This window comes from Rhipicephalus sanguineus, chromosome 11 (genome assembly GCF_013339695.2).
Source record: "Rhipicephalus sanguineus isolate Rsan-2018 chromosome 11, BIME_Rsan_1.4, whole genome shotgun sequence".
Lineage (NCBI taxonomy): Eukaryota > Metazoa > Arthropoda > Arachnida > Ixodida > Ixodidae > Rhipicephalus > Rhipicephalus sanguineus.
The window spans coordinates 124,214,066-124,281,667 of NC_051186.1; the positions used below are offsets into that span (position 1 = coordinate 124,214,066).

A 67,602-nucleotide genomic window follows, 5' to 3' on the forward strand; every position below is an offset into this window, starting at 1 on the left:
TTGGTCCATAGAAACTATGTCACTCTTTCCTTTTGCGCACGTGGCAAACAAGTTTGTCTCCTCTGACGTACCCTTACGAATGCCACTATTTATGTGCCGCGTTTGACGAAGCACCGCATTATAAAAAAGCGAACAATATATTATTGTAGGTCCTCCCAGTGCAAAGAGGAACTTAATTTTAATTTCAGGTTGTGTGGTATTTTGTATGCTACGTACCGATATAAAGCGCTGATCTTTCTCGCTTGTGCTTTGTCACACTTTTCACGCAGAGTATGTTGTGCCACCTTCCTTCAGCAGCCACTTTCTTTACCCTGCTAATAATCGCCGCCAGATCAAAGGTATTTCATGGCAAGTCGCCTAATGTCAGCTTTCCGGACATCAGAAAGGTAACAGAAATTCATATTGTGGGTGGTGAGAATAATGTCTGTCATATTTAGCAAAAAAAAAAAACAGGCATGTAAACACGAGTCGTGAAAGCAAGTAAATATTATTTCACAGCGTTCGAGAAGGGCATAGTTTGCAAGTGCTTCTTCCTCTATACCACATCCCAGCAATTTGGTCAAGAACATTATAATGTTGTTTAACACGAGATAAGTTCCCAACAATATAAGGTTTTGTGTAATCTGATTTCGAACGATTTTTAGGGAACTTGTATCTGCATTTCATTGTTTGTGCACACGTTGAATTATGTTGTGCGCCGCGGTGGTGTAGTGGTTGCATGCTCGGCTTTTGGTGCGATGGTCGCGGATTCGATTCTAGCCAAGGCGGTCGCATTCCGATGGAGCCGAATGCTGGAGGCTCGTGTACTGTGAGATGTCACTGCTTGTTAAAACACACCAACTGGTCGACATTTTTGTAGCCCTGCACTACAGCATGCCTTATAAACATTTCTTGATTTGGGGATGTAGAATGCCATAGATTATTATTAAGTATTTCAGTGCTACTAACGGCCATGTATTCAGGTACAGTTAAGAGTGAAATCTAAGGCTCGGCGATTCTTTTTGGGATTGGGAGAAGGCACAATGAAAAACTATGAAAGAGTTTATTGTACAGAAGCCGAAATATAATAAAGCTTCTTAAAGGATTTTATATTTCGTCGGCGTGTCTTGCATTTACATTTTGTCCATATGTGAACTTACTTGGGGATTTCTTCTTTTACACCGCATGAAAAAACAAAACGAAAACAAACTCTCATTGCAGGTCGAAAAGAGCAGCTGCTTCCTGGATATTTGACTACGTATATTGCTACAGGTGCGCAAAGCGAGAGTCTGTTTTTAGATAGCTTGCACTTGCAATCTTACTACATTAACGTGGCTATATTGAATGAGGGATCTATAGTTTATGCATCTCTGTGCTTTTAGAGAAATGTTTGGAGATCATGTGTCACCACGATGATAATATTATGATGTCACGCAATTCGGTAATCTGTGGCGTCACTAGGATGTCACATGATGATGGCAATGCATGACGTCATGAGTGACGTAGGGCACGTGGGCTTTTATGCAACTCGATTCGTCTACTGTGCTTCGACCAAGGGGCCGTCCAAGGAGAGACAAAATATTTTCGCGTTGTGTGTCGGCAAGGGTTGTTGGCAGGGAGGCGGCACAGGTGGCCATTATGAAACCGTGACTCGCACAAAGACGGGAACAGGAGGACGACACACAGAGCGCTACTTCCAACTGATATTGCCACGTGCGTTTCTTTATCACTTTTGCTGTATTCGGTTTTCGGCCACAAAGACTGTCAGCAACGCTCAGCGCGAACCGCGCCTCGTTGTTCGAGAACCTTCGCGATCATTGTAGATCGTTTTTGTTAAGATTGCGCGCAAGACGTGCACACTCGAGCTTATTCTAGAATTTGCACGACAGCCAGCGATAACGCTGGAATATTCGACGGCACATGTTTAAATGCCGACGTGCTTCACCGCTTGTCAGTTGATCGACGGACGACGCCCTGTTCGCCGCTATCATTGTACAGCGTGCATTGCTGTATTCTAGTTCTCATTTTCCGGCCCCAAGTTCGGCCAAATAAACAGTTTCATCCTACAAACGCCGACTGCTGTGTTCGTCGACGTCACGACCACGTGACATCTGGTGGAGGTGCTGCTTCTTCCATGATCCGGACACCCCCGCGAAGCGCTGACCCAAGCCCAAGCCGCGAGGAGGACGACGGCAAAGAAAACCCGGATCGTCGAACAAGCCGCAGGCAGAAGGGACTGCAGCCAGAGTACGGGCTCCTTCCCGAAAACACCAGGCAGCCCCAGGTCCCAACACCGACCGCAGCGACGATGACCGACCCCGTGCAGCCTGCGCCGATACTTCTCCGGCAGCCCAAGGAGCCGCCAACTTTCCGCGGGTCGTCATTCGAACACCCGGAAACCTGGCTCGAGACCTTCGAAAGGGTCTCAGCGTTCAACAACTGGGACTCCGAGGACAAGCTTCGCCACGTCTACTTTTACCTGGAAGATGCAGCAAGGACCTGGTTCGAGAATCGGGAGTCCACTCTTCGAACCTGGGACGCCTTTCGCCGCGCTTTCCTGGAGACGTTCACAAGCGTCGTCCGAAAGGAAAGGGCCGCAGCCTTGCTGGAGACACGTGTCCAACTTCCAAATGAAAGCGTGGCCATCTTTGCAGAGGAAATGACCCGGCTATTTCGCCACGCTGACCCTGCCATACCCGAGGACAAGAAAGTCCGCTTCCTCATGCGAGGGGTAAAGCAAGAGCTCTTCGCTGGTCTGATGCGGAACCCACTTTCGACAGTCCAAGAATTCGTCTCAGAAGCGACGACGATTGAGAAGACGATGGAAATACGAACCCGCCAGTACAATCGCCGTACGATTGAAGACAGCCCAGCTGTTCATGCCCTCGCCTCCGACGACCTGCGCGAAACGATCCGAGCGATCGTTCGGGAGGAACTGCGCAAGCTATTACCCTCACCACAGCCTCAAGTGGACTCGATCGCAGAGGTCGTTCGATCAAAAATCCAGCAGTCGCTGGGCAACCTTGAACCACCACTGCCGCAGCCGCAAGCCATGAACTACGCTGCTGCAGCCCGACGCAACGCCCCCCCCCCCCTCCTCGCCCACGTCAAGACGCCGCGCCGCCCCAGCAGTCCCGCCGTCAGGCACCACCGCCGCCGCCACCGACGTCATACCGCCCACCAGCCGGCCAGCGATACACGCTAAGACCGACGTTTGGCGCGCCCCTGACAACCGCCCGCTCTGCTACCACTGCGGGGAGGCCGGCCACACGTACCGCCGCTGTCAGTACCGACAGATGGGGCTTCGAGGATTCGCCGTCAACGCGCCGCGCCCACAGCCAGGCGAACGGCCTCGCGACATCGACGACTACCTCACCGGAACACAGTGGCAAGGACGACGACCTTCCCGCTCGCCTTCGCCGGGCCGCTACATGTCACCGCACCGCCGGCAATACACTGGACCAAATCGGGGCCGGTCGCCTAGCCCGTATCCGGGAAACTAAGGGCAGCAATCGATGGAGGTGCGGTTGCTGAACGACGAACTACCGAAGATCCTCCGCCGCCGACGACCGAACGAAGCCCTAACGTCGAAACTTCACGGCCTGAGGAAGACCTGACGACGCCACGTCGAAGCAGCGGAACAAATCGACGCAGCCGTGACCCGACGCCGCGACCCAACCGCAACGCAAGACGACGAACTAGCGACCTCGACGTTCTCATTGACGGCCACAACGTCACCGCTCTCGTCGACACTGGAGCCGACTATTGCGTCATCAGTGGGCCTTTCGCCACGAAGTTGAAGAAAGTTAAGACTGCTTGGGAAGGCCCCGAAATCCGTACCGCTGGAGGCCATCTAATAACGCCGTCTGGAGTCTGCACAGCAAGAGTAACAATCAATAATCGCACGTATCCTGCGAGTTTCGTAATCTTGCAACACTGCTCCAGGGACGTCATACTTGGCATGGATTTCTTAAACCATCATGGCGCCGTCATTGACTTAAGAACCAAGTCGATAACCCTATCGTCGGACAAAACGACACCGCCGGATACGAATCCATGCCACCATGCCCTGAACGTGCTCGAGGATCAAGTTACGATCCCGCCTCGCTCCAGCGTCATAATTCCTGTCAGCACCGAAAAAGCTGAAGACATCGAAGGTGTCATCGAGAGCGATCAGCGTTTGCTACTAGACCGTGACATCTGCGTTGCAAGGGGCATTGCTCGGTTGCACGAAGGAAAAGGAAGCGTGATGCTAACGAACTTCAGCCAAGAATACAGACACCTGAGCAGGGGCACGACGATTGCATACATCGAAGAAATCTTGGCCGTCAGCGATGCATTTGCCTTTTCGGATTACGACGAAGCTACGACGACTACCCCAACAGCTGAGCCACCCTTCGACGTAAACCCAAATCTTCCCGCTCGCCAACAGCAACAGCTTCGATGCCTTCTGCAGAAAAACAAGGACTGTTTCTCGTCGTCATCGCGGATCCGACAAACGCCCCTTGCTAAGCACCGCATTATAACAGAAGAAAATGCTCGACCACTCCGTCAGAGTCCCTACCGAGTTTCGACGCGGGAACGGGACGCCGTGAAGAAACAGGTCGACGAAATGCTACGCGACGACATCATTCAGCCGTCGAAGAGTCCGTGGGCATCGCCCGTGGTGCTAGTGAAGAAGAAGGATGGGACTCTCGTTTTTGCGTCGATTATCGTCGCCTGAACAAAGTCACGAAGAAGGACGTGTATCCCCTTCCCCGGATTGACGACACCCTGGATCGATTACACAACGCAAAGTACTTTTCGTCGATGGACCTCAAGACCGGTTACTGGCAAATAGAAGTCGACGAGAGAGACCGAGAAAAGACTGCCTTTATAACGCCAGACGGCCTGTTTGAGTTCAAGGTCATGCCTTTTGGTCTTTGCTCGACACCTGCGACTTTCCAACGGGTTATGGATACAGTACTGGCCGGCTTGAAGTGGCAGACGTGCCTCGTGTACTTGGACGACGTCGTTGTGTTTTCCTCAAACTTCGACGAACACCTTCGGCGCCTTGAAGCTGTACTTCAAGCAATCAAGACCTCCGGACTCACTTTGAAGCCTGAAAAGTGCCGCTTCGCGTACGAGGAGCTCTTGTTCTTGGGTCATGTTATCAGCAAGGATGGTGTTCGCCCAGACCCGCGGAAAACAGCTGCCATCGCTGACTTTCCGACGCCCACCGACAAGAAGGCCGTACGCCGTTTTCTCGGCTTGTGCGCCTATTACAGACGTTTCGTCAAGGAATTTTCGCGGATCGCCGAGCCACTGACGCAACTCACGAAGGCGGACGTCGAATTCAGGTGGGAAACGTCGCAAGTTCAGGCATTTCAAGAATAGAAACGACGCCTGCAGACGCCTCCGATACTTGCGCATTTCGACGAGCACGCCGATACACAAATCCACACCGACGCAAGCAGCGTAGGACTCAGCGCCGTCCTTGTGCAGAAGACCGACGGATTGGAAAGGGTCATCAGTTATGCTAGCCAGTCGCTATCAAAGGCAGAAATCAACGATTCCACAACAGAAAAGGAGTGTCTGGCCATCATCTGGGCTACATCAAAGTTTCGCCCCTACATCTACGGCCGGCCCTTCAAAGTTGTGAGCGACCACCACGCCTTGTGTTGGTTAGACAACTTGAAGGACCCTTCAGGTCGCCTCGCACGGTGGAGCCTAAGACTTCAAGAATTCGACGTTACAGTCGTTTACAAGTCCGGAAGAAAACACTCCGACGCCGACTGCTTGTCTCGTGCCCCCGTCGACGCACCGCCTCAGGACGACCACGATGATGACTGCTTCTCGGGAACCATAAGTGCCGACGACTTCGCTGAACGACAGCAAGCCGACCCGGAACTCAGGGGCCTTGTGGAATACCTCAAGGGCGGGACCACCGTTGTTCCAAAAGTACTCAGGCGGGGATTGGCGTCATTTCTCTTGAAAAACGACGTCCTAGTAAAGAACTTCTCTCCGGCCCGGGCCGACTACCTCATCGTTGTACCTTCGGCACTGCGACCAGAGGTTCTGCAGGCCCTGCACGACGACCCGGCGGCGGGCCACCTCGGCTTTTCCCGCACGCTCGCGAGGATACAGGAAAAATACTACTGGCCACGCCTTCCTGTCGACGTCGCCCACTACGTTAAGACTTGCCGAGATTGCCAGCGACGGAAGACACCGCCGACTAGGCCAGCGGGGCTTCTGCAGCCAATCGAACCACCTCACCGGCCGTTCCAGCAAATCGGGATGGACCTACTGGGGCCGTTCCTGACGTCGACTTCCGGCAACAAGTGGATCGTCGTAGCAACTGACTACCTCACCCGTTACGCCGAGACAAAGGCCTTGCCCAAAGGCAGTGCCGCCGAGGTAGCCAAGTTCTTCGTGGAGCACATCGTCTTGCGTCATGGCGCCCCAGAGGTCCTCATAACAGACAGAGGTACGGAGGTACCGCCTTTACGGCGGACCTAACTCAGGCGATCTTGAAATACAGCGAGACGAGCCACCGCCGCACCACCGCCTACCACCCACAGACCAATGGTCTCACCGAGCGTCTAAATAAGACCATCGCCGACATGCTGGCCATGTACGTCGACGTTGAGCACAAGACGTGGGACGCCATCCTTCCGTACGTGACCTTCGCTTACAACACGGCCGTCCAAGAAACGACGCAGATGACGCCGTACAAGTTGGTCTACGGAAGATGCCCGGCGACGACGCTCGACGCCATGCTACCCAACGTCACCGACGAAGAAAATCTCGACGCCGCCGCTTACTTACAGGGCGCCGAAGAAGCACGACAGCTCGCCCGCCTACGGATCAAGAACCAGCAGACGACTGACAGCCGCCGCTACAACCTTCGACGACGCCACATGGAATACCAACCCGGTGACCGTGTATGGGTATGGACGCCAATACGCCGACGGGGACTCTATGAGAAGCTTCTTCGAAGATACTTCAGACCGTACAGGGTACTTCGACGCCTCGGCGCACACGACTACGAGGTTGTCCCTGATGGCATTACGAACTCTCAGCGGCGCCGTGCACGACCTGAAGTCGTCCATGTCGTGCGCCTCAAACCATATTACGCACGTTAGCGAATCTGAGGACTGTCATTTTGCTTTATTATTGTGCTTTCTTTCTTGTGCTTATTGTTTATTGTACTTTGTTGCTTTATTCTTGTTATTTATTGTTGCATGCATTGGCCTGTTCTGTTTTAAGCATCGGGACGATGCTTTTTCAGAGGGGGGCATTGCCACGTGCGTTTCTTTATCACTTTTGTTGTATTCGGTTTTCGGCCACAAAGACTGTCAGCAACGCTCAGTGCGAACCGCGCCTCGTTGTTCGAGAACCTTCGCGTTCATTGTAGATCGTTTTTGTTAAGATTGCGCGCAAGACGCGCACACTCGAGCTTATCCTAGAATTTGCACGACAGCCAGCGATAACGCTGGAATATTCGACGGCACATGTTTAAATGCCGACGCGCTTCACCGCTTGTCAGTTGATCGACGGACGACGCCCTGTTCGCCGCTATCATTGTACAACGTGCATTGCTGTATTCTAGTTCTCATTTTCCGGCCACAAGTTCGGCCAAATAAGCAATTTCATCCTACAAACGCCGACTGCTGGGTTCGTCGACGTCACGACCACGTGACAATATTTATTGCGGCACAAACACGCCATATATGCAGTCTCTCCACTCATGAAGTGCTTACTGAGCATGTTTGAGAACTGGACGCTCGCCTCTCTTTTTTTCTTTTTCTTTTTTTTGTTTTCTCTTTTTTTGCGCTACCGTTTACAGGCTTTCTTAGCGCGCGTGGAAATTGGGCGACACGGAAAGAGCACATGATATCACGCATGTATGATGAAAATGCTCCAAACGGAAAATGAACAGCCTTACTGAAAATCCTGGTTTGGTGGATGCTGTAATTGTTGGCGGATATGGTGGAAACAATAGTGGACAAGGTAGAAAGCGTAGTGGAAATGGTGGAAGCTGGGGTGCTCATAATGGCTGATGATGGCGAGATTGGAAAAAATGGTGGCAGATGGTGGTGGTGGTGGCGAGCTTCTTTTGGTGTTAAGTGGAAAAAGCTGGCTGATGGTGGCGATGTCAAACATGTTTTGGTGGACGCCTAGGTGACCAAGCTGGACGACGGTGGCATGATGGAAGCATTGTCGATGATGGTGGCATGACAGAAGTGCACGTGACATTACGTGAAATTTTCTGCTGTTTAAAATGCAGAAAAATATGTTTACAGTTCAAAGAATCCAACGCCGATCAAAAAGTTCCTAGCACGTTTTTTTCTTTGTATTCATGCGGCGTCATAAACCGCCTCAAGTTTTGTGGAGCACAGCAGCCGTGAATATTTACATTTTACGCACGTACTTATCAGGTTTACATCAGTGATGTGTTGCTGTATTGTGATGTTTAAAGTGTGGAGTTGTCGGTGTGAACAGCGACAGTAACTGTGTTACATCGCCGCGCAGTTGTCGAGAAGTAAATGAGCTCTGGTAGCGCAATTGCCCTTCCAGCTGCCGGGTAGACCAGAAAACAGCCGCCGCTTGATACTGCCAAGCAAGAAACGCAAATCTAGCAATTCTTGCACACTCTTTTACCTCAGCGGCACTTTAAGGTAACAGTCAAAATGCGTGCCGCGCTCAAATGCACAAACATTTACCTTCGGCCTGCGTCGAGATAAGCCCCACTAACGGTGACTTCGACCATCATATTCTACCACCATGATTTCCACCAAAGGATACACATAGCGGACCAACCGAGTCCGTCTACGTGTCATTGGCGCTTTTGGGTTTCAGGATACACTCGATTCCGATGAGTACGAACGACTTTACGGCACAGCTGTGGCATCGGCTAACCTAAATGAAACATTTTTTTCTTGTGTACAGTGTCCGCACAAGAAGCGATGAGCATCGATGCGACGCGCTTCCAGCAAACGCCTCCGGTCACCAACCGCCGCCGGTCGCACTCGCCGGGACTTCTCCGACTCCAATGCGAGAACATAGACATGTCAATTCGTACGCCTTACTGAACCAATATGATGGAATATTTTGCCCCGCACTGCAACTGTTTTTGGCCCAGTTGTAATGTAGTTGTAGCTCATCATACAGCGTTAGATCAGTGCGCTTGCACGGCCGCGTGGTACGTTGTGCGAAAAACATCACTATACTCAATCAATTGTACGCGCATATTTATCGAATTAGAATAGAGTCGACATAAAGCCTCTGCACATGTCGCCCTCTGGAAAAAGCGAGAAACGGCTTTTAAACTTGGCAATAACAGCCGGTATCACTCCTCGGTCCACTTGATATTTTTTTGGAGTTATGTTCTGAATTGTAGAAGAAAGTTAGCGCTGTTGCCATTATCGACGTGGCATTAGCTACCGGCAGCTGTTTATTTGCGTTTAATAACTATGCAAACATTAAAAGGAGGTCGAGATCGCGTCTGTCTCGAGTATGAAACATGCAAAGCATGAAGCCAAACGGTGTATTAGTATATTGACTAGTCAATCTACATAAAGCAAAACATGTATAAGGGTTTTAAAAAAACAACTCGATTTCAATTCGTATAGCATACGTTATCTCGTGCCACCCAAAAGCCATTCTATGCCTGTTTACATACTATTACTAATGGGTATTCCCAGTTTATGGAAAACTCGCATGTTAGACATGCATGCGGAACCCATGGTATCATTGCGGTTGCATTTCATTCAAATAGCTCTTCAGCTAAAACACTTTATCAACAATTACAGTTTCAACCGGACTGGTATCCACTCTTCATCAAATGTACTCCTTTAATAACCTTTTAGGACTTCTGTGTAACGCTTGTACGCTGGTAGAGGCCGCCTTCACTATTTTGTTTGCTATGTATGCCAATTACGCACATTTTTAATAAATACCATGAAAGAGAGGACAAAAAAGTTAAGGTGGCGTGGTGCTAAATTTCTCGGCTCCGGATCTGAAGGGGGTACGTTCGAATCCTAGTGCTGGAAGTTGTCTTTTTTTTTTGCATACGGCTTTTTTTTTGCTTTTTTGTACTAATGCTTTCTACATCGCCTTCTATACAAGTATTTATGTGTGACAGGTACGCACGATGTTCCTGACCCTGTAGAGCCGTTTTACGCTCCGTTATGATCCAGCATCCATCATACGCGAGCATACGCCGTATGCCACCATCTTCCAGCACCATAATCCACCATAATGATGGATGGTGGAATCCACCATTCCACATGGTGGATAAACTTTCAATTGGGAGGGTGAAAAGGTGACGTACGAAAAATGAACATGGTTGTAGCAAAAGCTGGCCAGCATAAATGAACTGGAATGAAAAAAAGAACAAATGTGGCTTAACAATGTATGTTGTCAAAAGGTCAAATGGTATAAAGACAGAAGTTGTAAGGTAAAAGAGTACAAAAAAGAGGACCTTTAGAAGGTTAAAACCTAGAAAGTAGGAGCAAAACTAAGTGAAAGTCACTGGTTTTGCAAAAATGCCAGCTTTTTCTTCGAAAGCGATACAGAGGGCATGCTAACTCAACTTGGTCCGAGCTGTTCTACACATGATGCCTCATGAATTTCCCGAGCAATGTGGTCTCGGCATTTTCTGATCACGACAGTCTGGTCAAGAAAGGCAGAACACCCGCAAGTTGCAAATGTAAGGCCATGTTGCTGCCTGACTTTTGCTTCAAATTTTTGGCATGTTCTCGTAAGCGATCATTAGTACATCGGCCAGTTTGGCCGATGTAAACACGTCCACATGACAGCAGAACCTTGTACACGACTCCGCATTTGCAGGACACAAACCGTGTCGCGTGTTTCTTGCTGCATTTGTCAGGCTTTTCGTTGCTCACGTTCACACGCTCGCACAGGCTTCCAAGTTTATTGGCGGCGGACAACTCCACCCTGACACCTGCGCGTCCTGCTGGCTTCTTAATCTTATGGGACACTTGGTGTACGTATGAAATAACAGCAGTTTTTTCCTGTCAGTGTTTTTCCGAGGCGCGTCACCATTTTTCTTGAGCTTGCGCAACATGGTTTCAGCAAGGTCGCATAGAAGAAGCTCCGGAAATCCAGCTGCCTTTAGTAGGTTGATTTTAGAGGCAATACTTTGATGAATCAGGTGAGCACGCGACTTCATGTGTGCGTTCTTCATGGCTGCAAGAGCAACGGCACGTTTAACTAGCTTCGAGTGGTTGGAGGCGTAGGGAAGTAGGTGTTTCCTCGAACGGGGGTGTGAATCCAACAGGCATGTACTGGGGTAAAGTGAAGCTCGAGGTCGAGGAAGCGGCTGCGACTATCCTCAGGAAGTCCTGGGAACGCCTTGCAGAACCTCGAGAACAAATCTTCCATTTCGTGTGTGGCGTTCTCGGTGGTCCTCTTGAAAAGCACAAGCAAATGTCAACGAAGCAGCAAATCTTGACGACATTGGGTAACCCGCTGGCCTCGAGGTCTTGGTCGAACTGAGCCAAAGGAGATCGCTCAGCAATGGAGCGATGCGAGACCCCATGGAAATGCCGGCCTTCTGTACGAAGAAGTCGTCGTTGTGGTTATTCACAGTCGATTCCAGGTACTTGAACAGCAGGTCATTGAACGTTCAACAGAAGTGCCGAGAGTGTTCTGGAATTGAGCGGAGCCAAAGTGCTCGATGCCTGTCTGGACGGCTCTGGCAAGTGCATTGTGAGGCAGCGACTAGTAGAAATGTTTGATGTCGACCGAAAAGGCGTGGCAGAAGGCGGGCAGGAACTTTCCAAAAAGGTTGACACCTCACAAGGCCTTTTCACGAGGTACGGGTCATCGACCTTGAGCAAGGAAAAGGCCTTCTGAAAGTAGGACCCTAGGCATCGCTGCCACGTCTTCCTCTCGGTTATAATGACTCGAAACGGTTGCGAGTCCTTATGAGTCTTCACTGTGCAGAACGCGGTTAGGCACGTTCCCTTAGAGGCTTTGACGGAAGCTGTAAACTTGGGCAAGCCTGCTTGTTCGCAAAGTTCCACAGCCTTCTTCTTCGCTTTGGACGGAACAAACCCTCTGGCTGCAGCGAAGGTCTCGTTGGTCGCGCTTGTTGCTTTATCCTGGTAGATGCTGGACGTGAGAATCACGAATCCCCCCTCTCTGTCGGACTGGAGCAGATTCTGCTTCTTTTCTTGTAGCACCTTCACTGTGCCTGAAATGGCAGGCTGCTCTATCTTTGACATTTTCGTCGGAAGCGCATCCACGCCCCCAAGGACTATGCGATCGGCTTCAGGCTGGGTTGCCCTGCTTGCCGCGTTTCGCACCATGACCAGGAGTTCAGTCTTATCTGGTCTCGGGGCAACGCTGAACTTCGGGCCAACGACGATGACATCTTCAACAAACTTTGGTACAATGACACCACCTTACTTCTTAACATATGGTTCACTCGATTCGGCGTTTCGCCGAATCGAGTGAACTTTATCGTGCGCTTAACGGCTTCATAATGTCAATGTAGCAACTAGCTCGGACCCAGTCTCTGATTCAAGTGACCAAGCATCTGCTCCTCTGGGCAGCTAGGCACAGTCCAGTCAGGCCGTACGTGCGCGTGTTAGTGCTCGAAACTGGCTGAGCGCATAGGCGACCCGCACGAACTCTCGTAAATATAGTTTAGCATTGGCGGGCGCAAATGGAGATCGCGTGCACAGTTGAGTTGGAAGTAGTGTTGTCGCTGTGTAGACGTGATAACTAGATTAACTAGAGACGCAACGCTTGGGCTTTGACAACCGGTCTACGCTGTCTCTCATTCCTGCTTTGCAGCACGTGTTTTAGTGGCCATTCAGCGAGATGTGTTCACGATCGCGTGTACGTGCACACGATACCTATTCATTTTAATTATCAGTCAGTCATTTAACAGTAATTTTAATGTAATACATATATAAGGCAACACGCGCACGTATACTCGCCCAAATTATTAGGTAGCGTGCGCGAACGGCACTTTTAACAGCGGGACTGTGTAAGCTTCAAGTAGCGCCGTTTGTCGACCGCAAAAAACTGGCGAAGAGGGAGAGAGCGAAGCTAAGAGAGGAGGAAAGCCGAGTATGCAATGCAATGGTAAAAGAGGTGGCAGAGAGTAAATGCATAGTAACGCATAGCACGGCATAGCAAGGGGGTGGGAAAGCGAAGTGAGGACGAGGGGTAGGGTAAAGGACAGCATAGCCGTATATAACACGCACACTGAAAGACCCCTATAAGGAAGCGTGTAGAAGCGCAATAATTCTTCGCTAAGCATGTCACTTTGTTACATGCACTACGCCCTTAATGACCCCAATAAAGCACATAAACATTCCGGGATAATAAAATGTTAATTCACAGCAGATCCAAACGGAACCCGCAGCACAGTCACAGCGGAACCTGGAAGAGCGTCCTTTCTACAACCCGTCCTAAACTCTCTGAGGGCAACTAATACCACTACACATGCAGGATATCCACTGTGCCATAAATCGCAATTTTTGTGAAGTAGGGAAGCACCCAGTATGTCATTATTCGTCTTTCTACGGATAAGCGAGGTACCGGTTAGGTATCTGTGAGGCATTATGTACACTTTGTTGATGCTGCATGTGGCTGATGACGATGGAAAGTTATGGCTGAGCACTTTGTAGTGGGTGTAAAGCTTTGAACCCCACGCTGCTTGCGAAATTAGTATTGAGTGACGCCTGCTTGTTATTTTACTCTTCTGCCACGCTATATTAAGTACGTTAACGTGATTGCTCAGCCAACATGGCGTACTTATAGCTTTCTTTTGCAAAAGGGTTTCAAGCACCAGCGTGCCTCTGTGGTAGAAGAAGAAGAATAACTTTTATTGAGGAAAAGGGAAGGGGTCTAGGAGCTAGATGGGTGGGGCCCCATGTCCAAGGCTCCACGGGCTTGTGCCGCCAGCCGGACATGGTCAAGGAGCGCTAGTTGCACCGCCGGGTCCGAGCTAGCGAGGAGTGCCTCCCATTGCTCCAAAGAGTTTTCTATGTGGTACTTATGCTGTAGGCTGTTGAGGTTATTTGGCCTTTTACTGAAACCCCATGAGATATGGTAGAGGGTTGGTGGCGAGTCGCGACACCACGGACAATCGCGCCCATACAACGTCGGAAAAATTTTGTGCAAAGTGGTACAATACTCGACTGTCACGAAGACGACGCAAGTTAAGATCCCATCCGATCCTGACATTTGCTTTAGCAAGCGGGTGAGAGGAAAAAGAAAGAGGTAAAGAACGAATAATATGGAAAGAAAAAAAGAGAAAACCTTGGTGAACAAATTTCCTCACGAGGCGGCGGGATTCTAATCCGTGTACATACGATCCGAAGACAAGCGTCTTAACCACGCGGCTATCCCGACACGCTGACAGAACATAGAATAGCCTTGCTTATTAACTTAATGCAAGGGCGTAGGAAAGGGAAGGGACGGTGAGGAGGAGGGTAGAAACTATGGCATAGCATATAAAGAATGAAAAACAAAGAAATAGAGATAAAGAATTGCAGAAAGAGAGAGAAAGAGAGTGCGAGCGAATCAAAGAGAAAGAAAGACATAGAGAGAGAGAGAGAAAGAAAGAAACAAACAAACAAAGAGGAAGCAAGATAGAACGAGATTGAAATAGAAAGAAAAAGAGCCAGAGAAAGAAAGAAATAGAAATAAACAGAGACAAACAACATCGAGTTTCAACATAGCAAAACCTAGCGAGAACCAGTTACAACGTAGCAGCAACCGGCGTTAGCCTAAAGACTGGAGGATAGGCCAGCGTCGCTGTGCTAAGCTTTGCGCGACTTAGTGGAAACTGCCCGCATTTTTTTTTGGGGGGGGGGTGGGGGGGCTCCCGAAAGGATATCGTGGAATGACTTTTCAGCCCCATTGATGCGCTTCAATTGGTTGCTGTCCGTTACTTGTGCGACTAAGGTATTCGTTGTAAAGCGACAATTAAGTGACAAGCAGCATATTAATTACTTCGTTAAACAGGCAAATTCGCTGTAGTGGTCTTCGCTGTAGTGGTCTTCGTTGTAGCGGTGTTAACAATACGTAGAAAAAGTAGACATGCGGCCAGGCCACGTGGCATGCTTCGTTGTACAGGCTGTTTCGTAGTAGAAGCGTTCGTTATAACGGCGTTCGATTGCATACTATAGCAAAGGGGTGGAAAAGGGAAGTGAGGGTGGGGAGTGGTCTAAGGGTGAAGAGAAAAGGAAGCAAGAGAGAAAAGACGATGAGAGAGAGTGAAAGCATGGCCATGTATAGTATAGTTTATCAAGGGGTCGTAAAGGGAAGTGAGGGAGGGATTAGCGTAGGCAAGAGGAGGAGAAAGGCAGTTGAAGGTTGCAGAGATGCAAGGGAAGGCCACCAACTGCGCTGTTTCCTCGGTCTTCGCACCAATAGTGTGTAGCTGCCAATATATTTATGGTTGTGTGGCGGTGTGCGCTATATGACAAAATTAGGGTGGGGTATCATGTAAAAGAGGACTTCTTTATCTTTCAAAGAGTTTATCACACTTGCGTACTCTTGGTATGAAAAATAATTTGTTCCATTTTCTTCGACACGTTGGAAGGAAATGTGGGTGTACCCCCACATCGTTTTTTGCGTTTTTCTCAAAACAACAATTTTGCTCGTTTGTGTACTTTATCCCGGGAACTATGCGGCGGAAGCAAACGAAAATACTGACGCGCGTTAATTAATTAGCATTTACAAATCTGGAACTAGAATCACAACCTTAGGAGTACTTGTATTTTTAGTGTATAAAAAACACTCATAAGTGGCAATTTTCATACATCGACAAACGTAAAGGAACATGAGCAAATCTAGTTCTTGCTGGACGCTCACAATTTCAGTTCCGATTGTGCAAAACGTTGGGAGCAACAACCTTTGCACAAAATTTGAATGCTCTTCAGATAGCAGATCTTAATAAAAAGTTCACTAGTAGAAAACCTAAAAAAATTAAAAACACTAAATACAATTACAAGCTAATCTTCAGTTACAATGCAGCCTGCGTCTATATTTAAATTCCTTGCAAAAATTATAGCCATAGCTTTTATTACCACTTCTGTACCGCCAAATTTCGAAGCTCACTTTCAAAGTCTCACCCCACGTTCCGTTGCAGAAAGGGTGAAGGCAAACGCATGCCCACATTGCACATGTCCACCAAACCATTTTTTGCAACTTGGTTGCATCATATGGCACCGACGCATAGTAAAGCCGCCGCTGCGCACGCTAATTAAACATTTGGGAGGATGTACGTAGCTGCATATTTTGTGGATGCTATAATTGGTGATGGTGATGAATTACGTCTGAGCCCTTTGTAAATGGTGGAAAGGCCTAAACACACAATAGTTACTCAGTGCACATGTTGCGACACCTGGTGCGCTTCTACTCTTCTGTCACCGAATATTACACCTGTGAACGTCATCACTCATCCAACTAGACCCATGTATATAGTCTTTACAAATTATCAAGTACTGCCCTGGCTCTGTGGTAGAATACTTGAATGCGGCGCAGAATTCCTGGTGCAGATCCGCCTCGAACGCAGTTTTTTTTTATTGTGCGTGACACCTGCGACAGGAACCGGTGGCGGCAGCGGTGGCAGCAACGGCGACCGTGGCGGCTGACAACATCGCCACCAAAATGGGGCTTTTGTTGTGACTCGTGAGCTCATAACCGCTAACTCTATAAAATCTCCTAGGCTTATCGCTAGTCTTGTCCTTGACCTTGATATTTGAAGCAGAGAAACGTTTAGTTTGAAATCCCCAGAATCGCCGCACTTCTACACCAGATCACTAGATCCCGGATCATGGCCACGCTAGACGCTGAGACAAGAAGTCAGGGGCCTATTTTTTCAAGACTCTTAGCATGCCTAGCAACTATTCCTTCAGGGAAATCTTTCAGCCATCGTCCTTCGCATATTCGAAGCAATCTCCAAATCTGCCACAGCAATATCTGGTAAATGGCGCACGTCGGAGTGGAAAGCAACGTTTGGGCGGCTTGCCTCGCTCAAGAAATGAGTTGCCGAGCCACTGACGGCTTTTAGACAACCAGCCCATAGACATTTCGAACGCGCAAGGACCGGCAAGGCGAACAAGTACCATACCTCGCTAGAACTTCAACATGCGATAGACGAAGAACGGACGCCGAATAGAAACACTTACCAATACTTACAATCACTTCAGAAAATTTTTCCGACGAGGACAGTGATATATGCCAGTTGGGCAAATCCAGCCCGCCACTCGGACACATGACACATCACTGTACGTTGTGTCCGGCACGCACCGTCTCTCCGGTACTTAACCACCCTTATTAACCACCCACTGAACAAGTGGTCGTGGGAACGGCGAGTATCCACACTCATATCGTGAAGCCATTTGGCGATTTCGACCAGGCCCGGCGAGCCGCAATAGAGAATGGGGCCCTGGAATAGGGATACCACCCACAGTAACCAAGCTGTCATCATCTCAATGACGTTATCTCTCGCTCTCCAGTATAAGGTTATATGTACTGTCCCCTTGAGCTGGAACACATATTTGACAGCTTCGGCTTATCGCCACCCTTGATTTTGTACACACCAATAGGCGATGACTGTATATTTGTCGATAAAGCACACAATTTTATTTTATTTCTGACTTCGAGTGAAGCGTTCCCTGATGAAAAAAGTTCAGAGCCTCAGGCACCACCAAGCAATAATGAGATATCTTGCCTAAAGGCGATGTCTGTGCAGAAAGAGGCACGATCGTATGGCTAAATATTTCAATTGTAGGGCGAATTCAATGGACATCAGTAAATGCATGTCTTATACCTAAATGACATAAAAATGAATTTACGGCTTTTGCTGCATAAGGAGTAGAAGTAGTAGCAGTAAAACGTTATACTGTACAGAAACCAGACTGGCTAGAACCCCAGTGCCCCGCAGGGAATATGGATGGAAAAGCGTTGTCTGTCCGGCAGGGTGGTGCCCCTATTCCAAGGCCCCACTGGCACGAGCCATTCGTTCAGCTCTTTGGAAGAGTCGTAGCTCATCTTTCAGGGCCAGGCTAGAGAGCACCTCCCATTCGTCCCATGTGCCATTTGTGGCGTGTCCTCCGTGGACCGCACACTCCCACGTCATGTGAAAAAGTGTTGGTGTTGCTGCACACCACGAACATATGTCTCTATGCCGTGTGCATATTTATGTAAGTGTTCATCTGTAGCCTTCGTAGCATGGTCGCTTCCGGAGCGCTAAGTTTGCCATGTGAGGGTGGATAGACCTGTCTATTTTCTCTATACTATCGTAGAATCGTTGCGTAGCAAGGGCCTAAGGAGGGTAAGGTCCTCTACTGCAGAGTATGAGGTGGCTTGGTGATGTGTAAAATCGCGAGCTGCCTCGTACGCATGCGGGTTCCCAGTCACGCCCTCGTGCCCCGTTGCGCAGGTCACAATCTGGATGTATTTCAAATTGGGAATCCCATCCAGTCCCAAGCAATATTCGGAACACCTGTGCCCCAATATTGCTCTTTAGATAGTTTCTGCAAAAAATTTTGTGAGTCGGTAATGATGGTTAGTGGAGCGTTTCGCGTCCATCCCTGTTTTATTGCAAGGGCTATTACGACCTGTTCCACTTTTGTTGTCGAGGCTCGATCTCTTGAAGCACAGGTTGTAAGTTTCTCTCTACGGTATGTGACTACAGAAAGAGCCTTCCTTGCAACGGTCTGATATGGCGCAGCGTCAGTGAATCGCGCCGTGTTCATATATTTTGTCATTTTGTCAATGTATTCTGCCCTGGTCTTTCTTCTCCCAGCATGCAGAGTAGGATCCATGTTCGTTGGTATATGCGATACCGTGTACCATTCGCTATGTTTGTTTGGTGCATCTTTAGTTTCTTGATGTTCTTGTAGTAATGGATCACGCCCTAGTTTTCTTGGGACTGCTCTGCCAGTTGGAGTCTGGAGAAGGCAATTTTCTTGTGCTTGTAGCTGTGCCTCAATTAGTTCTTCAGTTGGGTTTTGTAGACAAAGCGCCAATAGCTTGTCGTTTGAAGTATTCTGCGGTAATCTAAGGGCTGTCTTGTAGGCCATTCTTATTATTTGGTTTGCTTTTTCTTTCTCTTCCCTGTTCATAATATGATACGGAAGTGAGTATGTAATACGACTGATGACGAGACTTTTGACCAGTCGGAGGGCATCTTGTTCTCTCATGCCCATACGGTTTTATGTTATGCACGAGATCATGCGTGAGATCTGCTGTACGGCTGTTTTGAGTTTATTTAGTGTGTGGAGACATCTCTGATTAGCTTGCAGTCACATTCCTTGTATTCTTATGGTATCTTTCTCCGGAATCATATTTCCTTCTTGCCTGACTTACAGCTTTAAACTCGGGTCCGTCCTTTGTGTTTTTCTCTCTGTCAAGCGAATAAGTGCAGACTTTTCCGCTGAGCATTGAAGTCACCGTATCTTTGTGTACTCTTCTATGGTTCTAGCTGCCTGTTGTAATCTATATACTTTCTCCGCTGGGCTGCCTGTAGTTGTCCATACTGTAATGTCGTCTGCATATATCGCATGTTGTAGGCCCGCAATGTCTTTGAGTTTTCTTGCCAGGCCTATCATGGCCACGTTGAAAAGTGTGGGTGAGATGACCACTCTCTGTGGTGTTGCTTTGTTTGGAGGTCGAGTGTTGTCAGATTCGTAATACCCTAGCTTGATTACTGCAGCCATGTGAATGAGGAAACTTTTGACGTATTGGAATATTCGCTCTCCACAGTTAGCTTCCTGCAGACCTTGAAGTATTGCTTCGTGACTGATGTTATCGAAGGCACCCTTTATGTCAACGGCCATAATGATGTTTTCCCCAACCTTAGAGATGCCCATTAGTACTTGTTCTTTTGAGAGTAGTAGGGTATCTTGCGTTGAGAGGTGTGGACGAAAGCCAAGCATGGTGTTGGACATTAGCTGGTTGTTCTCGAGATGACTTAGGATCCCGGTGTTGACCAGTGTTTCAAAGATGTTTTCGAAGCAGGACGCTAGCGAGATAGGTCTCATGTTCTCGATGTCAAGATTTTTTCCTGGTTTAGGCCTCATGACCACAATCGCATGTTTCCACTGTCGTGGAACAGTTCCTGGAAGCCAATGTTTGTTGATGTATTTTCTGAGAACTTCAATGGCTTCGTCATTTATGTTCGTGATCATACCATAGGTGACAGTACTGAAAGTTGACTTCTTTTGCGCAAAACGTACACGGACACACGTTATCTGCCTCTTTTTCCTTGTGTCCGCGTACGTTTTGCGCAAAATAAGTGAAATACCATAGGTGGCTTCATCTGCACCCGCCGCCGTGTTCTTTTTTGTACTAAATATGGCTGCTCTGATTTCTGCGTCCGTAAAATGCTTGTCTAGATCTGGTTGCGGTGATCCTTTATACCTTCCTTGGTATGATGGCGTCGTTCCGTTTTCCCCAAAGTATTTTTATGCATCGCTTGAATGAGATCCTCTTTTGTACCAGGGTAGGAGTGTATAATCTTTGTATGGCTTTACTATTTTCAGTTTTCATCTTCGTTGGGTCTATCATGGCTGAAGTAGGCTCCCACTTTGGCCGTACTCAGTGTTCCGTTGAGTGAATCACAGAAATTGGTCTAATTGGTTGCAGCTAGTTGATTGGTGTATTCCTCTGCAAGCTGGGTGATATCTATGATTTTCGCCTTTAATTTAGTGTTACGTTTCAGTCTTTTCCATCTTTTTGTAAGGCTTCTCCGTGCTTCCCGGAGATGTAGTAGGTGTGAGTCGACCTCAGGGGCGTTGCTTGTTCGCGTTATTTCCTTGGCGTACCTTTCTCTTTGACGTCTTCTTGGAGAATATAAATATTTCGGGGACACTAACACATCAAATGTCAGAAATGTAACACTACTGTTTCCAATTTCAGTTCCTGAACACGCCGGAGCCCATATGGACTTACAATTCAACGCGTGAAGAGTCCCTCCCTTGTACGGTGGATGTTAGGTCAAAGTTAGACAAAGATGTAATTCTGTACAACAGGTCATTCTACATGCGCAAACAAGTGTAAGTTCGCTTACTTCTTATTTTATTATTTTGATGGTTTATACACATATTAACTGCAGACGCACGGAGGTCCTAGAAGGATGGTTCGAGGTACTTCAGAGAGACAAGATGTTTGTCGCCGTGCTGGGTGAGTACTTGAACTCCTATTCATTTCAGTGCCTAGCCAGGTTCATATAATCGAGGGTACCATCATTCCGCTTCGTGACCAGCAGGCGATGGGCCATTTATCGTTTCTCGTACATGCAAAGCATCGTCAATTCATGCGACGTCTTCGCAAACCTATTCAGGTAACACGAATGTGCGCTTCATAAATCTTCTTGTGGTGCTCGTGACGGTAGCGGATTTTCTCGGGCCTCCCGAAGCACCGCCTGGAAAGAAAATAGGACAGGCTCTGGCATAAAAACTCACAGGGTTCCTTATGCATTCACGTGATACGACTCGAAAGTGAAAGCCATATTCTTTTTCTTCTCAATCGATGGGTTCATCCGGCCCTGCCACCCCTGAAAGTTTTCTGCCCCTATCGTATTTCGCACTGCATCCAGGATCAGAGGCACCTCCGTGAGCGGCCCACCTTTGACCAAGGAAGAATGACATGTGATGAAGCCACAAATTTTGGCGATGTGTGACTTCATAATGATGTCATATGGTGACGTCATCACGTGGTCATTTTTTTTCAAATACTCGTGTTGACGCTATCAGCGGGGTACACCGACGCTAGAGGCCGGTGAATTTTCGTGTGTAATGAGGCGTCTAAGGCTTCGGCCTAAAAATCTGAAATATATTTGACGAAAACCATTGTATACAGCAAACGTGGGAATGCATTACACGTCGAAACACACAGGTGCCTACGAGCTACCCATGAGCGTATTCAACTTGTAGCATAGAGAAACTAAAGGCTGATATACAACTGTTTCCACTGCTTGCAGCGTAACATGCCTCACCAATCGCCAGTTCCTCGATCATGATGCTACATGATAAATAGAGTACCTACAACTGAAGGCGCGTAGCGGCGTTCGTGGCAGTGGCTGGCAAGGTGTGAAAAGACTGCTCGCTTCAAAGACCCGGAATGCTCATGTAACATAATTTTAGCACACTGAGAGAACTTTTTGTCGGACAGGTTGTTATTTGTTCTTATAACTGCTTGCGACACTGAAAATTCACAAACCGCAAGTTCAAAGGCCGGGACAGAGAACTCATTCCCGTTGTCTTCTCTGGTGGTGTGTGCAGTTCTTAAACCGTAAAGGGGTTATTACTACGCCAGTTGGTACAAGCGATGTAGACGCTATCTCACGTGCAAAGTATTCTATATAGCACTGAAGAGTGGTGTACATCATGTTTCTACTGGGCGGTTTCAGGATCCTGCTTTCGTTCCGCACAAGAATGCATGTGTGAGAAAATTTTTCGCCTAGAGACTACTAGTGTTGCCACTTAATTTCTCGTATCTGCTTTCGAGCAATTACTAATGAAACTAAGAAAGCAAAGGGCCCTCTGCTAATCAACCTATTGCTTCATAGAGTCAGCGCGAAAAATTGCTGCAATTCTCTAGGTACATTTGGTTTTGCACAAGTTAAAGAATGCTCCGAAGCATTACGGTGCACATGTTGTTTTTCCCGGTGGCACAAAATGGGTAGTTTATGTGGTGCCATTGGTAGATATGTTAAGATGTGTGCAGAAGAAAGTGATAACGCTTGCCCTGGCTAGAACGTCAATGAGTTCACACATTGTTCTTCCGGGGTGGTACATGTAGAAAGCTTTGTACATGCACCAGCGTCTACATCAGTCTGACCGGCCGGTGTAACAGTTTAATAATAGGGCACGAGAGTATGCCAATTCCTTGAAATGAGGAGAGTCTTCCCATTTAACCACCAATTTCCGCGATTTCGGCTTCGCGTCTTTCTACACAGGAGCCTCAGTCCTCATGCAGTATCATGATAAACTAAGAGAGATTGCTGAGGCGTGTTATACTCTTTAGAATACAAACAATTCTATAAGTCAGCTGATGGTATTGCTAACTAACAAAGAAATTGCGCTCATGGATCACTCGCAGGCACGGATGGATGAAAAATTTGTAAGCATGGGGTGTTGCACTCCGTTCCCAGTTTACTCTATGTATGGCCCTCTTCAAATAAATATTTCAGCTCAAGTAAATGTTTTCTATTCTGCCCAATATTATACCTACCAAATGCCTAATTGTCTAGAGCGTTACCCTGCTTACGTCCAATTTGTATATAAAGTGCTCCACCATGACACCGATAATTACTGGTCACTGAACTTACCGCAAGTTCATGGTTCTGTTTTGGCCCTAATCACCTAATTATTTTTCAATCCACCAGCGTCCTAAAAATATGTTCGCGGTGCAATCTACCTGACTTACAGGCCTGTCAACTCGCGCTCATTTGTCTCGCAGCCTTGCAGATTTTTTTAAGGCCCTGCTACAGAAGACCGTCATCGACAGCGACATCAAGTCTTTCCTGTGTTCCTTCGTGCTCATCTAGTTACTATCACAACCCGTTGTCCTATCAAAAAGAAGCTGAGGTCTAGTTCACATTGAGGAACTAGGAAGAGGCACACCCAGGGTTAAGTGAATAATTCAAGCTCACAGATTCTGTTCATTCAGCTTCCTCAAAATTTAAGGAGCGATTACAGTGGTCACCTATAAAAGTGCTCATAGCGATCCGGCTGCATCATAGGTGCAGCCGAAAATGTTTGTCGTTCGCATTGCCAGATTGAACGCTTTCCTGCTCGCCTTCGGTGTCTAACCATGGATTGTTGTGAGACGGGGCTTCACTACGGCTGGGATAATGCTACAATGAAGAAACCGAAATCGGAAGTAATACAGAGGGGGGTAAACTTAAGAGTTATCGGATAGTGGCGGCCAGTAGCAAATCCTAAGAGTAAATTTTGGTGCTGCCTCTGCTGCCTCCTTTTTTGTACGAGATTTGAAGCCATTTAAACATTGCCATAGCTTAAACAGTGATTCCAGCCTTCTGCAGAGTTCTAACGAAGCGCCAGCTTGAGGAAGCAAGCTGTATTAAGGTTTGGGCATCCATGTCCGTCAAGCTAAGGGCAGTACTGCTGCAGTAGTGCTTTTAGTGCTGTCTGTAAAATTACAATGTCCCCGCGGGAGTGGCCTACCTGGCACGAGATACTAATTGCACCATGAGAATTCGGTATAGTAGTAGTAATGGTTTATATTGCTACATGCATACTGCCAGCCCCTTGCACCATGCGCGTGTGCGCCGGACGAAGAGAAGGAAGATCTCTCTCTGCTCGGGCTCTTGGCTGAACCGGTCAGCGCTGCAACCACTCCTGTAAATATATCGTGTAGATAGTCTACGGACTACAGTCTACCGAGTCGTCATTCACGTAACATATTTGGTGGAGGTGGAACGTTCCCCGTCCTCACCACGAAGCTTCGCAGCGGCCTCACCGTCCAGTCTCCGGCCATGGCTACCACTGACAACAGCTCGTCTCTGTCTCCAGCTGCAGCGCCCACCACAACGTACCTTACGGTGTCCCACCCCCGCGACCCCGGTACATTTTCCGCCCAAGCTGGCCTTGACGTTGACTACTGGCTCAGCATGTACGAGCGTGTTAGCCAAACTCACCGATGGGACCCCACCATGATGCTTGCCAACGTAATCTTCTACTTGGGAGGCACCCCGCGTGTCTGTTTCGAGACCCATGAGACCGAGCTCACCAGCTGGGACATTTTCAAGGAGCGACTACGCGACATCTTTGGGGACCCGTCCGTCGCCAAATGACAGCACGAAAAGAGCTTGCCACCCGTGTCCAGTCATCGACCGAGTCGTACGTCTCGTACATTCAGGACGTACTCGCGCTGTGCCGAAAAGTGGACGAACAAATGTCCGAGGTTGACAAGGTGGGCCACGTACTTAAAGGCATCGCGGACGACGCCTTCAATTTGCTCGTCTATACAAACGTGTCGACCATCGGCCTCATCATTAAGGAATGCCGCCGCTTCGAAAGGGCGAAAAGCCGCCGCGTACTGCCTCAATTCGCTCGGCTACCGAACACGGCTGTCACGTCAACGTGCTCCGATCTCGGCGCCACACCACCCTTTGAGGAGAATGTGACGCGCATCGTTCGACGGGAGCTTGAAGCCGCAAGTCCAGCGCCCTTCCACACACCTCCCTTTGACCAAGCCGCTGCCCAAGCACCCCCCACGGTCTCTGTTATCCAGGCCGTCGTGCGGCAAGAAATTGCCAATCTCGGTTTCCCTGTCGCCTGCACCGTCTCTCGACCCGAATACCGACCGACGCCAACGAGTGCACCCCGCAACGACTCCTATTTTCCTCCAAGATCCCGCAACCCATCGGAATGGAGAACACCCGACGACAAGCCCATCTGCTTCCGCTGCCACCGGGTGGGTCACGTCTCCCGTCACTGCCGCGCCACCTGGACGCCGCCTTATTGGGGCCAATTCTCGTCGCCTTCTCGCCCATACGCTGCACCTCACCGGTATTCGCCCAGCCGTACGTACGCTGCCTCTGACGCACCCAACAGCCGCCCTACTGCTCGGTCACCGTCGCCCCAACGCCGTCGTTCCCCGTCGCCTCAACCACGCCGCTATTCCTCGCCGCCGAACTACGTCTCGTCCCGGACGGAAAACTAGGTCGTGCAGCTCCTGGAGGTAGTGCTGCATCATTTTCGTCTGAACCAAATCCTCCGTTGACGCTCCCTACGAACACGAACTTAATTGATCTGCAAGTGGACGGTATTTCTATGACAGCGTTAATTGATACTGGAACTCAGGTGTCTATCATCAGTGCGCATCTCTGCCGTCGACTTAAGAAAGTACTCACGCCTGCTACAACTAAAGCCGTACGCGTCGCCGATGGCGGTACTGTTGCCGTCACAGGAATGTGTACCGCTCGAATAAGCATTGTCGGCCGCCACGTTCCCGTCCTCTTTACCGTGCTCACCAGTTGCCCTCACGACCTCATCTTAGGGATGGACTTCCTCTCGACACATTCTGCCCTGATTGACTGTTCTGCCGGTACTCTTTGCTTGGAACTTCCTCTTCTGCCCGATACTAGCCCCAAGCTCCAGAACAGCCTTTGTACCACAGAATTTATTCGCATGCCGCCTAAAGCCCTGACATTCGTCGAATTGGCAACGTCTTCACCGGTGCTTGACGGGGACTACGTCGTCACGCCTATTGCTGATGTCCTTCTGGCGCGCGACATCACTGTACCACACTGCGTTGTCACCGTAGCCGCTAACCGGATACATCTCCCTGTTGTAAATTTCGGCTTCACGAAGCAAGTGCTACCCCAAGGCATCTCAGTCGCCACGCTCCGATCAATATCAGATGACCACGTCACCATTTTCGCTGCTGACGTGTGCTCAGATGTTCCTTGTCGCCCGCCGGATACCTCACGCCTCGACATGAAATTACGTCACATGATCGCCCCGGACCTCGAACCTGAGCAATCAGCCGCTCTAAGCCGCCTTTTGGCTTCTTACCGCGACATCTTTGACGTCGATAATCGACCACTAGGCCAGACTTCTCTTGTAAAGCACCGCATAAACACCGGTGATTCTCTTCCCATTCACCGCCGACCATATCGGGTGTCTGCCGCAGAGCGCACGGTCACTCAACAAGAAGTGAACAAGATGCTAGCCAGAGGCATTATTGAACCCTCATCGAGCCCTTGGGCGTCTCCCGTCGTGCTGGTTAAAAAGAAAGACGACACGTGGCGCTTCTGCGTTGATTACCGCCATCTTAATCGAATTACGAAAAAGGACGTTTACCCTTTGCCCCGAATTGACGACGCTCTTGATTGCCTACACGGCGCGCGCTACTTTTCTTCAATAGACCTATGCTCTGGCTACTGGCAGATTGCTATGGACGAGAAAGACCAAGAAAAGACTGCGTTTGTAACTCCCGATGGCCTCTACCACTTCAAGGTTATGCCGTTCGGTCTGTGCAACGCCCCAGCCACGTTCGAGCGTATGATGGACTCTCTGCTACAAGGATTCAAATGGACAACCTGCCTTTGTTACCTCGACGATGTCCTTGCATATTCGCCTACATTTGAAACCCACCTTCGGCGTTTGGCAGCTATTCTTGACGTTTTCCGCAAAGCTGGCCTCCAATTGAATTCGTCGAAGTGCCACTTCGGTCGCCGGCAGATTACAGTCTTGGGCCACCTCGTCGATGCTTCAGGTGTGCAGCCGGACCCAGAGAAAATTCGTGCAGTCACGAGTTTTCCTGTACCCCAATCAGCCAAAGACGTCCGGAGTTTTGTGGGACTCTGTTCCTACTTCAGAAGGTTCGTGGAAAATTTTGTAACAATCGCTCGACCACTCACTGAACTTCTGAAGAAAGACGTGCCTTTTACGTGGGGTCCCGCTCAAAACGCCGCTTTTTCTCGCCTCGTCACACTTTTGACAACGCCGCCTATATTGGCCCACTTTGATCCATCCGCTGTGACGGAGGTCCGAACCGATGCTAGTGGTCACGGGATCGGAGCCGTCCTAGCCCAATGACAACAGGGACACAACCGCGTTATCGCGTACGCCAGCCGCCTCCTTACAGCTGCCGAGCGCAACTATTCCATTACAGAGCGTGAATGCCTTGCTCTTGTCTGGGCAGTCTTGAAGTTCCGTCCATATTTATATGGCTCGCACTTTTCTGTAATAACGGACCATCATGCGCTCTGTTGGCTTTCCTCACTAAAGGATCCTACTGGCCGTCTTGGTCGCTGGGCTCTGCGACTCCAAGAATATAGCTACACAGTGACGTACAAGTCGGGCCGCCTACACCAGGACGCAGACTGCCTGTCTCGCTACCCGGTCGATGAATCGAGCACCATCTCTGACACCGACGCCGACGCTTGCGTCTTTTCGCTTTCCTTACTAACAAAAACAAACATCGGCGACGAGCAACGCCGTGATGCGTCCTTGCGTACTATCATCGAACGCCTAGAATCATCGTCTACCGACCGGTCCCATCGCTCGTTCGTCCTCCAAGATGGTGCACTCTACCGCCACAGTTTTCACCCAGATGGACCAGCCCTGCTGCTTGTTATTCCGAAACACCTCCGCTCGGCTGTCCTTCACGAACTTCATGACCTTCCAACGGCCGGTCACCTTGGTGTATCGCGCACTTACGACCGCATCCGCCGACGCTTCTTTTGGCCAGGGCTTGCACGCTCCGTCAGAAGATATGTTGCGGCGTGTGAGAAATGTCAACGCCGCAAAACACCATCGACGCTTCCCGCCGGGTGCCTTCAACCCCTTGACATTTCGTCAGAACCGTTCTTTCGCGTTGGCTTAGACCTACTTGGCCCGTTTCCCGTGTCTTCCTCTGGCAACAGGTGGATAGCTGTGGCCACAGACTACGCCACGCGCTACGCCATCACACGAGCTCTTCCAACAAGCTGCGCCACCGATGTCGCCGACTTCCTCCTACACGACGTGATTTTGCAACATGGAGCTCCACGCCAGCTGCTTACGGACCGTGGCCGCACATTTCTGTCGAAGGTCATAGCCGACATTCTGCGGTCATGTGAAACGAGGCACAAGCTTACTACGTCCTACCATCCGCAGACAAATGGCCTCACGGAGCGTCTCAATCGAACACTTACAGACATGCTTGCGAAGTATGTTTCCTCCGACCACTCCGACTGGGACCTTGCTTTGCCATACGTGACATTTGCGTACAATTCTTCGCGCCACGACACTGCTGGTTACTCTCCATTTTTTCAGTTGTTCGGCCGACAACCAACGTTGCCCCTGGACACCACCATCCCGTTTCCCGCAGTACCGCCCAGTGAATATGCCCTTGACGCTATCACCAGGGCTGCCCATGCACGTGAAACCGCCCGCACTCGCCTTTTGACTTCCCAAGAAAACCAACGGCAGTTGTACGATCGCAGACACCGAGACGTACACTTCTCGCCCGGTTCCTTGGTCCTGCTGTGGTCGCCCACCCGTCACGTTGGGATGTCGGAAAAACTGATGTCTCGATACACAGGTCCATACAGAGTCGTTCGTGCGGTTACCCCGGTAACTTATGAAATCGCTCCTGTCGCCTCGTCGCCTTCATCTTCCACACCGGCCAGCGATATCGTACATGTCGCACGCTTGAAGCCCTACCACTCTCCCAGTGAAGTTGACATCTGATGCGCCGAGACGGCGCTTCTGCCGCCGGGGATTATGCTACATGCATACTGCCAGCCCCTTGCACCATGCGCGTGTGCGCCGGACGAAGAGAAGGAAGATCTCTCTCTGCTCGGGCTCTTGGCTGAACCGGTCAGCGCTGCAACCACTCCTGTAAATATATCGTGTAGATAGTCTACGGACTACAGTCTACCGAGTCGTCATTGACGTAACAATATTGAAATGACGCTTATTTCTGCAGCCCAATAGTGAGTACGGCGCCTCGTCAGGGGAAGGGGCAGTGGGAAATAAATAAAGATGACAGCAGAAGAAAAGAAGGATAAACAGTTAACGTCTCGTCCACTCATGGGGAGGCCGTCGGCGAAGGGAGTCCAGCAAGTTGTAGCGGGCTCAATGGCAGGTGGTTATCCCGGTCCCCTCTACTAACTCTAAGAGGCTGTGGATATTCTAGAGGTTGGAAGGTGCAGCAAAGAGCAGCTCGTTTGCACTCGTAGCAGGGAGTCTCTGTTGGTTGTAGGCAGTGGTGGGCCTTGAGCGTTCTTGTGCCAGCAATGGGCAAGCACAGAGAAGCACTCAGTGGCATCGGGGTCGCCACAACGTTGGCAGGTCGGTAAGGAGGAGCGTCCCTTGGCGTAGAAGTGCGCCGCTGTCCACGCATAGCTCGTGCGGAGGCGACGGAGCGTAGCGCGCTCCGGAACTTACTAAACCCCACCTCTGGAGGAGGTTTGGGACCCTTGCTGTTGGCCACTCTGGCATCTGGGTGGACGGTTATGCCGCCACAACGTTGGCAGGTCGGTAAGGAGGAGCGTCCCTTGGTTGCTCTCCACGCACAGCCCGTGCGAAGGCGAAGGAGCGTAGCGCGCTCAGGAGCTTACTAAAGCCACCCTCTGGGAGAGGCTTGGGACCCTTGCTGTTGGCCACTCTGGCATCCGGGTGGACGGTTATGAGCAATTCTTGCAAGTGCTCCCCTGAAAAGTCAGAGGCAGCAACTGCTCATGTCAACGGCACACCAGGTTTTGATGGGCGGTTGTGGCGAAGGTGTCCGTTAGCTCGTTGCCGGGCATTCAGTGAATGGAGACATCCAAAGAAAGGATACAATTTGCGGCGCTTCACGGCGGATTGTCAGATGGCACCAGGTGATTCGAACAGAGTTTATCGAAGACATCTGACCATCGATGAGGTAGAGTTCATAAAATGAACCAGCAGCTTCGACAAAAAAGCTCTGTGCATATAGGCGAAATCCAACACAAAACTCACCGGCCACGAATAAATCCTCTAATTTTCAGATCAATATAATACTGAATTCGCTGATGCGCTTGACATTGTGTCTCCATAATAGTGTGAGCATCTGAAACTTGGAGGAACTCTTTTCCGTACTTCATTACATGTGATTGCAGCAGCTTTAGGTGGCGGAAAATGGGAAAGCCAGGAAGAGAAGTAAAATGATTTTTACCTGAAGAACAGATGCCCTGACTTTTCAAAAGAACGTGCAACGCTCCAGCGTGCGGCCGCTCGCTAGAAAACAGCCGCTCCAGTGAGCAAAGTGGTTCTCATGCTGTCTATTGCTTCAACGCGAAGTAAACGGTGAGAGCAAAGAATGTAAAGAGGTATGAACCGTCCACTGATCGCTGTTGAGATAGTGTGCGCGCCAGCGCATGGTAACGCCCCTTTTTATAATAATAATAATAATAATAATAATAATAATAATAATAATAATAATAATAATAATAATAATAATAATGTTTATTTGCCATCAGTACAAAAATAATGATGGAGGGGGCGGGAATAAAAGCGACAATCCGCTTGACGAAGTTCCCACTCCCGTACAGGTAACAGCAGCGAGGCACATAAAAAAAATACAGTTCTATGTATGTATTGAACAATATTGGTCTGCATTTAAACAAGCGCAGAAAGAAAAAAAAAAGAAAAAACACACACACAAAGAGCACTACCATTTGCTCCTAGAAAAGGAAAATTATACATACACTTATATATATATACATATATACACATATATATACATGTATACACACATAAACATGCAGTTACACACAAAATACCCAATATACATATTCGCGTACATATCAGTTCAGTCATTCTAATAAAGGGAAAAATAGAATGAAATGTCACCTGTACGAGGATGTGAGTATGGGTCGTTATTCATTACTCTGCGCGAGAAATTTCCGTATTCCTGCGTTGTCGATTTCCGGCAAATTAATATGCGCGTCGATTAGCTGATTTAATATGAATGGTAACTGGTAGTGAAGCATATGCCGGCCATAGTTGGTGCGGGTAGCCGGTAAAATCCAGTGTGTTTTGTGACGGTGTGGGTAATGAGACTCAAACAACCTTAACGAGGCAAGACTGCATAAGCTGTCCTGGCGTTTTTTTAACTCTGCTTTATACCTGCGTAGTAGTCTGTAGTGGTAGAAGTTAAATATGTTAAGAATGTCAAATTGAACAAAAAGATGTCTTGTTGTATGTCCGTAAGGCAATCCATAAACTACCCTTAGTAGCCGTTTTTGTACGATTAATATTTTTTGTAGATTTGATTTAGTGGTCGTGGCCCATACAAGTGTACAGTAATTTAGATAAGAACAAAAAAGAGAGTTATACAGCATTAATTTTACTTTTTGGGGCAATATGCTTCTGTGGCGCATAAGGAAACCAGTGACGCGGGATGTTTTTAAGAGGATATGGTTGACATGGTCGTCCCAGTGCATATTTTCTGAGAAGTATACCCCAAGTGATTTAAAAGACGACACTATTTCAAGAACACTTGATTGATATAGAAGATTTGCAGAGACTGTAACACGTTTATTCCTAGGATGAAAAATGATAGCTTTAGACTTTGACACATTGACGGAAAGCACGTTTTCATCTGACCATTTTTCTAGTTTTTGCAGTAGGTTATTCGCTTGGGTTATTACGTCATTAGGATTCTCACTTGAAATAAATATACTTGTGTCATCCGCATATATTATAAAACGGGAAACTTTATCAATGTTTACGATGTCGTTAATGTAGATATTAAAGAGTAGTGGTCCAAGAATGCTGCCTTGGGGCACACCGCAGACAACATGGCGTGAAGATGATTTAAATTGATCAATTTGGACATATTGAGTTCGCGACGACAAATAAGACTTAATGAGGAGTAAGGTATGACCCCTTATCCCGTATAATTCTAACTTTTGAAAAAGAATTTCGTGATTTATTCTATCAAAAGCCTTGGTGTAATCCACAAATATTCCTAAGACAATTTTCTTTTGTTCAAAACATTCTAGTATATGTTCTTTTTGATGAAGCAGGGCCAATTCAGTGGAACGATTTTTCCTAAAACCATATTGGCAGTCGGTGATGATATCATTGGCTTCGCAAAATTTCTCTATACGTCGAAGGATAACTTTTTCAAGCCCCTTAGAAAAAACAGGTAGGATGCTGATAGGTCGATAATTTGAAAAATCATTTTTGTCGCCTTTTTTATGCAAAACGGTTACTTTAGCAATTTGCATGTTTGAAGGAAACTGTGCAGATTGAAGACATAAATTATATAAATATGCTAGTACATCAGATATAACATCGATTACATACTTGACAGGACGTATTTGAATGTCGTTAACATCACAGGAGGTACTGTTGTTAATTTCGGAAAATATGCTTATTATTTCATTTTTATCAACAGGTTCTAAAAACATGGTGGGTGATACCCTCGTAATGGATTGTGTAGGGATATCTACTTGGCTGTTTGATTGCGCAGTAAAGTAGTCATTGAATGCATCAACAAGAGATTTGCCTGTATATTCACGACCATTCTGAATAACCCTCTCCAGTGGTCTACGATCGTCAGTTGAAGGATCCAGCGATCTAACCTTTTTCCAAAGTTTATCCAAACGATTTACCGTGCTTTCAAAATACTTTTCATAATAACTTCGTCTAGCATTTCGAATGTCATTGTTTAATTTATTCCTGTACTTTTTGAAGTCATGAAGTGCAGGAATGCTTCTGGTAGTAATAAACAACTTGTACAGTTTATATTTTTCTCTGATGCGAGCATGTAATTCACGGGTTATCCAGGGTTTTCTTAGTCTTTTATGGGTTTTTCTCTCTTTAAAAGGAAAGTGCTTTTTGTATTTTAAGCAAAATTTCTCTACAAATAGCTGATACGCGCTGTTCGTATCATTTTCCTTATGTATATCGCTCCAATCTGTATTTGATAAGTCGAAGCGGAAACTATCCAGTGCATCGGGTGTTACGAGTTGGTACAATTTCTTAGTCCGAACGGCTTGTTTGGGAATTGATTTCAGGCAAAAGAGGTATATGCCCAAGTGATCACTCAGATCACAGCAAGTAACACCCGAATGTATGTTGGACATGTCTATGTTCGTGACGAACAGGTCCAAAAGTGTTTCAGAAGTTGTTGTGATTCGGGTAGGCGTTTTAGTTGCAATTGTGAATCCGTAGGAGCGCAAAAGAACATTAAAACTAATACTGTTAGTAGACGAGGTGAGCATATCAATATTAAAGTCCCCACTGATTATAGCGTCATACTTATGCATATCAATAAATCTGAGATAACTTTCAAAGAAATCAACGAATGCACACATGTCACCTCTAGGTGGTCTGTAAAACGCTGATACTACCGTATTATTTCCAATTATTGTTGAAACGACTTCTACATCAGCAGAGCAGAAGCAAAATTCTTCTATTGCATCAGATTCAATTTTTTCGTGAATTAAAGTACACACGCCCCCGCCACGACGGCCATCACGGTTGACAGTAAATGTTTTGTAAGGAGTTACATTAAAGCTGTCATTACCATCAAGCCAGGTTTCCGAAATCATTATGACATCAAGTGTAAATCCAAAGTTATCAAGTAGCATCTGAAAGTCATTCGTTGTGTTGCTTATTGAGCGAACATTTAGATGGAAACACTTAATTACGTTCTGTTTAAGCCACTTCTGAGGAACGATGTTATGCACGTCATGGGGTAATAAAGACTGGTCAGCATGAATAAAGCTTGTGGATGCTGCAAGTGAACCAGCTGAAGAAATGGTATTATCTGCAGGCATTACTAAAATTCATGAACAACAGCGAACTACACAAGTGGTAATACTTTATGTCGTTTTGCATTACAGTGAAATTTCGTGCTTTATCACGCCTTTCTTGTACATAAAAGTTACTGGCTAGGTTTCTATTCAAGCACCTTTTAAGAAACAAGATGGAAAAAAGGCCCATGAAAGCTCTACTGAAATATAATATCGTACACTTCACTGCTTTATAGCCCGAGAGGAGTAAGAAAAAAGAAGATGGATTAGAACACAATGGACCTTCCCGTTTCATCCCGACATTACAGCAAGAATACGACTCACCCACATCACAAAGTTCATTCTGTAGTACTCATGAAGAGCTGACCATCTTATCTACGTCCTCCCCACTCTGAATCCTGATTCTTGGTGAGCCATCTGCCTGTCTTGCAAAGATTTTGCCATCGCGCACCCAGACATACTTCCAGTTTACCTCATGCTTACGCGCTGTAGCTCGACCAAGTAATCGCTTCAGTTCGGGACACAGGTGCTCGTTCACGAACAAGGTTGATCGAGCATCGATGCCGACGTCAGCACAATTCAACGTTGCCGTGCGTGCACCATTCAAAAAGCTATCTCGCTTTTGCCTCTGCAGGAACTGCACTACCACATTTTTTTTAGTTGCGTTCTTGGCTGTCGGAACCCAGTGAACACGTGCAATATCACTTGCGAGGAGTGGAACCCCAATATGTTCACCAATTTTGGTGATCACTTCAGTTAGGTCCACAGAGGCACTGTACGGTATACCTTTAATTTCTACGTTGGCTTTCCGAGAGTACTGCTCAGCCTGAAGTATTCGACATTCGTGGTCTTTTGCCTGCTGTAGGAGATCGGAGCACAGTACATGAAGCTTGGCGTTTGCTTCTTTAAGTTCTTTGTTTTCCACTTTGATTTCCTCGTATTCTTTGTTCGCATGAGCCAGGGAAGTCTTGATATCTCTCAACTCTTTGCGGAAATCTCGCTCAATGCTGTCCTTAAAATCTTTAAACTCTGCCCGCAGCTCACGCTTTAGGTCGTCAAACAGTGCTCTGATCTCTTTTGACATCTTAAGTCAACAAATAGCTGGCCAAAATGCAGTACGACAGTGACTGGTGTCGCAGCCCGACAGCGAATCAACAATACAACAAAAGCGCACACACTTTCAATGGCACTTATGGTAGCAGCAGCAGTGGCAGTCTACACGCCTACCTTACGAAATGTATAAGGTATGCAACCAACCTGCAAGTATCAGTAGAACGTCGTTATTCCGTGACCGCTTGCCACCGCTGCCGCTACCAGAGTGAGCGAAGTAGATCCGTTTTCACGCCCACAAGATCAAGATGATAGTGTCCAGAAGATTGCGTCCAGCGACTACAGATGGCAGTGGTAGACAGCAGAAGGCAGCCAGGACACAGGAACAGACGAAGCGTGCGAACTCAGGATCCTTTGGCGGTGTACGAGACGTGCGGAAATCAACAGACCGCTCCACAGGGCTTGTCCCACGTTGAAGCTAGCAGCTCGGTTAACGTGGCGGGCCTGCAAGTATCAGTAGAACGTCGTTATTCCGTGACCGCTTGCCACCGCTGCCGCTACCCGAGTGCGAGGTTGCCGGCCATAGTTGGTGGCCGGCGCTACCAGAGTGCTGAGGTTCGCTAAGCAATGCGAAGCATTGCTTAGCGAACCTCAGGCACATCGGCCGTTTCTATCTATCTATCTATCTATCTATCTATCTATCTATCTATCTATCTATCTATCTATCTATCTATCTATCTATCTAGCCGCCAATGTCTGGGCGCTCTCCTGGTCGTCTCCATAACTTGTACCAAAATAGGCATAGCAGGGGATCAGTGTATGACGAACACGATTCACTGGTCATGACATCAATAACCCACAATGCCTGTCGCGTACGTCATGAAATCCTTTCCCTCAGTCACGTGTGGCACATACCAGCATATCAGAGTTCATGTTATGCGAGTGTGTACCACAGGCGATACAGTCTCAACCAACACAGTAAGAATGAACACACACATTTACACACTAGAAAAGTGATAATAATAATAATTGTTGGGGTTTTATGTCCCATAACCACAATATTTTTTTGAGAGACGCCATAGCGAAGCCCTCTGGAAATTTTGACAACCTGGTATTCTGTAACGTGCACCGAGACCGCACAGTACCCGGGGATCTAGCATTTGCCGCCATCGAAATGCGACCGCCGCGACCGGGATCGAACATGCGACCTTTGGGTCACCAGCCGAGCACTGTAACCGCTACACCACCGAGGCCGAGGCAAGGAATGTGAGGGAGCTGAAGACAGAACACCCCTGGAAGACGCTCAACTATCATCCACTCGTCCACGTGGTCCGCAACGTGGACTATGTGGATTACAAAAAAAACCGTGGTGAATGCTTCTCACACTATATCGGCCGAGAGAACCAGGCCTCTGATCATTACTGGTGACTTCAACATTGACTTATAGAGAACATAGACTAAACAACCCCTGGTCCTTATACTGCGCGAAAGACGGCTTGAATGTGGACAGGGCATCAAAAGGCTTCGCTGCCACGTCCAGGACAAGAGGCATCATAGATCATTTCATCGTAAGAAGCATCCAGGATTTCCACCAGCTCCACGATACCTCGCCGTTCACTACAATTAGACACGCCGGAGCCGTGATCACGAACGGATCCGATAACAAGTCCGGTCCAACTGCTGGTGCTCAATAATAACGGTGATGACGACCTTCTTTGAGAATTGCCAAGTGCCACTTCTACACATACACGCAGGTTTGTGAAACGTGCGTGTGTTCTTCGTCATAGCGGAGAAGTATAAGCATTACCACTCTAACGCAACGGTAACAACTGCAACTGTGACTCTAACCTACGTGCAGTGCGCCTGCGCGTGCCACTCGGCTGCGTACCATATATCTAGGAAAACTTCCCTAAATGAAGCTCAGTTGTGAGTAACGCCTGTCCAGTGCATCTGTGTTCCTGCTTTGTCCTGTTCGCATTCGCGCTACCCAGTATTGAAGAATATAAACACTACAGATCAGCTTACCGCGTCGGGTGTGATAACACGTATGTTGCTGTTGGCATCGTTACGCAACTGTAAACAACTGGTTATAGAATACATATGCGACTCTTCAACATATGAGTGTGCGTATACCACTTCTACATTTCTCTAGTGTAATTTCGTAACGTTTCGCTCAATGTGAGAAATTACGCCACAGACACCATCCCGTGCATGCTTCGCATATAATCGATTCCCATGGTACGTGGGATCTGCCAAATTGTTTTGATCTTTAAATGCGAGCAAAACCAGCGAAAACAAAAACAAAGACACACCAGCGGTGGTGTGTGAGTAAGAGTGCCTTCTTCTTCGTCCTTCTTTTAGGTTTTCGCTCAATTTTCACCCATTAAAACATGGCCCACCGGCCCAGCTTTTTACGCGTTCCCTTTTGGTCAAATTTTGCAGCACCTGCCCCAGCGACAGAGCCCCCTCCACCCGCCAGCGCGCGTTAATGCTCCTTCGCCCATCCGCGTTGGCCAGTACGTTTCATCTCTGCTTGAGGCGCACCCGCCTGTAGCCTTCGTATACTTTCAATCGCACATAGAACATACAAACCCCGGGTCGCTGCTATCGATTTGGACTTGACACACGACACGACGGCGACGCCAAAGGGCGTCAGGCCTGCGCGGAGCACGCAGCAATATCACAACGAAAGCTTTGTAGAGTTTCTTTATACAGAACATTCGGTCAACGGCAATGTGCATCTAGTGGTCACATAATTCCTATCACCATAAAAAATAACAAGTGTTTGCGTGACACGCCCTGGTGACGCCTATGGAGTAATACGGTTACGGAGCGCCAGAGCCTGGTGGATTGTGGATTTTTTGGTAGGCGAAAGAGGTATACAACGCTAGGGGATGCTCGACAAGCATGAAATGAGGCACAACGGCTCGTCCCATTTGGAAGCAACGTTTCGGTCTTTAGTGCATCTTAAGTAGGGCTTTATGCTTCGAGCCGTGTTAGGGGTAGTGCAAGAGGCCCTCGGATACGGGAGCATGGTTGCAATAGACCTATTTGACTGATGTGAGGAGAAAAGCAGCGTTACACTGCATATCGCAATTGCTTATCGTAATTTTTCGTTCTTCCTGCAGATACTATCCCAGTAATTGCAGAGGTGCTAGTCTACGCAAACAAGACTGGAAGATGTGGTGTCTTCAGATCACGCCTGCTTTTCCCTGGTATGTTCCGACAGTAGCAATCTTATTATCTTTACTCTTGGGGTAACTAAGAGATCACAAGTGCAGTACTCTTGAATTGGATCGCGAAATCATGTTTTATGACCATTGCTATGAATAATGCCTCGTGATAACCGCGTCACGTCGCAGCAAATCTGCCCACTAAATGAAATGTTGGCGCTGATATTAGTAGTGAGACAGAACTGCGCCGATTCGATGCGAACTGAGAACGCTGGAAATGACAGTGCGTTCATTACTTAGCCCTAAATTTGCGTGTTTCAGCCCGAAAGTGGACTGCTTATAATTCCATCATTATTACGAGAACTGCTATTTGGAAGAAGTGAAAGAAATTTACTCTACATTCTGGCAGTGGCAGCCTCGCCATACATGTTTCAGCAACACATCAAACTGAATGTTTTTCAAAAGCCTAAAATACCCCTTTCCAAAACGAAATCGTGAACACGGATTTTTGTTGGCTCCAGATATATTTCAAGTCAGTCGATTTTGCATCACTTTAAGTCTCCACGTTCCCACGAAGTATTTGTTTTTTTTTTCTATTTATACGGAGAAAGAATACGGAAAATAAAGCGAACAGCCCACCAGCATAGGAGCTACTTTCTTAGAAAGACATGCGTGAAGGTTTGCAAAAGTAATTTGATTTTTGTCACAGTGGGAAATTGCAGCATGCTAACGCATTTGCCTGTTGCCGTTGGAATTCAAATAACCATTGAGTCCACTCTACCTTTTTATATATTCATGTGGATTTGTTCACCGTTGCTATCGACGCCACGCAAACTTTGGCATATATGTGGGGCTTTGAGTGGAGCTTCACCAGGTGTTTACATAAGGCGATCTACTTCGGCTTTTCCGTGAAAGTTTTCGATCTGGTGGCTGTGCACGCGTACTGTAGCTACCGCGAATCTTGTGGTTGGCCAGTAGGTTTGCTATGTAAGGTTTGTCGGGTGCTAAAACCATGACATGATTATGAGGCACGCCGTAGTGCAGGGCTCCCCAAACTTTGACCATCCGGTCTTCTTTGACGTGCACTGACATCGCAGAGCACACAAGCCTCTAGAATTTCGCCTTGCTCGAAAGGTGACCACTGAGGCCGGGATCCAACCCGCTACCTTCGAGTTAGCAGCCGAGCGCTGCGAGCCCTGTACCACCGCGGCGGTTCAGGAGCAAGCAAACTTTATGCGATATTCAACGCTCTGCTGAATAAATACAATGTATTCCGGCCGGTCTTCTCCTACAGTAGCGATATGCGGTGGCGACAATGTCAGTGATAGGTATTCTCTTCATTCAAGTGTCATGGAACATCTAGCTGTTAGGTTTCTGATGCTTGTGAACAGCTGGAGGTAGCTCGCGTGCTGCACCAGGCAAACTAGTCACCTTCCCTGCATATTGCAAGAACAGTATCCGAAATTCAAGCGCAATGCCGTGGCTTGAGCTAGCTCTCTTCCTTTAATCCATTAAAGGATAGATTTTTTCTTTGCAAAGTACAGCATGTACTTGGCCACAGGGAAAGTGAGGGGAAACCTCTGAATATTTTTACTACGAAAGAAAAAACAGCTTTCGCCGTTTTTGTTCTCCAGGTAATTATTTGCCCAGCTGCAAGCACTATTCTTCAGTCGTCCATATTATTGCTGAGCTGGCGTGATGCCCGACGGAAGCGTTCAAATGCTATGTATACATGTTTAATCAGCTCAAGTGGCGTAAAGTGCAAAAATATCTACTACTGAAACCGTGCCGCTCCGCTCCGGCTACCAGTAATGTGAAGCCCCAATGGTCTATCTCGGGAGATAATTACTACCGTAAGGTTATCCACATGTACACCTATCTTATGACTCGCTTTTTAAACGCCTCTGAAATTAAAAACGTTGCTGGAAATTGGTAACTGTGTGCAAGTGTTATGGCCACTGGCTAAGCGTATGCACACGGGGGGCATATATTTATTAAAACAACAGTGTTAAAGAGTTCGTTTCGCAGAAATTCAGGTATCGGGGTCGGCGAAAAATCAGCGTTGTCTGTGAGCGAAAATTCGAGGTATATGCAAATAAAGAAATAATAAAATATCTTCGCTTCAAGTAGGACCGGAGATTTAAACCTGCGATTTCTGGCTCCGTGGCGCGATTTGTTTAGCCACTCGGCCACCGCGCGTACATCCACTAGAATACTAACGGCTATCTATTTATATTCACCATTTAGCGTTGGTGGTACGCACATCTCTGAGGTTCTTCAGCGGCTTCTTCACCCGCGAGATGGCGCAAAAGGCCCACGGGCGCTCTTTAAACGGCATAGCCCCGCCGTTTGGCTGTGCTTCTTGACGCCGGATGGATATTGGAGCTGGAGGGCGTCCGCACTTCGGCTTTCCTTGCGGCATGGTTTAGGCCTCCACCGAGAAGCGAAGTCAGGCCAGCAATTGGGAAGGCGATACGAACACGGTCCGATTACACGATCGCGTTTAACTCTCGAAAGCGAAGCTCAAGCGTCCTTCAAGTCTATTTTATATTTATTCTATGGGTCCAGCAGCAAGTAAGTCAATGCTGAAAGCCACTGTTTATAAGGTTCAATATTGGGATAGGTGGTTCAACAAGATTAAGACTACAGCAGTGAAGAAATCTCGCCGCTCAAGAATCTGTAGGCATGCTGTGTTCGCTTCCTACTTGCTGTGTCGGTGCCTAATCATTCTTGCACGTGGTTCTTTGCGGAGTAGTCTTAAGCATAGTTCATGCACATATAAGCGAAAAATAGTAACTTGCTTATGCGTTTTCAATGTACAAAACCGTCCCACTGATGTGATTTAAAGTGCGGGCACGGGACCGAGAAAAGCACGAGGAAGCGCGCAGACTGGCAACAGAGTATTTGTTGAAAGGAACCAAGTGTGCATACGCACATAGCGACAACATGCTTAGAGACAATACGCTTGCAAGCTGCTCGCACCCTTGGATGATTACAAAGGCCTAGAATATCTCCCCAAGACGTCTATCACGACAGCGTTTATGGCGGCTGTCGTCATACAAGATGGGGGTGCATCCATAGCTGGCACAGTATCAGGCGAGATTGCTCCCAGTACTAATTATTAATGAATCAACATGTCCTCGAAACCAGCCATTGATACACTGACCAGTCTTTCCCACACACATCCTCCAGCATGAACATTTATTGCGGCAGTGTGCTTGTGAGACAGACAGAGCAGTGCCTCAGTGAGCGGCTGTGAGAAATGTTATTTCGTTAAAAACTGGTGAATTTTCTATGAGGAGGCTTCCTGCTAGTAATTGGGGCAGATAAACCTCACACTTCTACAGATTGTAGACGCTCCGTAGTAATCGTGAATTATCGTCGTTCGTAGGCGATTCAGCATGATCATTTTCTTTTACCTAAGTATTATCAGCTGCGCAACAGCATTTCCGACGATGTGTTGTGAAATAACTGGTATCAATTTGTCGCCATTTGTCATATTATGCAACGCTCAATAAAACGTTAAATATGAGTTAGCACCTCTAAATTTGTCGCTTCTGCTTACATAATTACTGCATATAAATGTAAAAACTGGCACGCATATTTAGGATCTATTTTTATTGCGATATAAGTTATATGGACACTCTCGGTGGGTTTTTGCCATTGCCGTCGTCGTCATGTCCTCTACAAAGTCCACACTGATAACATCACCCGCACATCGTACGTTCCACGCGCTGGCGCTGGGGATGAAGGCGGCTGAAGCAAAGGGGAAACGAGCCGCCCGCCTCCATCGCACGAAGGGCACATGCGATAATATCGTCCTGTGTGCGAGGCCTACCTTTGATGGCTGTTCGAGCAAACTGGAAACATCTAGCCCGTTTTTTTCATCAGGCGATAAAGAATGAAGGGGTGCCGCTAGCGGTGGAGAGCAGGGCTGGGCAGCATCGCTGCAGAAGAGTATCGCGGTAGTGCCTTAGGGATACTCTTTAGTATCATTATTTCTGTATCGAAGACACATTTGAAAAATGTACTTATTAGTGAAATACCTTTAAGATGTATCGAATATATCGCGATACTGTACAAGACACGGCTACCTCGCTACTTGTTTGTCGGAAATGAGCTGACCTGTTTCTTAGGAGGAAAGGAAGACTTTCTTTAATATGCCAAGCAAAGGCTGGTCGCCGACATAGTGGAAGGCGGCGAATGGTTCCCTACACGCACAGAATGGCTCATGTTGGGAAGCGCCCGGCGCTGTGGCGGCAGGATCGCGGAGGCAGTATTGTCATGCTCTGCCGACGAATGTCTTAGTCTTTCGAGGCAGCTCCCACACCCCTATCTTCTTCGGGTGGCAAGTGATTTCGTGAGTCTTGTGGTGTGGCCGAGCGGACGTTGTCTAACGTCCACTCAGCCTCATCACATATTGCTGTTATGGTATTTGCCTATAAGTGCAACAGCCATCACAGCAATGCAGATCTTGTGTCTAGAATAAATGCATACTTTTTCTTGATTCACTGGTGTTCGTTAGTGATTCGAGCGATATGCTTGACTTGCAAGTTTCAATACGGTGCAACATTAATCGCAATATTATCACGCGCCTAATGAATGCCTCGGCGGAGCATCAGTATTTGCGAAAACAAACAAGCATTCCAGTATTTGTATTTTTGTGTTTGTACTGCTGGTATCTGTATTCCGGAATGCTTTTTTCTTTTCTTGCATATGTTTTTCGGAAATATCCAATTACCCCAAAGACAAATGTATCGCAGTATCTTTACTTCAGGCTTCCAGTGCATGTATTTCGATATCTGTATTCCGTAATACTATTCTGAGTATCTCTGCCCAGCCCTGGTCAAGAGTAGGGGAAGGGTAGGTTGGTGCGGCGTCGCTGGAGCAACACATGCGAACTTTGATCATAGGGGCATGGTCACGCTGGAAAGTATAGCCGTCTACTGATTTCTGTCGAGATAGCGAGCGCTGGCACACTCGCTATCTCGACAGACATCAGTAGGCGGCTCGTATACCCTTTTACGTGTGTGGTCTCGTCATTTACTTCGTGTTGAGACGACAAACAGCATGAAAACCACTTCGCTCCCTGGAGCGGCCGCATTCTCTTACAATAGCGTTTTGTAGACTCACGCGAGATCGGACCCAAAGGAGTTAGCTGTTAGTGTTACTTCGTATAACATTATAATATGTTGCTATCGCGTTCATTCCTTCAACCTTGCGGCGAAACTGTGATTTTTATAATCGTTAATATTTGGGCGCCTACAATTTGTATTTAAATGTTGGTCGTACAAACAGAAACAACCTATGCCTGCGAGGTAAATTATTTATTCACGTAATAAAATTTCTCATTTGCAGGTGAACACCCGTGGTACGATTTGAGAGTAAAGAATTCTTCTATTCTGGCCGGCCCATTAGTTGATTGTTCAAACTACTTCATTAACGCTCACGCTAAAGCAACAAGCAAGATCGTCCAAATGAAAGGCTCGAAAAGCGCGGCTCCAGCAAAACGACTTTATCATCCATGGTGCCAACGCCTACTTCGGCGACCCTCTGTACTTCAGCCGCACCCTGTGAAAGGAGCTGAACATTTATGAGCATACAAGCGAAATATGAGCCGAGCACAGTGCGCAACTTCCCCTAACCTACATTTCAGAACACTTGTGAATAAGTTCGGTATTACAGCTGTTGGTTTAAAAGTGCTCACGAATTATTCTGTTAGCACCATAAGACACGTATGTTTGCAATATATTTGTTATTCAACAAAGAAACACACACGTGGCAATGAAAGAATCACATATTCACGCATAATAGAAGCCGCGTCTTTCTGTCAGCGACACGTTCTAGAGCAGTGGTTCTCAAATGCGGTTCCGCAGAATCCAGGGGTGTCCGCGGAGACCCATTTAAATAAAAGCCACGCACTTCACACGCCATTCTGTGTTGTTACACCCTTTCCCCCCTCCTCTTTCTTTCTCTCACTGCAAAGGGTCTCTCATATATTTCACCGGTTTAGAAGGAGTCCCGAAAATTCATGGCTGAGAAACACTGTTCTAGATCCTAGTCTCCGATAAACACTATGGAGCATTGTTCCGATTAACGATATACGAAATAAAAAGACGAAACACAAGAACAGCACACAAAGCATGCGTGGACTCTCAACTTAATTTTTATGCAGAAAATCACGACAGAAGAAATGAAGTAGAGCCATCGATCCACGTGTTAAGTGCTCAAAACGGTAAGGAACTTTTCTTGCTGTCATCTCATTCGCAAAACTATCGCACATAATTTTTTGTGACGTTGCTGCACATACTGACTAAGTGCTCATTCTCCTTGTTCCGAAGCTCTGGAGCTACGAATGCGCTACCGCCAGTCGCGCTAGAACACAGGACTCAGCCATCTCCGTCGCCTGAAGCCGTCACGAGCAATTGTGAACTCTGCCAGCGGGGCCCAGCCATGCGTTGTCAGTGTAGCGGACGACATTCACGTAGCAGACTGTTCCGTGTAAGACCGGGTCCAAATCAAGTAGGATTGAGATCACGGCAATATACTACAAGTGTGAGAAAGAAATAAGGCGAGAATGCGCCCTTTTTCTTTCCTGCTTTCTTCTCATGCTCTATTGCTGCTCATCCACACTTTACTACGACGCAACAAGCCCCTTATGCGGCAGTAGCGATAAACTACGTGATGCCTTACCGTTCGGAAACTGGAACAAAGTGTTACCAGTGGTACAAAGCCATCAACCAGATGTTCAAACTTGTTCCGATTTCGCAACCAGTTTTACGCGAACATTAAGGTCACACCTTTGAAGAGTTTTCTCTAAATAACGCTTCCGTGAACGAGAGGAAATATATTGACTAGGTACACTAATAACACTGTCAGCCTGTAAAAGCGCGAGAGATGCTGAAAAAATAGGCATTAGGAAAAATTTCGTGATGACTCGTTGCAGATGGCCTTTGGGGAAAAAGAGAATTGCAACTATCGTCATTGATTGGTGAATGAGTTTTGACGAACCAAATAAGCAACAAATTTTGAGGCATGTGCATCAGCCCCCGTCCAACCCTACCCGGTCCACTCAATGAACTTGTCCCTACTTGAGGAAAACATGACAGCTATGTACGATGGAATTACGGTCAAGTATTTACGCAAGAACCAACTTCCTTTCTTTTATCGATGCTCCAAACTGTACTCGAAAAACGGTTGCGGCTTAGCTCGGCTGGGCCCGGTTATGCGAGTTAAAGCTTGCTTACTTGGTTATGCTTGTTTACCCATGTATCCGAAGCACAGTTTGCCGACCGAACGATATGGCTAGTCCAACGTTCCGTACTGCGTGCACTCACTACCATCGTTTAGTCAGTTTCCGAAGCCGTCGCCACAGTCGCACGCGAGGCCTCTATTGCCAACTCTAACGCTCGTCGCTGCCGTCTTTCTGCATCGTTCTCGGCTTGCAGCCGTCGCCGCTGCGACCGCGCAAACAACTTCGGAACAAATGAGCCAGCGTCCTCTCTCCCTACTTCCATCGCACGACCATGGCACAGCGGCTGAACTGAAGTCCGCTGGCCCGGCGTAGCAGACAGAGCGGCTAGTGACGTGGGTTGTAACGTGGGCATGGCTGGTGAGGCAGCGCTAGCGGCGGCAGCCATCCTAACAGCGGTCGGAGCAGCGGCGGCGGCGGAGCAAGGCTTGTCACGAGGTGTCCGTTCTTCCCTTCAAGGCTACGCGGAGATACAGAGCGAAACTCGCTCGACCAGGCAAGGATAGCTTTCGCTTCAAAACAAGTCACCGAAACATTGACCGCGCCACATCGGCAGCAGATATCGGCCACTCAGCTTCTGTATTGGCAACATGTCTCCAGACACCTACCTCAACCGAATGGCTATTCATTCATCCAGCACTCTGTACTTGCTCCTACACCACATTGACCTTGGTCGAGCATTATACTCCTTCATTGACGTTGCGCACTTCGCATGATGGTTCAAAATGCTGTGCTTGTAGCACTACTGGGTCAATAACGGCTCATTGTTACAGCCTGCAACCACCATCTGCAATTTTTCAACGGACAGTAAGTATCCTCGCCCAATAAGTACCTTGCTATGCTTCGTAACCAACGAGTTCCTACACAGAGACGAGGCTCATGAAATAACCAAGCACTGCTCATTATTTCCTCACTGTGGCTGTCTTCCATGCGTCGTCACCCTCTACAGCCATACGAAGAAAGCTAAACGCCATTATTACTGAGGCGAAACGGCGTTTGCATTGAAATGGTCTCGTCATAATGCCATAGAATTTCTCCTTGACGGTGTCACTTACAAGAAGGGAAACTTGGGCTAGTTGGTGACAGTTCATTTTTGATAGGTCACAGTGCTAAAGGGACGAGGACAAAGTACGGCGAAGGCGACGACACGAGCGCTGAATTAGAAGCGAATTAGAAAAGGGCTTTCTCCGGCCTATACATTCGCACTGCCAAGGGAAAGAGAATTCAGCCATCACTGATGTGCGCATCTCGGCTGGAGAATCAAGACATGCTGTTCGAAATTGGGCTCGTCGTTCTATTTTTATGTTCCTATCAGATCAGTCAGGAGCAAGACTTTCCAGCCACAAAACCATTTTTTTGGCTGCACACGAGTCGAGGTCGCAAATTCGCCCTGTTGTGACACCGTGCTACATATTGCTACTTTTTCATCTAATGTCGTGTGCAAGACGACATCGCTATTCATGCGAACACATGCGCCCTTGTACCCATCCCCTGTTCTGCTGTCAGCGGAGCGGCAGTCGTCTTCGTAACATCTCACGTTTTCATCAGTAGATGTCCTTCCCAATCTCTTGCTCACTCAGTTTCACCTCCGTTTCCTGCCAGTTTATTGTCTTAGAATTCCTTGCCTCTCTGCTTGCAATGCATCGCAAAGAATTTCATGGCCACGTTTAGCCGGTCGACTTAGTGGAAAATTCTTACTGCGGGCTTTTTGTCGTGAACTGTGATCCACTCACTCGTGACGCTTTCTCGACATACAAATTCTGGCGACGCCCACAATCCTTACTAGAGCACTGCACGGGCTCGGGCCTACCGGAAACCGGGGCCCGGCCCGGCCCGTGGGCCGGGCCGGGCCGGGTAAAGTAGTTCTCACGGCGGGCCCGGGCCGGGCTCGGGCCTGAAGCTCCGGGCTTAGGGCCGGGCCCGGGTTTGAAGTGGCGGGCTCGGGTCGGGCCGGGCTTGGACTTTGCTGGGTTCTTAAATGGACACCATAGTGAAGCACTAAATCGGTTTAGACTGGTAATGTGAAGTCTAAAAACTCGAATGTCATTCATTTCCCCATCTTAAGTTTATTAGCAGACGAGAAAATCAAGGTCAAAATTCCGTTTTTTTAATTTCGCGCCGAAATCTCCAAACGTGACGCCACGGATTTCAAACTGTATTTGTCGTATTTGGGGACATTGGCTCTATAAAATTCCCTGAAACTCGGTATGGTAAGTCTATGGCCCCCTCAGAGGTCAATGTACTTTATTTTTAGTGATTAGGAACTACGTAGGACCCATTAGACGCCGTCAGAATCTAAGATGTCACGGTGTCTGCTGCGCGAACTTAAGGGGGCGTCGCCGCCCGCATTCACCTTTTTGCGCGTATTCTCACTTACCAAGAGTCTTGTACCGGCGAGCGTGATGATTTAGGAAATGCTAAAGAGTAATTTACTGATAATAGAGAAATTGCTTTTCTTTCTAGTGCCCCTTCATGCTTGTTCCACATACGTTGTACATACACATATATATGTTTCAAGTTTTTTCTCGAAAAAAAAACGCTTTTTTTATGTGGGGCAAGCTATTTACAGAAATTTTGTTGGAGACAAGTACTGAACTTCTTTTGCTCCTTGCATATGGGGCTACTTGGTTTATCTCAAATGAGCGAGCTAAAAGTAGATATACCAGTCGCTTATATAGTTAACATGTCCATATTATGTGCTTTATTTTCATTCGTTAGTATTTTATATCGCAAATGTTATTCTGTAATAGCAGTAATCAGTGTAATATAATAAATATATACCTGCAGCTTATCGCAAGAGCGATCACAGAGCTCCAAAGGGAGCAAACGTTTTTGAAGTTTCCAGCCCTCCACTAAAACGAAAGGACTGCACGGACTCTCGTTACATAGAATTCCTATACATAGACATTCTTTTCCGTGGCTTCGTCACGGCCCCCAGTGGTCATGTGACGCGAGAAGGACGTGCATAGCCTGCTTGGTGTGCCCAATTTGTTAACGTTTTAACTTCTGCCTTTATCCGCTATGTTAGGGGTCTCAAACCCACCTCAGCTCATGGGCCGCATTCACAAAAATTTACTCCCGCAAGGGCCAGGACAGTAACGCAGCTAAAAGCGCGGGGGAGAGGGGTGAGGGTAGAGGGGCTAGGTCGTACCAAATGTCAGCTAACGTTGCCATTTAAAAGAAGAGCTTTCCGATATATCACATATGGGTCGTTTCTGAAGGGTATTTACCGGCAGGATTCCAACAACATATCGATACCTATCTTCAACATGAATAAAATAAGGACGCCGATTTTGAAGTATAGAGTTTTGTTTCACGGTTAGGTATCAACACATGGTGGCCGCAGGGGATGCCTCACGACAAAAAAGCTTTAGACCTGTCATGCCTGTGTAACTTAAGAACATACTTATAAAGAAAATGAAAAATTGGGTCCCCTGCGTTATACAGGTATACAGTGTGAGAGCTACATGGCACTGCCACAACACCGTTGGAATGTGCAAGAATAGCATAGGTTCAAAGAGCATAAGGCGTGAGGCAAAATATATTCACTTGACGAAATATCAGACTTTAAAAAAGACAATTACGAATTCCGTGCCGGGTGATGTCCCTTTGCCTCGAACCATATAGACATCCGAGTAAGCGTCGAGAAGCTTATTCGCGCCTTTATTACCAAACTTTTAACGAACAGCAAAAATAGATCGAAATCGCTTCGTCCACCTCCTGCCAGTCCTACCCGCGTAATGCAGTGGTCACGTTCTACCACTACAACATCGTTAGGAAGGCATAGATCATTTAGATACGGAAGAAAAGAAGAGCGCGGTGCAAGCCGTACAAACATACACGGCTGAAAACTGCAAGCAGAAGCCCTCAAAGAGGACTTTTATAGGTGATACTGAATAGTGTCATGACGTTCGGGAACGATAGAAATGAAGGGATAAGCTGCAGAGCTACGTTCATTCTGCAGAGGTCCGCAAAGACATCCTAAATTTGCTCCAGTGGTAGAAGTTAAGAACAACGACTGCCGACGCTTTCACATTTCGCAAGGCAGATGTGCACCACTGCGGCTAGCGCATGCAGTGCGAGAAACTTTAGCGTGGCAGGATGTGTGATACATTGGTGGATGGCGTGCTTAAAGCTGAAATCTCTAGATAACTTGATTTTTTTGCACAATAATACGTGAAGAAATAAACTATAAAATATGCCACAAAAGACTTATGGGCTGTATATAGTAGCAGTGGTGACGTATGAAATATATATGATATATGAAAAGAATGCTACCACAAATACTTTCTTTCGTCCTTTCGGCTGCCTATACTAATTTCTAAAAGTGCATGTGGTGCACACGGTTCGTTATAATTTTTATCTAGGTTAGTGTACATACAGCAAGGTAATAAACTTGGCTTTCTTCCTCCATCTTGTTGTGTCAAGGTACTACCATGCTGAAGACATGTGTTACATATCCAGGGGAGTGCATGAATGGCTTTGTCGTTAGAGCATGTTTTAAGTTTCAGTAAAGAGCGCAATGAGAGCATTGTGTTTTCTCTCTCCTCTGTTTTTATTGCACTTCCTATCAAAACTGAATTCATGCTGCAAATCACTTTCCTTGCTGCAGCATCTGCAACAAAACGCTCTTGATGATCTCCATTGCATTAGCAAAAAACGAAAAGAAAAGTTATAGTATACCATTGCCGAACGCACGTTTATTGTAGCCAGTATGTCCACTCAACTCTTTCCACCGTGAGCCCCTTTTTACGCGAAATTACCGCAGGTTTAAGTAGAATTATTAGCGAAATATTCGCCAGCAAACCGCAGATATTTGCTACTTAAAACACTTTGCTGTAGGTTCAATGTTCTGGCAACATCACCTATATCATTGGCTCGGGCCTCTGTCGGGCCTGATCTACCGTCGGGCCGGGCCGGGCCGGGTAGGCGAAATTTTTTCTCGGGTTCGGGCCGGGCACGGGTCGCGTGTTGAATCACTGGGTCGGGCTCGGGCGGGTAAACTTGAACGAGTTCCGGGCCCGGGCTGGGCCCGTGCAGTGCTCTAATCCTGACATTCTCGACGATCGCGCGCCTGAGCTTCTTTATGACCCCAATCACAACCAAGAAGAGTAAATAAAAAGAACTTACCATTTAGGATAAAGCATTCTCAGCGGCCGCAAATGAAAAAAGTTCAGAGCTGGTTCTGTAACTACTTTTAAGAAGGCTCATTCAAAACAAAATGGTTCAAAAACAATATGCATGGCCCGATTCGTACTTACATTCCTACGGTAACAATATTAGAGCGACAGCAAACGATATGGTTAAAGTCTCAGTAAAGCACGTACATCAATTAAAATTGCCTTCCTGTCATCGTACATTGAAGGTACACTGCGCGCATGGGAATTTCTTAAAGGTCACCTGAAGAACTTTTTCAAGTGATAATCAAATGATCTCGATATAGGACTGTGTTGCTTCGCGAATCAGTGGCAGCAAAATGTAGTTCCCGTGAAGTTGGCACGCTTGAGCGCTTTTGCTCTTCGTTCGCGCCGTCCATTGCGCTGAAGGCTACACAGGGAGGGATCACGCGGGGGAGAGAAGCTACGTCAGCGCATGTCATGAACTTAAGCGCTCGTCATGAAACGCGTTCGGTAAGTTCTGGTGTGACATTGGTTTGTGCTAGTGTAGTTACTGTGTAATTTTAGCACATATATAGTGGGACGCCGGCACGTGGCAATACTCAATGGCGAGAAACGCGCCTGACTCAAACGCCTCTCAATATTTATGTCAGCTGTCGGCCAATACCAGCAGTCTGCTCTATGACGAAATAGGGCTAACGCCGGCCTTCCGAAGAGAGTGAGGACTGGACGCTTTGTGAAGACAGGGCGCATGAGAAAGTGGCAACTTCACGCTCTCCTTAAGGCGAACGACTACAAGATTGGCTGATGTGTTGACAGCAGTGTCTTCATTCCGCAGGGTGTGTTTTCCTTCACCAAACACGAGGGGTTCTTCAAGAGTCATTGAAGGCTACGTTGTTCATTTTCCGTCCCATATAACGCTGCGCGCTGCTTAACCCTGTATCTGTTTTAGTGTATCATTCTCAAAATTTCAGCGTCGTGTGTTAGAATTGGCAGTATTCAATGCTTGCCATTTTTTTCCTTTAGGGACAATGACAGATTCCCTGTCATAATTCGGGAATGCCAGGAGGATGCTTTTCAACACGCGATTATTCTACGGCTGTTTTCTTTCCTTGGTTGTTAATCGTGAACTTATTCTGTTTTGCAGTGTATTCAGCCTTACCTATGGTGTTCCGCATATTTATAATTGGCCCTACTTTCATACTTGCTCGGTTTAAATCCTCAATCAATTTTGAAATTAGTTGCCATCGTTGCTGAAATGCACTGTCTCGTGTGTAGGTCGGTGATAAAACCCCTGTTTATTTTTTAAATTTTCGTTCCCAGCATAGTCGTTGGAAAATTGTAAGCAAACAGTGAACAGCGTTTGACACACCGCATCTATTTGTCGGACCCTTTTCTCTAGAGACTTCTATTGCGCTTCTTGTGGAGTCTTTGCAGATGTCGACTGGGGTATCTGTGAATGCTCCAAGTATTCTTTGGTGACGTAAAACTTTCAAGAATGCTGATATATCTGCTGAGTGGAATTTTGCTTCGTTGTCTATGAAGGCTATGTAAACAATTTTTTTTGTACTCAGTTGCTTTCAAACTTACTGTGAATAATGACGTGAGAATGCTCAATTGCAGAACACCTCTTCCTGAAAACAGCAGGCTCACAAGGTTGGTTAAAATGAAGTGCTTTTCATAGCCTGTTTGAAATTACCTTTGGAAATATTTTTTTGTATTATCGAAATTAAGCACCGTATCACCATAGGCTGCTCTCTTTAATTCTTACGCACGCCATTTTCCCTTCCCAAGTAGAGTGTAGCCAACTAGACATCTCTTCTGGTCAGCCTTCCTGTCTGTCGTTTATCTTTCTCCTAAAGTAAGCTGATGGGTCTATAATTGTTGAGCGTTTTCCTCTCGGATTTTGTGCATTATTATGACGCTGCTATTTTTCTAGCCCACTATCACAATTGAAGCCTTGAGGCGTTGAGTGCGTAGTGTCGCTAGTTCCTGAAATGTACAGTTTCCAGCATTCGATAATGGTGACTGTTATGATGTCTACTCCGTTCTCTTTGTCGCGGTGCATATCGTGTATACCCTTTCTAACCTGATCGGTAGTTAGACAAGAAACTTCAGTGTCTTGTTCAGCTTTGATTGCTCTCAAGGATTCAAAATTCATCTCCTAACTGTACAGTACCGTTTGCTCACTGGATTTGCTAATAACACTGAGCTGTTTATCTTCAAATGCCTGCATTTGGTCACTGCTAAACATTGTATACATCTAGCTGTTTTCATGCTGCCACCTGTTTTTACTGCAGCGCCGATCTCTTTGTCAGAGCAATTCCTTTCGTCACCGACTTTTTTCTTGTTGATCAAGTTATTTGACTCAGCAAAGTCTATTTTATACCTGTGTTGTCCATTTCAGTTTTCAACACGTGTGTTTTGTTCTTTATAAGGTCCTTGCTGATTTAGAAGAGGTGCTTACGTGCACTGCCGTACCGCCAAAGAAATGATTAGTTAGTTGCAGAAGAACTTGTTTTTGGGCTAGTTGGTGCTTGACAATAGACATTATGTAGCGCTAAAAAGACACAACGGACACACAGAGCCGCCTGTGGTTTGTGGTTGTGTGTTTTTTGCGCTACGTGATGTCGATTAGTTAGTTGTTCATCAGCAACTTGGTGGTATGCACCGGGGGTAATCAGACATGAATCGCATGGTACAATGCTTTAACGGATAAATAAATATAAAAAAAACTAATAGGCTTTCCGAAAAAGTGCTTGATTCACTTGCTCAAAAAGACAAATGCCAATTTTTTCGAGCCTACCTGACATGACTAGCACTAACCTTAAGAAGTTTCGTGAAATTATCAAAGTGAGCACTTATGGGAATGTATGAAATGGTGATTAAAATAGACGAACCACACGCATCGGTGGGACTCGACTAAGCGCAAATACGGCCCGCATCGAGTGGAGTGCTGTTGTGCTCGTCAACCAGCAACACGTCAGAGAGGCCCATATTCAATCGTATTTTCTGCATGCCGTTCTAAATTCGTCTCTTAACATGGCCTACCTGAAGGGACAACGTATGCGTTTTTTTTTTACGGCCTGCGCTTCGGGACTAGTTGCCGCCATTTACCACCACTAGTTCATGGCGCTGTTACCCAATCCTGGCCAGTTTACTTAACTCTCGCCTCCGCGAATAACTCCGGCAGCGCACGAGCAACCGCACGCTGCTCGAGCTGATGGCAGAGGTCATGAGCTAAATTTACCGGATCACCGTGCGTGCAGGCCAAAAAACAGGTGATTACTCTTAACGCTAAGTTACGTTCCCTTTATCATGGGCGTCCACAAAAATGGGGGATTCCCATTCCTTTTCCTGTGGAATTATTGGTCGATAGGGCTCCCCAGCATTTCATTATGTGTGAGAGGCTACGATTCATAAAATATTTCAAGAAACGTCTCAACGGAAGTGATGCAGAATGCTCTTTATTTATTTGTTTGTTTGTTTATTTATTTACTTATTTGTGCATTTATTTAATTACAATTTTTCTGCTGCCTTTAGAATAAAGCCGTAAGCAGGAGTGGGCACTATACAAACATAGCACACTGATATTGCACAATAAACGTGTACATTATAAAAACACTCCGAACGCAAAGTTGAGAACACAAATCATGAAAATACAAATAAAGTTATACGACGCACGACATTTAAATGCACAAAGCATAACATACATTGGAAGTGGTGTCAACGTTACATAATGAAATTGCAGAGGCGGCAACGTAAGAACAAAAATAAAAAGGAAAATAATGCATATTTTTGAAAAAAATAACGCAGTTTCCTCAGATCTACTAAATGGCGTTGTTTGACATGTGTGTATGTTTTTACATATACGCGCGCGTGTGTTCATTTTCCATGCACTACGTTTCTATGTTTCGTGTGTTTCATGCTCGATCCACTCAAGAGCTAAGGAGCAGCCGGCGCCTTAGTTGTGTGCCAATATCTTCTTTTGCATCATATCAACAACAAAACATTAGGGCACTCTTCCTATTTTTGTTAAATAATAGCTGGGCCATTTGAAAACTTGATTTCAGCAATGTTTGATACCAACTGAGACAGTGCCTTATCTCCGTGACACGTGTGCTTAAACTGGTGCATCCGTGCTTATCGTCCGCGGGCGACGCCTCGACTGACAAGTGAGGTTGGGTCCAAACGCTCACACTCATGAAGTGAGGCAACTGTTTGTGAAGAACACAACCTGTTGTTCTTCGGAATAGAGCAGGCCGAAGGGAAGCGTGGAGCCTTTATTTATTCGGCCGTGCTCTTACCAAGTGCTTTCGAAGTATTTGTCGCACCGTGTCTTGCAATGCCGCGAGATCTCGCTCGGATTTTCGATTCTAGTAGTAGTTCTAACCAGGTCGCTTATTTTCTGTGGCCACCAGGTGTTGTTTTCCCGCCCTTTGCCTCCTGTTGTAATGTTCACGACGCTTGTCGTCTTTCATGACTGCCACAAGTTGCCTTGCCTCACACGTTCGAGCCAGCATACAAGCGTGGTCGGGACCATAGCCTGTTCAGCGCGGCACTTCATTAGGGTCTCGCTGTTCCCGATAATAGGCACCGTTCACTGACCAGAGGGAGCTGCGTTGCTCGCTGTGGGCCGTCTCAAGTTGGCTGACAGCTGGCCGCTAGGGGCAGGCAGAAAACAGAGGTTCGCACGCGTCCCCCCTTCTGGCCCGGGTCCAGTCTGCACACTCATGCAGAGGTGCAGAGACGCGCATCGCGTTTGATTTTGTGCCTGGGCCGTCTCAACGTTGCTTTCTTTATCCGCCAAGCTGTGAGTTCTGGCGCTGCAGTCACACGTGAGAACTCGACTGCACGGTGCCTATAAGCGGATGCTTTCGAGCAATTTCGTGGTGGCATCCTACGTGTTTTATTGTGATAGCAAATAAATGGACACTCTCCGCGCGCTCTTGCCGTCGCGTTTGCCGTCATGCTACGTACGTAGTTCAAATCGATAAAATCATCCTTCAAGTCATATGTTCTACGCACTAGTAAAAGCGCGAAAGCGCTGTGGACAAGCGCGTCTGAAACAGATATGAAAATAACCGGCCGTTTCCGTCGCACGAGGGGCACACGCGATAACATAGCCCCGTGTTTGAGGCCTGCATGGACGGCTTTCAAGCTGAGAGGACTCGCCCCGATCGTCACTTATCGTCCAAAGGAGCGTGAAGGGGCGCCTTTGGGAGGGGGAGGGGAGCTGTGATTTCTTTCTGCATCCTGCAGTGAGAGTAAGAATATAGCGTGGCAAGAGCGACGTGCTGTTTTTTTTCTTTCGCCTCCAAACTTCTGCGTGCTCGTATGATGGCGTCACCCCTGAGTTCGCCTTGTGACGGGCGACAGAAAAACACGCATCACCTTCCCAGAAAACGACATTTCAGCCAATGCAATTTTGGTGTCAACAACAATGTTTCTACCGCCTCACTTCTGTACGTTTATTTGTGGGTCACGATATTTAAGATAAAACGCACTCGTACCAGATAATCTTCTTCTGTGAGCAATGTCGGCGACTTCCGGCGTTAGAGCAGTTCGATTACGGGAGTGGAAATTGTGTCACCTACATACATTGTCTTAACCACGGAAATGACCCCAACCGATACGACAGTATACTACAAGATTATATCGCGCTAAACCCAATCGGCTGTGCTACATTTAACAAATTGTTACGACGTATTATGCAGGAGCGGGCCATTAAAGCAGCGACATCCAACGCGACAAAAATGGAATCAGGGCCTTCGCCATGCGCGTGAATTTGTGAGCACTGTACGGTAAAAATTGTGTTGTTATTGTTCTTGCGCTGGCTCAGATTGCTTTTCATAGAGCTGACCGAGGATGTAAGCAAACACCTCTAACTTCTAGAAGTGCCCTTTTAACACGAAAGCGTTTTATGCCGAAGTCCACAAAGATTTTTATGACGTATTCCGTCAGGGAAATACGTCATCAGATTCCAAAGAAAAAAACTAGAAGAAAAGCCTCCGTTGAGAGGAGTCGAACCCATGACTTCTCGGTCCGCGACCGATGCCTCGCGGGCGCTTAGAGCACTGAGCTACCGCCAAAAATTTTGCGAAGCCTACATGAACGTGCCTTTTTAACAGTTTGCTCTCATAGTGTTCTTCGATAGATGGATTGATGCTATGAGCGTCCTCTTAAAAACGAGGCGGTTACATGTGCGCCACCAGGCTTGAAAAAAAAAACCTTATTGGCGCCGCAATTAGCCCCGGCAGCGTGCCGTTGCTACGACCGTCCAATTCGGCTCGTTTCCAACATGAGAAGTGCAATTTCATACGTTCTAACACACCGTGAGGTGGCGGCTTTAGCCCAAGCCTCACTCACAGCATCCATCTATATCCAAAAATAGATCTCCGACGCTAGCCTGGCTGTAGGACCGCGTTCCCCACTCGCCCTGTGAGAATTAACAGCGCAGGCTAGACAGAAGACGCGACGCTCGTCGCGTTTCTCTACGCGTTTCACGCCGCTTTGAAGCAGTTCATATTGAGTATCAGCGTTTACTACGCGCTTCTCGATGCCATCTTTGCGCCGGATTCACCATATGCGGTTTCCAGGTATATCTTGACACTTCAGCTACGGCAAGGGTGAAATTATGATCATGGGTGTTAGTCTTCGGTACGGAGACGTGCCAGTAGGCGTCAACGTGGGTGCGTCTACATCAAGCGGTGCTACATCTGCCAAACAACAATAGACATACAAGCTCTCACAAAGCCATGCACTCTAATCAACTACTTCTGCGAAGACACAGTTTCGTGTTATACCGATTCCTATGTTGGAGGAATCGGCCACGTTTTTGTGCTGTTTCCTTTGCAAAAGCCGAGTGGAACATACGAAACATTCCGTCCTCAATCTGACTGATGTCATTCGTAATTCAGAACCCATGTTACAGAGGATTAAGGCTTAATCCAGAAAATTATTAGGTTGCTTTTAAGAAATGTGTGATTCTACTACACCCTGGAAAATAAGAAACGCCGTGTTCGCCAGAAAGAAACGCCATCGTTGCACATTTCTTCAGCGCATCCAAGGTGCATTGTGTGTACAGGTAGAGCACTATTCTTAAAACGTAAGACAAGTTTACTTTCGCATTTCTTTATTTTGCTAGTTGTACTGAGGAGTGTTGTAGGTGCTGTACTGAAGTAAACATACCTGCATTTGCGCTTTTGTGCATTTGTCAAGTAGGCAATAAAGTGTAATGTGTGTTGTTGCTGTACTGTCAAGAGAGGTCAATAAAATAAGCAGCAAGATTTTTGTGTTTGTCCTGTCAAGCATATAAAGCTCAAACCTGAAAACGACGTGAGACAACACGCGCTAATAGTACGCGGCGCATTACGCGCGCGCATAATAGAGAAAAACTGCCACATACGCCTTCAACAAATAAATAAAACAATACACACAGCAAACAGCATAGGTGGCAAGTGGAGCGGCGTTTGCATTTTGAAGATAACAAGAAACGAGAAAAATTAATGCAAAAAAAGCTTGGACTAAGTCGCGCAAGGCTTGAAACGGCGAAACTAAATGATTCTGAAGAATAATAGAGTTCCATTTAGGTTGTTTCTAGGCCTTAGCTAGATGGTAAAGGTTCTAGGTTGCTCGTAGGTGATTGGTAGGCTTTAGCTAGGCGATGCTAGGTTTTTTCTACGTTTATTCTCAGCGCACAGAGGTTCGGCTTAAACCACAGACAAGGTTTAAACCGAAACCACACGACAAGGTTGTCAAAACTCCAGAGAGAGAAATTCGCGCTGAAACCAAGCGTTCGCACCTGTCATAGATCGACGGGCACATCGTCGTTGGCGTAGAGCTTTCATCGTTTCGGGGTCTTCTTGCAGATGCCGTTGCCCTTCCCATTCCCTAGTATTCTCTCGTTGTACGTACTCGGGGTCTTCGGCTCGTCGCCGTCGCAGCCATTTGTTGTGTTAATTGTTGCCTTCTTTATTTTTGGTGGACCAGTGGTGAGTAGTCGGATTTGCCCAATTTCTGTGGCACATACTTGTTTCTACGCATCTATTTATTGGGCTAGCTGTTGCCTTCTATATTTTAGAGGCGAAGCACCTTAGGGTCTGGGCATGTCGGCGTGCATCGTCGTCTGCTGTTGCGGCATGCATCGTCGTCTGCTATCGTGACGGTCCAATTGCTTGAGCGCAAGATAGGGAGCCACCGCCTCAGCGCTCGCCGTGTGGCGAGAGAGAGCGCGCGGCGCGCGTTGGCCATGGAAACGACCTTTCCGCGATGAATGGTGAACTGCCAGCTCGCAAGCAACGAGAACGTGACCTCGCCCGCGTGAGACAACGCCGACGGAGGCAGCGTCTGCTAGCGAATTTCTTGATTGAAACAACCGACCACTCGCGTTGCACAACCGTTCACCGGCCGCCCCGTATATATAGACCTTGCATCTTGATCTGCAAATGTAGTGCCGCTGGGAGATTTCTCTTGTGCGTAGTTGAACAAAAAGATTCGCAGCGTGCACGTTAACTAAAAGCGGACTGCGGGTCTCTGTGTCTAATTCCTGTTCTCTCTCTCACTGCTCATTAGCAGTGATTTTGCTGTGGGAAACATCGGCGCGCACTGCATGCTTCGCCCCTCCCCAATTTTTAGTGGACCAGTGGTGAGTACTGGTATTTACACAATTTTGTTTCACCGTTTATGATGATGATAGTTTTCTTTGCTCGACACAAAAGGAACGATTTGCTAAACAGTTTCGCTGTTAAAATGGAGACGAACCGGTAGTCTCTCCTGGCAGACTTCTGTGGGGCTCGCGCATCCGACTGTTGTCACCATTCGCCGCACATGGCGCCAGTTGTACAGCTCAAGTCAGCAACGCACGAGGCGGTGTGGTGCAGCCGAGGAAGCGCGATAGCGTGCTTTCTGGATTTTTTGTATGTGTCTGTACCTTGCCGCAGAGTATTGGTTTCCGGATATGAGAAACGCTTATTTCTGTATCCCACAAGGGAGCACGGCTAAGAGCCTTTGGGTAAGGAGGAATGAGAGTGAAAGAACGAAAGTGGAGGTGATTGTCATCGTGCATAACCCCGCGGCCGGGAGGCGCCATCGCTGCTGCGGATACGCGAAGGCGATCGTTGTCTGATTGTGTTGGAAAAGCACAGCTGCGTCCTCGGCTAGACCACAGCAACGACCGGAATGTCGGAGGAAGAGGCAAAGAAAGCTTCACTTAGAAATATATCAGAAATTAAATTAATCGGTCCCATTCAACATTCGACGATGGCCAGGCATTCTTTGAACGCAACACCAATTTTAAAGACCATATTGAAGCTGGCACATGCTACCCTCTTCACCAAAGACGGTGTCGTGCACAGTTGTGGAGCGTACTGCTATGAAAAGCAATTGTTATTAACAAAGCAGTTCAAGAAAAATATTTCATGAGGTTTTTTTATAGAACGTTCTGGAAACCTTCACTTTGCCACCATGTACCAACTGACCCAGAAAACCAGACCACTCAACTGCTTCATAGGAAAAAGAAGGACGGTTCTATCCACTTACGCAGTCTTTAATGTCAAATTAAGAAGGCGAAATGATATGTGCATTTTATCGGGAACCGACGGAGCTCGTGACTCTTTACAAGGAGCGAAGCGCTTTTCTTCATTGGACTTGTGGTCAGGGCACTCGCAAGCGCCCATTGTGGAAGTATATTGCACCTAAACTGCAGGTATTTCGCCTGACGGTATACACGAGTTCAGTCTTCTGTAGTTCAGCCTATGAGAGGCACCAGACGCCTCCGAAATAATAATGGGCAGTATTCTGCGCATTCCGCAGGCCATTGCATGCTCTAATACTGCTGGATTGTACGTGAACTTGAAGAAATAGGTTTTTGCCGAACGCTAAGTAACCAGTCTCGACCATATCGTTTGTAAGAATGACATTTTACCTGCCACCATCCAAGGGGGCTGGTTTGGCGGGCTTCCGTTTTGACTTTCGAATCGGTGTGCGCAATTTCGCCGGCGTACAGGCGTTGACGCCGTCGATTTCTGCTACAATAGGTTTCCTCGCGGTTATCGGCATGAAAGGAGTCCTCCAGCCACTTGTGGTCTCCTTCCACGTACCCTGCTATTCTGCGTCCCGCGGTTACTGAAGTTGACGAAGAGGTCATTGGTGTGGCCCTCTGTACTGAGCGCCGCGCGAAAATGGAAATTAGCTGCTAGGATTCCGTTGCATATACGTGCCGCAAGCTCAGCAAGGCAGAAAACTACTTTTCACATACATGCCCCCCCCCTCCCTTACTGGTACATGAATAACCAGAATATGACGACTAATTCAGACACGATAGTATTTATGCCGAATAATATCTCACAGATATCAACACTGTGTTAGCCCAACTTTTTCTCATCGCTCACTTGTTGCATCGTAAAAAATTTCTTATACAACTATTCCAACAACGGAGCCGTCGAATTATGAACACGGAAAAGATCTATGTTTATTCTGCTGAGTTCAGACAGCTGCAAGTGCCATTACAAGAAGGAGCGCATTCGCCACGAAACGCTGATACTGAAGGAGTGAAATTGTGCTCTAGGTAGCGCCAACGTGTCTTTAGGGCCATGTCTTCACAGCATAACATACCAGATTGGGGAATAATGGAACCCGCATTCAATATGGAGCAAAATATCAGCCGACCTGCTTTCTCTTTCCGCACAAAACGGATACCGAACAAACGTTCATGCGCAAAGGAGCAGGTGGCCGAGTCAAAAAGAGCATCGACGTCGGCGAAGAAGAATCCACAGCTGTTGAAAATCGACTAAGGGAAGAAAACAAGGTTTGACCTGCAATATATAAGTGCACAAGTGAAAGGCGTCGTCCTCGTATGGCTTTTTGTTTTGAAATCTATTACGTGTCTGTGCAATGTCCTCGAATGGCAGACCTCGAGTGGCTTATAGTGAAAAATAGCATATAGTGAGAAAAACGGCAGGCGAATACATGCAAATATGAACGTCGCATGACATGATTTCGCGGCAGTGTTAAAGGGGCGAATGAGAGCCCACGCGTACACTTTTAATCAGGACCCGCTTAAAGTGCGGAATATGGCCAGGAAACCGGATATTTTCCGTCTGGTTTCCTGGATATAGCCAGCATTTAACCAGTACCGGTCTAGGAATGCAGTGAAAGACATGCGCCTTTCGGAACTAATTTGAGCAGAGTAGAGAATTCTAAACGCCGCGTTCTCGTAACACAAGGAAAGACAAGAAAACAACTTTTGTCTGTAAACGAAAAACCGTAACTCAAGAGCTGGTGTTCACTTCATCGCGGTTTCGAGAAATGTGTCCGAAATTCCTGGAAATATGGCACTTGCGGTACGCGATCGCTACCTTCGGCGTTACTCTTTGAGAGGTGACAGACATCTTAACTTGCCGCGACACATTCATCACGGTGACAACTCTACAAAATATGCTAATTGACATTTTGAGCGGACCAGACACGCAGTCGGGTCAAACGAGAGCTTTGAAGTCCTTCCTGCGAAGAGGCCATTTGCACTTCGATATTTCAAAATGTTTTCTCCCGTAATTTATGTGGAGTGGTGAAATCCGACCAATTTCGTCAGCGCAACCGAAACCGAAGCGCCGTACGTAAGGAGCAGTTGCCACATTTTTCCAAGCCATCGAGAATGAGTGAGGGTCGTGGAATAAACTATCGACGTGCGCAAGCGAAAAGAAACTTACGACGACACGAAGCGCTAAGTACCAACAACAGGCTGTAATTAAAAAATTTTGGCAGATCCCACGCACCGTGGGAATCGATGTTATGCGAAGCATGTGGCGGGTAGGTGACTGTGGCGTAACTTTTTTTACTGAGCAACATGTTACAAAATGACGCTAAAGATTTGTATATATTTTACACGCACACATATATATGTTGAAGAGCCGCATATGTGTTATATAACCAGTTGTTTACGGTTGGATAACGCACCCAATGGCAACGTGGGTATTACCAAAATCAGAAGCGGTAAGCTGATATGTAGTGCTTACACGTGTCCCGAAAACGCACTCACGTTTCACGAACCCGTGTGCATGTGTGCAAGAAGTTCTTGACAGTTCTTGAACAAGGGCATCATCACCATGATCAGTGAGCACCAGCAGCTGGTCATGACTTGTTATAGGATCCGGTCGTGATCGTGGTGACGAGGGGTCCATAGGTACACTCTAAGAAAAAAGAGAGTCAGAAGAGGGTCATGGAACCGTGACTCTCTTCGGGTGTCCATCTGACCCCTTTTGGAAGGTACAGGCAGAGAAAAAGAGTTCGCATTTGGGAAGGAGTCACTGGACCCTCCTGAAGCGCGTTTCGATTGGCTTCGGTATACGGAAGAGCCGCCGTATTGGCCGTATACGCCATACATATCGCACGCTCGCCCTTTGGCGCCGTTGTGGCGCCTTGCTCGGCGACGCAGACGGGGTTGGCGCCGGGGTGGTCGGTGCGCCGCTCTCCTCTCTCAGTCGTCTTGCGTGGTTGCATTGGTTGTGCGTCTTCGGTGATGTTGACGCCAGCTCCGTGCACGAAGTGACGCTTGGAGGGCGGAATATTCATGGAGCTTCGGACTACGACAACGGGCCCCAGTTAACGGTGAGTGTACTGCTTTCGTAGGTACTAATTATACAGCTTTAGCTGGGCGTCTGCCGCAGCTCTGCGGAATCTGCCAGCCATTTCCAACAGTAGCCTGTATCCGCGGGGCTGTTCCAACTAAAGCTGTCAGTTAACGAGTTCCCACCGTTATGCGCGTTGCTGTACAAGCTTCCATAAAGTGAGCGATGCAAACAATAATCGAGGGTCATTTCTTGCTGATCGCACGTCGTGTCTGCACTACTGAAGGTGCAAGATGTCGTTTCGAGATGCACTTTAGTCTACTTCATAATAACATTTCCATTGACCTTGAGTGTGCAGCGTGCTTCCACGCGTGGGAACGTGAAAAAAAAAAGCTTGTGTACAGAACGCTGAGACGCACTATATGTAATGGTTTTTGTTGGCTTAAAGACGGTAGTTTGAGGTGCAGATATAGTACGGTGGCTTCCAGAATGTACGCGGTAGTCATTCAAGTTGGACACGCCTCGCCGGTAAAGTGAAAACGCTCTAAGACTTTCGACGGCGCGCGTTGTTGCGGCCGCCGGCGTGCACTCTTTTCCCTCGTTTCTGTTTGCTGTTTTCGTGGTTTGCATACACTGCGATGACGCTGGGCGCTATAACAGAATCGAGTGAGTGTACGTGATTGTGGGAGTTATGTGCGCTAATTCTAGCATATGACATGTCTGATCTCGACGTAGACGGCGTGCGCACGCGCTGGGTGTTGTTCGGGCCCTAGTACTCGCATCTGTTTTTCTGAGTATTGGAGGATGGGTTACGTTTGTAAAACATGCGGTCAATAACCGCTCACGGCATGCCCCTGGCTGCCGGAGGTTGTGCTTTGTTGTTTTGTTGTTAGCCTTTATTATGTCTGTGTGAACCACTTATTGTGTAGGTTTTGCAAACCTTTACTGAAATTTCTTCTCATCATAATATCACGTTCTGCTTTTCAGATACCGTTTTTCATGGTGCTCACGCTGGACAGGAGCGACAACTTAGCAAGCCACAAGTCTGATGCCTCAAGCCGTCACCACTTTTTGATTTATTCTTAATTAAAAGGAATAAATATGGAAACATGATGGCGATTTCTGCTGTTCATTTAGCACCATATGACACTGTGCACATCACAGTCACACATTTTAGTTGGCTATACTCATAGAAGCATGTAAATGAGGAATACCCAAACTTCTTAATTGGAAATCACAGACCATCTTTTCGCGCTTTCTATATAACTTTGCTGCAAAATATGTGTTGTTTTGACGAGTTTTATTAAAATAATGCTAAAGCTGAACTATTCTTGTTTTACAGTCGCTGGGCAGAACGGCAAGTATTATTGGACTTGCTTAAAATGAATACTCCACTATTTTCAACAGTAGTCACGCAAAAGTAGAGCAAGGGTCAAATGAGTAGCTTAAAATACTTGTGGAGTCGCTTGATGCTTCGGTGTGGGTCCCTTGACCCTCCTAGGAGCGTTACCGGCAAGAGTCGTCTCACTCCCTATAAGTGGTAACGAGTTCCTCCCGATGAGAGTCTTTGCACTTTTCCTAGAGGGTCAGGGGACTCTTCTAGAGCGAGCCGACCCTGACCCACCAAGAGAGTCACCGTGACTATTTAAAGAGAGTCGTATACGTGGCAAGTCAGAACTCTCCGAAAAGAGTCACGCATACTCTTTTTTTTCTTAGAGTGTAGTCTACGAATACGACAAACCCCATCCACTGAAGTTGGTCTACGTAGCACTATCCAGGCCTACCAGCCTCGACGGCCTATACCTCACCAACACGAAGGGTGGCTTCAGGTTCCGACATGTCGCCGGCTCTGTCGACAGATAATTTGTCGACGAAATGACCGAGGCATCCACGAATTCCAACAGCTCTACTGTACCACATACTTCACTACATTCTAAGAAAAAAAAAGTTTATGCGTGACTCTTTTCGGAGAGTTCTGACTTGCCACGTATTGGACTCTCTTTAAATAGTCACGGTGACTCTCTTGGTGGGTCAGGGTCGGCTCGCTCTAGAAGAGTCCCCTGACCCTCTAGGAAAAGTGCAAAGACTCTCATCGGGAGGAACTCGTTACCACTTATAGGGAGTGAGACGACTCTTGCCGGTAACGCTCCTAGGAGGGTCAAGGGACCCACACCGAAGCATCAAGCGACTCCACAAGTATTTTAAGCTACTCATGTGATCCTTGCTCTAATTTTGCGCGACTACTGTTGAAAATAGTGGAGTATTCATTTTAAGCAAGTCCAATAATACTTGCCGTTCTGCCCACCGACTGTAAAAAAAAGAATAGTTCAGTTCTAGCATTACTTTAATAAAACTCGTCAAAACAACACATATTTTCCAGCAAAGTTATATAGAAAGCGCGATAAGATGGTCTGTGATTTCCAATTAAGAAGTTTGGGTATTCCTCATTGACATGCTTCTATGAGTATAGCCAACTAAAATGTGTGACTGTGATGTGCACAGTGTCATATGGTGCTAAATGAACAGCAGAAATCGCCATCATGTTTCCATGTTTATTCCTTGTGATTAAGAATAAATCAAAAAGTGGTGACGGCTTGAGGCATCAGACTTTTGGCTTGCTAGGTTGTCGCTCCTGTCCAGCGTGAGCACCATGAAAAACGGTATCTGAAAAGCAGAACGTGATATTATGATGAGAAAATGAAATTGCAGTAAAGGTTTGCAAAACCTACACAATAAGTGGTTCACACAGACATAATAAAGGCTAACAACAAAACAACAAAGCACATCCTCCGGCAGCCAGGGGCATGCCGTGAGCGGTTATTGACCGCATGTTTTACAAACGTAACCCATCCTTATATACTCAGATAAACAGATGCGAGTACTAGGGCCCGAACGACACCCAGCGCGTGCGTACGCCGTCTACATCGAGATCAGGCATGTCATATGCTAGAATTAGCGCACATAACTCCCACAATCACGTACACTCACTCGATTCTGTTAGAGCGCCCAACGTCATCGCAGTGTATGCAAACCACGAAAACAGCAAACAGTAACGAGGGAAAAGAGTGCACGCCGGCGGCCGCAACAACGCGCGCCGTCGAAAGTCTAGAGCTTTTTCATTTAACGGCGAGGCGTGTCCAACTTGCATGACTACCGCGTACATTCTGGAAGCCACCGTACTATATCTGCACCTCAAACTACCGTCTTTCAGCCAACAAAAACCATTACATATAGTGCCTCTGAGCGTTCTGTACACAGGCTTTTTTTTTTTTTCACGTTCCCACGCGTGGAAGCACGCTGCACACTCAAGGTCGATGGAAATGTTATTATGAAGTAGACTAAAGTGCATCTCAAAACGACATCTTGCACCTTCAGTAGTGCAGACACGACGTGCGATCAGCAAGAAATGACCCTCGATTATTGTTTGCATCGCTCACTTTATGGGAGCTTGTACAGCAACGCGCATAACGGTGGCAACTCGTTAACTGACAGCTTTAGTTGGAACAGCCCCGCGGATACAGGCTACTGTTGGAAATGGCTGGCAGATTCCGCAGAGCTGCTGCAGACGCCCTGCTAAAGCTGCATAATTAGGCAGTACACTCACCGTTAACTGGCGCCCGTTGTCGGTGTCCGCAGCTCGATGAATATTCCGCCCTCCAAGCGTCACTTCGTGCACGGAGCCGGCGTCAACGCCACCGAAGACGCGCAACCAACGCAACCACGCAACGCATTCCAATAGACCAGGAGACTGAGACGACTGAGACGACTGAGAGAGAAGAGCGGAGCGCCACCCCGGCGCCAACCCCGTCTGCGTCGCCGAGCAAGGCGCCACAACGGCGCCAAAGGGCGAGCGTGCGATATGCATGGCGTATACGGCGGCTCTTCCGTATACCGAAGCCAATCGAAACGCGCTTCAGGAGGGTCCAGTGACTCCTTCCCAAATGCGAACGCTTTTTCTCTGCCTGTACCTTCCAAAAGGGGTCAGATGGACACCCGAAGAGAGTCACGGTTCCATGACCCTCTTTTGACTCTCTTTTTTCTTAGAGTGTACCTGGGCGTATGTGGCCTACGTAGCCTAGTCTACAAAGCGGCTGTCAATTAATCTGGCATCACCCTCGGTCAGCATGAGGCCATCGCCCAGCCTCGTAAGAAATGAAGTCGTTCTGGTGGACGAAGTGCCCTTTACGGTGCTGTGATGTGGATATCATATGTAACATTCGTTAATGTATTCCTC

The 67,602-nt window shown here is 47.3% G+C and overlaps 1 protein-coding gene across 1 annotated transcript; it reads left to right on the forward strand.

Annotated features, from left to right (window-relative positions):
* Positions 1–222: 222 nt before the first annotated feature.
* On the forward strand, positions 223–44,386 carry LOC119373908 (uncharacterized). Its single transcript, XM_037643973.2, has 5 exons — positions 223–386; positions 20,878–21,014; positions 21,074–21,141; positions 38,389–38,475; positions 43,792–44,386. Exons 1-5 carry the CDS (start codon positions 273–275, stop codon positions 44,028–44,030), a joined length of 645 nt encoding a protein of 214 aa, XP_037499901.1. The 5' UTR covers positions 223–272; the 3' UTR covers positions 44,031–44,386.
* Positions 44,387–67,602: the final 23,216 nt, after the last annotated feature.

What these genes read in the sequence shown, in the direction of transcription:
- LOC119373908 (XM_037643973.2), top strand. Translation starts at nt 273, where the DNA reads ATGTTGTGCCACCTTCCTTCAGCAGCCACTTTCTTTACCCTGCTAATA. An exon ending in GATGTTTGTCGCCGTGCTGG is followed by an intron (nt 21,142 to 38,388) that starts GTGAGTACTTGA and finishes TTCTTCCTGCAG; the next exon opens with ATACTATCCCAGTAATTGCA. An exon ending in ATCACGCCTGCTTTTCCCTG is followed by an intron (nt 38,476 to 43,791) that starts GTATGTTCCGAC and finishes TCTCATTTGCAG; the next exon opens with GTGAACACCCGTGGTACGAT.